This window comes from Natrix helvetica (assembly GCF_964273705.1).
Source record: "Natrix helvetica genome assembly, chromosome: 2".
Lineage (NCBI taxonomy): Eukaryota > Metazoa > Chordata > Lepidosauria > Squamata > Natricidae > Natrix > Natrix helvetica.
Window position 1 is genome coordinate 208,387,550 of NC_138552.1, and position 72,089 is coordinate 208,459,638.

A 72,089-nucleotide genomic window follows, 5' to 3' on the forward strand; every position below is an offset into this window, starting at 1 on the left:
TATTTTTTCCAGAATCTTTCCTGGTATTGAGGTTAGGCTGATAGGTCTGTAGTTTCCTGGATCTAATTTTTTCCCTTTTTTGAAGATGGGAACCACATCAGCTCTTTTCCAGTCCTCTGGTAGTTCCCCGGTGTTCCAGGATCTCTGAAAGATATAATTCAGTGGTTCTGAGATCTCGTCTGCTAGTTCCTTCAGAACTCTGGGGTGTAATCCATCCGGTCCTGGTGATTTGAACTCATCTAGGGTAGACAGGTGCTCACTTACCATTTTCTTCCCTATTTCAATTTGTGTTCCTAATTTTGTGGTGCTGCTTTTGATAGGTTGGACTATTTTATCCCTTTGTGTAAAGACAGATGCAAAACATGAGTTAAATAGTTCTGCTTTCTCCCTGTTGCTTGTCACCTTCTTGCCACTTTCTCCTAGCAATGGACCAATTGTTTCCTTAACTTTTTTCTTGTTTTTAACATGTTGGAAGAAGCTTTTTTTGTTAATTTTTACTTTTGTGGCAAGCCTTTCTTCATTGTGAGCCTTAGCTTTCCTCACTTCATCTTTAACATCTTGTTTTTTTTTTTTTGCTTCTGCGCATGCGTTATTATTTTTAACTTTTATTATTTTTAATTTCTAACTTTTTAAAGTTGAATTCTGGCCATTCCCCATAATAAAGGGTGGACTGAGCAATTGATTGACTACTAAAAGCAATTACTCAGAGAGGTCGTGAGTTCTCTATTTAAAGTTGATGAAGAGCTATCTGTCAAGTAGGTTTTAATTTGAATTTCCGCAGTAGACAAGAGTTGGATTCATTGGCTTAGGTGATGTTTTCTACCTATTGAATTCTCTGCAGTATCGGAACATTCAGAAATGGTACTGAGTTGGTTCTAGGATTGCTGTGGGATAATGACTGCTAAGAGTTCATATGGGAGAAAATGCCATGAATATATGCCTGCTCTTTCCCACTATTCTCTACTTTTGTTGTTTTGGGAAAGTATACAGTAGAAAGCCTTGTATGTATGCTGATGCAAACCAGAGTATGATCATGGGCATTTTAAACTTGTTTATTGGGGTTTTTCTTTGTTAAAAAACACCTTTGTCTTCTTCCTAAAAAAATATTTTCTTCTATAATCCTTAGCCAGCTTTCGTTAATACTTTGGGAACTGCTGTTCAAAACATCAGATTTTGAAGACATTTGTCTTTTCTATCCCTGGTGTATTTATTGCACTTAATATGCTCAAACTTTACAATTATTACCACCTGGCAGATGCTTTAAAAATCAAGTTGATTATGTGTACAATAATAATGACTTGAAGGTATTAACTCACCTGGGAATAAGTAGCTTTTGCTGATCATTTATATAGCATATGAAAGCCTTCCAATCATTCAGAATATTTTATCAAAAAAAAATCACCTTTTATTGTCTAGTGAAAAGGAAGCAACAAACTGGTAAGATGTTGTTGTTTTTTTCCTCTAAAGAAATAGTGGCCATGTTTAAAAAAGAAGAAAGCCTTATGTGGAATTTTATTCTCAGCAATAAAGTAAGTGACTCTTATGTCCTCCAAAGAAAAGAATTCTGATACATTGTCAGTTGAAGGAGTTTTTGTAATGCAATTTTTGATTTAATGTCTCCTCCTGATCAACATTTTTTGCACAAGAATCATCAGAGTTGTAGAGGACAAGTGAAAAGAAGATACTTTTGAGTAAAATGCAATATGTCATTCTAAGAAAATCATCTATTCTAGCACTGTGTGTTCTCTAAAGTAAAACTTATCTGATACAAAAAAAAAACGAAGGGGAAGGAGATATTGTACTCAATTTGCTATCTTGAAGTGCAGACCATAGAAATAAAATTTACTGCTGTCTTGAATAGTGGTGTGTGTTTGTGTGTGTGTGTGTGTGTGTGTGTGTGTGTGTGTGTGTGTGTGTACGCCTGGTGCTATTTCATTCCAACATCAGTATTTTGGCTACTTGGGGTACTGTGGGATAAATTGTAATGATTTGATGGAAATATGATAATCATTGTAAGTTAAAATTACTCTCCTCTCTCCCTTATTTTGTGGCATTGCCATCATGAACTGCTACTTTCTAACTTTTGAATTGAACAACACTGCCATCCCAGAGGGAGCTAAAAATATGCTATTGTTCATTTGTTAACAATTATATTCAAAATTTTCTGATCCCCTGAGATGTTTCTACATTTTGGAGAACATTTGTTGTTAAAACAACCAAACCCCAAACCCAAACAAAGCAATATTAGTTTTTTCATTGAATACTTCGTTGCTAGCGAAAATCCTGTCTTCCCTGTTTCTTGAGTTATAGATGTTGGATATGTGTGTGAGGAAGAATGGTTGTGAGAAGGAACAGGTAGTCCTGGACTTATGACCAAAATTTTGTTGCTAAGTGAATTGGTTGTTAAGTAAGTTTTGCCCCAGTTTGTGACTTTCTTTGCCACAGAAGTTAAATGAATCACTGCAGTTAAATTAGTAACACAGTTGTTAAAGAAATCTGACTTCCCCATTAACATTCCTCGTCAGAAGGTCGAAAAAGATAATCACGTGATTCTGAGACACCGTAACTGTCATAAATATGAACTAGCTGCCAAACATCTGAATTTTTATCAGTTGATTATGGAGATGTTGCAATGGTCATAAGTGTGAAAAACTTTTTTAGCATTGTTGTAATTTAATTGGTTACTAAAGAAACTGTTGTAACTGTTATGAGCCATGGTGTAGTGGTTAGAATGCAGTATTGCAGACTAGCTCACTGTTCATTGCCAGAAATTCAATTCTGACTGGCTCAAGGTTGACTCAGCCTTCTATCCTTCCGAGGTGGATAAAATGAGGACCCAGATTGTTGGGGGCAATATGCTGACTCTGTAAACTGCTTAGAGAGGGCTGTAAAAGCACTGTGAAGCGGTATACAAATCTAAGTGCTATTGCTATTGCTTAGGATTATCTGTATGAGGCAATTCACCTGGAGCATCTCAGAATCTGATTTTGCCACAATAACTATGTATATGGGAGAACAGAACAGAATTCTTTATTGGACACACAAGGAATTTGACTTTGGTGCATATGCTCTTGGTGTACATAAAGAAAAATAAAATAGAATGCATTCATCAAGAATCATAAGATACAACACTTAGTGATAGTCAAGGGTTACGCAAATGTATGTGAACACAGCTTTGTATGTGGACAGTGAAATATGTATGGTGAGAAACCATACATATTGTGGATTGAGAGATGGTATGATTAATAAACTTCTGCAGGAATCAGCTTCTAGCTAAACTAAATTAATCATAGAAGCTAAGCAGTGATGGCTCTCACTTGGATTAGGAACCAACTGAAAATTCTAGGATTATTAATTAGGTTGAAAAGTCAAACAAATATCCCAGAAGAAGGCTTTTGTTGTCATTGCCCAAAAACTGTATGGATAGAATAATTATGAGTTAAGCTTAGCTTCAGGATATCTTTATCCTTTTATTATTATTTAAGATATGTTAGTGGGTACCATGAAACAGATGTTTATAACTTTAAAAAATTATTGAGGTTTTGGTAAAGAGGTAGTTGGGGGTCAGGTTTTCCCACCCAGTGAAACTTCACTTGTTTGATGAGAATGTGACTCAGTGAGAATTCCTTGTGAATTTATTTGAAGTTTTCTGTGATTAAGAGAAACTGTTGACAGCTTATGTTACTGCAAAGCATAATTTTACTGAAATGCATGATAGATTGTGAGGTTTCTGTAATTGTCTAACATAATTATCGAGACAGAATCTTCAGTCTGATAGAGAGCCTTTTGGGAAGCATATTAATATACATAGTGGGGGAGTCCAGTTTTCACCACAACACAACCATGCAAGGGAAATATCCTTGGTGAACTAATGGAACTCGTCTTTTCGATGACAGGTTTAAGCAAGCTTGTATCCTCATCCCATTATTATTCAACTTTTATGTTAATATGGTTAAGATACCAGTAGGCAAGATTTTTAACCTCCTTCTCTTGCCCACTGTTTGATTTCTACTTATTTTCCTTTATGTTGGTAATGCAACCATAACCAAAATAAACCTCCAAACTCCCTCTCTCTCTCTCTCTCTCTCTCTCTCTCTCTCTCTCTCTCTCTCTCTCTCTCTCTCTCTCTCTCTCCCTCCCTCCCTCTCTCTCTCTCTCTCTCTCTCTCGAGAGAGAGAGAGAGAGAGAGAGAGAGAGCTTATTGAAGTAAATTCAGGGGTGGGCTTCAAAACTGCAGCAACGGGTTCGCTGCAGCATTGCTGAGTGGGTGTGACCATTGTGGGCCTGGCCTATCTGGCCTCCTGAACCATGGCAGGGGGGCATTTTTCCCAGGCTCCGGAGGCTTTCCTTGAGCCTCCGGGAAGATGAAAACTGCTTCCCCAGGGCTCCGGAGACCGTCCGGAAGCTGGAAACAGGTCCATTTCCAGACTTCTGGAACTTCCACTAGGCCATTTTCTGCCCTCCCTGAACCTCCTTGCACTTACCTGTCATGATGAATAGGCCATGTCGAGACTCCTGGGAGGAGTGGGTGGGGAGGGGTGATCATGGCCAGCCAGGGGTGACAGTTAGGAGTTCGCTGAACTGGGCAGAATCCTAGCTAGAGGATTGCCCGAACCTGTGCAAACCTCCAGCAGCCCACCCCTGAGTAAATTACTCTAAGACAAAATTATTTGTATGTTTTAGGAAATACAGACCTATCAGTCAATGATTAACAGTACGGTCATCAAGCAGGTGAGAGCCAGTTTGACCTTAATAGTTAAGGTATCAGGTTAGAAACCTGGAGACTATGAGTTCCAATCCTGCCTTTGGTATGAAAGCTGCTTAAATAACTTTGGGTCAGTCACTCTTTCTCAACCCATGACATCAGGTTCAAGTGACAAGCTAATTAGTCCATTCATGCTGCATTTGGATCAATACTTTATTGGATGATCCCAAAAACCTGACTCAGTTGGTCTGAAAAAAGCAGAAAGTGCACTTATAGGAAACTTGTAGGAAGGAACATTCCCCAAACAAGTAAAAAACCTTAAAATATCTAGGTGTTTCAATATTCTTTATGTATATCTATTCAAACAAAATGAAAAATACGATATTTTATGTTTCTGGGAAACAAAGAAAAAGAGGAAGCATCTAGTAAATCTGATCTGGTTGAATAGAGCTGAATGTAAGCAAAAAAGTAAAGTTGTAGATTTAATTCTGAATGAAAGGACTAAAATATGTCAGAAGTGTGAATTGATGTCATCTAGGCTACTGTTGGTTTGCATGAAATTAGAAATGTACAGGCTGGTGATAGTTGCATGTTAACACTTTTGTGAATGGTGCTAATGAAAGAACCAAGGGTGATTTGGAGAAAATGTATGAAGGTGGATGAAGATAACACAAGTGGATGGTGGGAGCAAAATAGGAAAAGTATGTCTATTTACATACACAGCAAAAGAATGACTCTTAATGTCAAATCATTAAAGATACATTAAGCTACATTTATTTAAATAGTGTATATTATAATGTAAAATTATAATCACTGGAGAAGAGCCTAATGCTGGAAAGATTGAGGGCAAAAGAAGAAGGGGACGACAGACAATGAGGTCACTGGACAGAGTCACTGAAGCAGTAGGCGTGAGCTTAAATGGACTCCAGAGGAGGGGAGAGGACAGGAAGTCCTGGAGGAATGGTGTCCATGGGGTTGCGATGGGTCGGAAACAACTTCACAACTAACAACAATTATTATAATGTAAATTGAGACCCTTTCTCTAACCACATGAGTACAAAACGCTCTCTACATGGGGCTGCCCTTGAAGAGCACCCGGAGGCTTCAGCTGGTCCAGAATGCAGCCGTGTGGGTTATCATGGGGGTACCTAGGTACTCCCATGTTACACCCCTTTTAGGCAGCCTGCACTGGTTGCCGGTTGTTTTCCGTGTGCGATTCAAAGTATTAATTATGACCTTTAAAGCGTTCCATGGCTTAGGCTCAGGGTACCTGCGAGACCACCTACTGCCACCAGTAGCCTCCCACCGTCCAGTACGATCCCACAGAGTTGGCTTCCTCAGGGTGCCCTCGGCCAGACAGTGTCGGCTGGTGACCCCCCAGGGGGAGAGCCTTCTCTGTGGGAGCGCCTTCCCTCTGGAATGAGCTGCCCCTGGAGCTTCGCATAATCCCTGACCTCCGGTCCTTCTGACATGCCCTAAAAAGTTGGCTCTTCCAGCAAGCCGGCCTGGCCTGTTAATTTTATCTAATTTTTTAAATGTTACTGTCATATTAATTGGATTTGGTTTTGTTTTTTTTGGATATTTATCTAATTTCCTTTTAACTTTTGTGATATGTGTTTTTTAATGTTGTACGCCGCCCTGAGTCCTTTGGGAGAAGGGCGGCATATAAATCCAATAAAACAAACAAACAAACAAACAAAAGATCTGACAGGTTGTTTATACCTGAAAAAACCAGGAAGTGAAATTTCATTATAGCCTGCCACATTTGCTTCCAAGAGAAGTTCATTTGAGAAGGAGAAGTGTTGAAACCTCACCCTTACACAGAAAATCTGAAATGAAATTAGTCAATTAAACTTCTGGGTTATTATACTGTGAAATAGATAGTTTGATTCACCGGCAGCATATTGTTGGTCTGTGGTGTTGTCATTTTGTATGTTAGTTGGTCAAGATAAGTATTTTTAAATCATATTTATATTGTATTTTTAAAGTTTTGTTACCCACCTACAGTTGAATTAATGAGATGGGTGTCATATAATTTATAAATATAAATAAACTGCATGATCCATGTGTTGCTTCTTCAGTCACTTGGCAGGAATCAACTCTTCATCAGCATGAACTTCTATCATAATTTGGTATTACTTACAAATCGGCTGTCTCCTTGCTCATCCTTGACTTCAAATCACTTGTGAAAGTTAATATATTTAATGCTAATAACAGGCTATAAAATATAATCAGTCATTTCTCATCTTCAGACTCTTAGGTACATGACCTTATAGAGATATAAAAACTATGGCTTTGAAATGCCAATATTCAGAAATGTCAATCTGTAGAACTTCAGAAAGATACGAACCCACAACCTTACCTTCATTAAGAGGATGTGCAGAAACATGTGGAGGCTCTCAACACAACCTTCGATTATCAACAGCTGTCACTCATTGTTCAAGGTTTGCAGATTGCTTAGCACATTCAATTCCTGCCAAGGACAATCTGGTCCACATTTGCTTCTCTATCCAAGCAATTGGCCATTTTCCTGCTAGTTGTCCATATCCTAAAGATGGATGACATACAAAAATCCTAGCTAGTGAGAACAACATCTGATTTTCATGCAAACAGGTTGGAGATCAAAATCTCATCTAGATTCCGAATGCTAAGCCTGATGCAATACAATACAATACAAAAAAATACAATACAATAGCAGAGTTGGAAGGGACCTTGGAGGTCTTCTAGTCCAACCTCCTGCATAGGCAGGAAACCCTATACCGTTTCAGACAAATGGCTATCCAACATCTTCTTAAAGACTTCCAGTTTTGGGGCATTTACAACTTCTGGAGGCAAGCTGTTCCACTGATTGATTGATTGATTGTTCTGTCAGGAAATTTCTCCTCAGTTCTAAGTTGCTTCTCTCCTTGATTAGTTTCCACCCATTGCTTCTTGTTCTACCCTCAGGTGCCTTGGAGAATAGTTTGATTCCCTCTTCTTTGTGGCAACCCCTGAGATATTGGAACACTGCTATCATGTCTCCCCTAATCCTTCTTTCTATTAAACTAGACATACCCAGTTCCTGCAATCATTCTTCATATGTTTTACCCTCCAGTCCCCTAATCATATTTGTTGCTCTTCTCTGCACTCTTTCTAGAGTCTCCAAATCTTTTCTAAATCGTGGTGACCAAAACTGAATGCAGTATTCCAAGTGTGGCCTTACCAAGGCATTATAAAGTGGTATTAACACTTCACGTGATCTTGATTCTATCCCTCTGTTGATGCAGCCTAGAACTGTGTTGGCTTTTTTGACAGCTGTTCATTAACTATTTGTTTGTCTTTTGTGGAACATAGCATTGGCAAAGGGAAAGGGAAAGATCTTTTAGCATCCTAAAAGCATTTTTGGTGCTGGTTGGTGAAGGCTGGTCACTGATTGGTTCTTTGTGTCTGATCCTGAAGTTCAACACTTCCTAAAAGATACTGGCCATGTAAGCCTACAACAGGACATTGTTTATGTCAGAAGGTATTAGTATTAGTAATACTTGGAGCCTCCTTAAAAATATAGAATTTAGAGGCCATGGGTCACCCCATACCAAGATCGTTCCAAGTTTTTATAAAATGCTACACTCCTATAATTTACATCTTCTTTTAATTCTTATGTATCATTTCAGAGGGTATATAACTTGTATGGTCATTGAGGCTCCTCTGCAATTTTTGGACCATGATGACAATAATGGTGATCACTGCAGTAGCGCATGCCAATAAAATATAGTTTGTTGCATGTACCTCCTATCTATCTAATTAGGTTTGATTCCTAACTAAAGTGCACTTTTGCCCCATAACAGCCAGGCAGCAAAATATATTTCCATTATCATTGAATGACTACAAGTATTATATAGCATAGCTGAAATTAAGCACCTTCAATAGAAGTGTGAGATATAGCAGCTCTGAAGTCTGGATTTGTCACGGTTCCCTATATAAGTTAAACAAAATAAGCATTGGTGATGAGATACTCTGGCACCTGTGGGGAGATATAATGGAATTTGCAATGACAGATGTGTTACTCAATCAAATTGAGAACCATCTGCCAACAGGTACATAGCAATAACAAACTCAAGGAAGGCAATTAAGTGTATAGCTTCATATAAATTGCTTATGGCTTAGATCCAACAGGTATTTCTGCTTATTTGTGGCCAAGTAATTCCTTCCTCCCTGAATGATCCAGAAAATGGATGTCAAGAGTCTTTGGGAAATGTTTCTGAAACATCATGTTTACAGAAGACTGAAAAGGAGACTATCATTCTTCCATAGCTGACTCATCCAAATACTAACTAGTTCTGAGGAAGTAATATTCTTTGATATAACATGCACCTAATTTTTAATAAAAACATATTTGTACACTATTCAATCAATCATAAATTTAAAAGAATTATATAAGAATTATAAAATGATCTCATACTATAATCTGTCAAATGCTGAATAGCATTAGTATACATCTGACATAAACATTGAAATGGGCAAAATGAGTCCAAAGCCAATGCTATGTTTTATCTCCCCATACCAGGAGCCTTGGTGGCGCAGTGGTTAGAGTGCAATACTGCAAGCTACTTCTGCTGACTGCCGGCTGCCTGCAATTTGGCATTTCAAAGATCACCAGGCTCAAGGTTGACTCTGGCTTTCATCCTTCTTCCAAGGTGGGTGAAATGAGGACCCAGATTGTTGGGGGCAATATGCTGACTCTGTAAACTGCTTAGAGAGGGCTGTAAAGCACTGTACTATGATGTATCATTAAAATATGAGGAGAGGTACTGAGCTTGAGAAAGAGATGAACTTAAGGAAGAGATAAAAATTTACACATAAAGACTTCCACATGAAGAACTTTATTATTTTTTAACAAAACCAGCATATATATATATATATATATATATATATATATATATATATATATATATATATATATATATATACACAAAACAGACACAACACAAAGAATCATCCTTCTTTACATACTGTAGAAAGTGTATCAGTTGGTTACAAAAGACTTTCGTCCATCTCTTCCACAGTCATCAACCATAATTCATATTAACTCAAGTATCTTAACTCACATATATTTATACATATTACCAGCATCATACCTCCATTTTCATTTGACTATAATTGTTTAAATGTCCTTCACCATAAAATATATCAAGATTTAAAACATAACCACATAGTGGCATTTCATTTGCTATTTCTAATATCCTCCAATAACACTGAATCCTTATGGCCTTTTCTGGCTAAACATCCATAATATTTAGTAACAAAAATTTCTAATCCTCCTTTCCAAATCACTGTTTACAATTTACATCTACTTTCCATATGTCGTACCCATGCATATATATACATTGTTATCATTATCCCTCCTTTATTTAACTGTCCTTTATCATAACATTTTCCCCCTAATAAACAACACTTAACTACATTTCACTTAGTTCTTTTTTATTAACCTTTATATATAACCAAAAAAAATTCTAATCTTCCTTTCATAGGTACCATTCATATTCATATCCAATTATTACTTATCATAGCAATACACAAATATACATTATTATCATTATCAATTATTTATTTAACTATATCTATTATCACTAAATTTCACTAAGTTTAACTAGCTTTAGATTATACCCTTTCATCTATCAACCTGTATCTTTCCAGTAGCAAAACAATCTCATGTCTTCTGCCATTTGTGGTATCAGTCCTCTTATGATCTCCTTAATCAAATTTGTATGGACTCCTCTTTGCAACTCATTGCTTATTAAGTCTCTCATGTAATTTCGATGCCCTTCTTCTGTTTCCTTAATCAGCTTATCTTTAATTGTCAGTGGTGTTTTCAACGATGTTGCTAACAAAATTTCTCTCTTTAAATCCATATTTTTTTTAATTTCTTCTTCTTCTGTATCTTGCCATCTGGGGTAGAGTTCCCCTCCATTTAATTCCTCTTTCCGTATTCCACTCTTTCCATTTCCAGACACAAACCAATCACCATAGATATCAGCGGATTTAATTTCTTTATAGTCATTTTTCTCTTCGGTTTTTAGAACTCTAACCTCCACTTTTTCCACTTGATAAACATCTCTCAACTTCTTCATCATATTTTACTGTTAGATGCTCTAGATTTTCCAACTTCTTCTCCGTCCTCTCAAATGTGTTTGATAATTTCTGAATTACTAACAATATCTTTTGCAAACTTAACGTTTCTTTCTGCTGTTGAGATTGTGCCATTATCTCAAGCTGACAAACACTGCTCCTCTGGCTTGGAAGATTTTTACAAGATTAAGCATAAATTCACAATAAGATCTTATTTTCACTTTTCTCTGGCTAAAGATATACTTCAAAAGAACATTTGTATGCTTTTCTTCTTATCACTCTCTATAGACAAAACAGTGAGACCTTGAAGTGCCAAACCAGAATAATCAGTGAGGAAAGTAAAAGTGTTTTGTTTCCAATACACAAACCTCCAAGTAGCAGTGTCGCCTTTCGCTCTTTTATTACAATTTTCTTTGTTGCCTTTTGTATCTTTTTTATTCCAAGTTTTTAAAAAAGTCAAATTCTTGAATGAAATAGAGAAGAAAAAGGGAAAAACACACACAGTAATGAAGAAGGTGAATTTTAGTCCATAGGTTGCAAAAAATAATAATGAAAAAAGAAGAAAACTTAATCCCTTCGGTTTAAAAGCCTTGCATAAATTCCATCCATGAAAATAACATTTAAAAAATAAGATAACCCACTGTCCAAAACCATTCAAAGCTTAATTCCACTGCTTATTTCTTCTGTTCTCAAATTTAAATTAACTTTAAGTTTTTTATAGGCAGTCTCTTTTAAAATGGTAAAAATTCATCACCAGCTGGAAACACTTTCTCTTTCCGTATCCTTCTGTTTTGGAGCCACCCCGACTTCATCAGCCTGATGGCTGGACTTTTGGTTGCCAGCTTGAAGAACTTCTCTTGGATTGATCAGGGACTTTACAATGTCTCTGAGATCAGCAAGACATATTCTTCCTGTTCACCGTCTCTTAGGTCCGATCAGACTACCCAGCAGCAAAAGTATTGGCTGCGGTCTCGGAGCACGTCCGTATCATCACGACATTGGCTCCCCCAGTACGAGAATGAGTCTTTCCAAGTGCCCCCCCCCCTTAAACATAAAATAGAATGAAGTAATGTCATTTTCTGAACTGTATATCTTTTACGGGTTTATAATTCCGTTATGTCTATCTTGATTTCTCATAGTCCACTTGTCAAAACATTTTGTTTCCATATTCTTTTTCTGTCCTCGATCTGTTGAGATAGTGAGTCATGTTTCTTATAACACCTGCTTTGGTACAACAGGGTTCCTGTTATTGCAAAACTTTATGTGATAATATTTATATTTTGTTTTACATAAAAAGCATTGAATTACATATCATCCATTCACCCATCCATCCATCCATCCATCCATCCATCTCTCTATCTATCCATCCATCCATCCATCCAGAGGTGGGTTCCTACCGGTTCCGTCCAGTTCAGCCGAATAGGTAGTAACTCGGCTGGACACGTGCCGAACCGGTTCTATCGGCAGCATCTATGGCACCACCATCTTGTTTTTTGCTTCTGCACATGTGCAGAAGCATTTTTTTACTTTTGCACATCTGCGCATAATGTGCATCATCCAAAGTACTTCTCTGAGCAAACCAGCAGTAAAAGAAGCTGGAACCAATCCCTGTATCTATCTATATCTGCCTGCCTGCCTGCCTCTCTCTCTCTCTCTTTCTCCATCTCTCTATCTCTCTATTTATCATCTATGCCTGCCTGCCTGCCTGCCTGCCTGCCTGCCTGCCTGCCTATCTATCTATCTTTCTATCTTTCTATCTTTCTATCTTTCTATCTTTCTATCTTTCTATCTTTCTATCTTTCTATCTTTCTATCTTTCTATCTTTCTATCTTTCTATCTTTCTATCTTTCTATCTTTCTATCTTTCTATCTTTCTATCTTTCTATCTTTCTATCTTTCTATCTTTCTATCTTTCTATCTTTCTATCTTTCTATCTTTCTATCTTTCTATCTTTCTATCTTTCTATCTATCATCTATCTATCTATCTAATCTACTCTTATTCCTTATTAAACAGCAAGGAAAACACATTAAGGAGAAGGTGCATGAGAAGGTGCATGTACTATCAGTCCCTTAATAGTAAGTTACTTTTTGAGTTATATGACCAGGAAGTAGGAGGGTTTATAATAGAGCCGTGATGGCAAATCTATGGCATGCATGCCAGAAGTGGCATGCAGAGCCTTTTCTGTGGGAATGTGCGCCATCGCCAGCTGCTCTTCCAGGTTCCATCACGCACATGCATGTCAGACAGCTGGTCTCACGCATATGCGTGTTGGCCAGCTGCTATCTTATGGGTTCTGGTGTGTGCATGCATGTGACAGAAGCCAGAAGTGTAGCTGGCCGCCATGTGGATATTCAATGGCCAGCTGCTCTCCTCCGGGTTCTGGTGCTCCGTCGCATACATGCGTGCACACTCCAGTTTCGACACTTGGTGCCGAAAAGGTTAACCATCACTGTAATAGAGCATTCATAGCAATTCATTTTGAATTTGTTTTCTATGCAAACCCCATCCTTATCAAGTCATTTTCAAACTTAATCTTTCATTTGCAGCTTTCTCACGCTCCACCATTGTGTTCAGTTTTCAGTTTAAAGAATTTTAATTCCCTTTATATAATTTCTTTCCAAATTTTCAATAAGTTGTAAATAATACAAATAAGTAGGATTGAAAAATAGGAAGGGAAGGAGAAAATGGAAGAAGGAGAAAAGGCCAGAAGCTCCAGGCTATCCCAAGAAAGAGACAGGGTTTTCAACATTCAGAATTAATTTCATATAAAAAGTAATTTTCTGGCAAGCCAATTAAAGATGTGCTAATTCAGTTATGCTTGAATCATACTATTTTTATCTCTATAGCATCTTTCTTGTTATTAGTACAATGGGACTCTTTCTTTTGTACACTCAGTATTTTTTTTCAGGAAGCTATTTCATGTTCTAATTAGGGATGCAATCAAAATGCCTGAAGACCATTTATTAAATTAATTTCTCCATTATTTATGGTGTAGGTAGTAGCCTCTTCAATCATTTTAGATGACTATGTTTCAATATAATCTAGCATTTTAGAAACAACACTTAAAATCTATGGAGGCAGATGTCAAGTGGAGTCCTTGGTGCTCCCTGAACTTTATTGTTCACTTGCAGATGTTGCATTATCTAATTAGATAATATTGTCAGTGGTAATGAGTGTGGAGTTTTCCCTCCATTTATATACAGTAGCTTGCCCTGCCAGTGTTGGTGGAGTGCAATTTTCTCCTTGGTAATTCTTTGATTAGGATGTTGTTTTCTGCTTGATTATTTGTCTGAGGTTAATCCCTGCTTATCTGGGTGTAAACTACTGGACAGGATATATCTTCTCTTTTGGGTTCCTTCTTAGCTTTTTTATTGTTTCTTTTGAATGGTGTGTAAATTTGATTTATCTCTATGTATCTATTGTCTAGTTTATGTCTATTGATGGCTGATTTGTCTGAATTTCAGCATTTTGTTTTAGTAAAAAGTGAGATTTATACAATCTGAAGAGAAACCAGAGTACATAATTTCAGCATTTTTGTGTCATTCCTCTTTAGCTGACACTATGCTTTTAAAAATAAATTATGAATTTGTCCACCAGATTTTTTTTAATCCAAAATATTGACATAAATGATCAGTAATTTAATTAGTTTCAAATTGCGATTTTAATATTTTTCTTGTGCTATAAATCCTTCCAAATCATAATACCTGACTTTATTTAACTTAGTAGCCACAAGCAAACTGATTGTCTTGGATCATTAATTTACACATCCCAGAGCAATATTAATCCGATATTCTGCTCTGCTAAATTCAATATTACATCAAATTGCATATAGCCACAGAACAACCAGATATGAATTACTCATTAGGTATATTCAAATGTTACAATTTATCAGAAAAAGAAAGGGAATTTAAGAAAGGCATATACTGTTCCTTGATTCTTCCATACTGCCTTGAATTTGCTGAAGATATCCATATTTATCCACAAGATAAGCCAGAAAGGAAAAAACAACAACACATTTGGTGAACAGGAAGGGAGGAAGGGAGGATGGTGGATGGCGATGAGGTCATAGCAAGCATCTAGATGGTGGCAATGCATGTAAGAGAGAGGTTTTCAATCATTAAGTCACAATCAACATCTTCATTTTGTAGACACTCTGCTGATACCTCTGTTGACACGCATTATGCTTAGTTATAAATCTGTTTATTTACATTTAGCTTGACACAAGTAATGATAGTGCCATTATACCTCCCGTATCCATTCCAGATTTCTATCTAGAAACTGGTAACTCAGTCCTGGAAAAGTAGAAGGTGTGAGAAAGAAGCTCAGATTAATCTCATCTTGATTTGGTTTGATATAAAATAGGGCAGCAAGAAAAAGGCATTCATTTTTCTGTAATTCTACTTACCACACAGCAAGAAAATAGCCTCTTTAATCAGTGGTAAGATTCAAATAATTTAACAACTGGTTCTCTGCCCTAATAACCAGCTGGGTAGGCAGGGCTTGGTGGTCATGTGACTGTGTGGGCGTGGCCAACTCAACATCACTCACGTCGATGGGCGTTAACTGTTAGCTGTTACAATGTAATAAGGATTAACTGGAGAGGCAGTTTCTGTAAGCAGGGGAATAAAGATTAGGCTAGAAACAACATCAAAATGTTTCCTTCCTGCCTTCCTTATAGGATTAGCCCTTTAAAGTGGAAAAAACCCGAATGAGATTTCCAACAACCGGTTCTCCAAACTGCTTAGAAAGGTAACAACCGGTTCTCCTGAACAGGTGCAAACTGGCTGAATCCTACCACTGTCTTTAACTGGTGGCAAATGGTAAAACCTCGGGGTCATTAGATAAAGGCAAAGTGGAGTTCAGACAGGGATTACATCTGCTAATTTGATTGCAACAAGCAATAGTTACATATATTTCCTGTTATAATGATTCTTGTCTGCCAAAAACCAAATACAATAGCCAAGTAAATATATAAAACATCACACTGTTGCAATCTGGATTCACTTAGAGGATTCGTGCGAAGTTACAAATTAGGTTCTGAAGTCCACTAAGGCAGCCTTAATTTTATCTCAAAGGGACAGAGATGAGAATTCCCCATTTATCTTACTCATAAAATATCAGGCATGCAGAATATTAACGTATTTTAATACAGATAAATTGTAAGCAATATCTTTCCTAATCCATTTAAAGCAGCATTGGCTGTATCATTCCCCCAGGTTGTCTTCCTTATAATTTTGATTATGATTAACATTGTTCACTAGTTTTGACTGCATATTTACCATAGTATAAACACAATGTGTAATTCGATATTGAAGTTAGCTAAACGAATAAGGCTCCTGGCTAAAAATGCATTGTGGGGTGTTTTTTTTTTTTTGTGTGTGTGTGTATAGCTTAGATTTTGCTCTGAAAATTCACATGATTGTTCATTTATGACATTGTAAGATTGGTAATTGAACCTCATAATGAATTTGAGCTTCTGAATGTGTGGGGAGAGGTTTTTTTTTATCAGAGCTATTTGAAGCTGAGATGATTTGAAGGTGAGGTGATTAAATACTTTACATCAGGCTCTCATGAGTCATTTCGGAGCAGTATAGCTGTTAAGATAGTTGACTACGTATGGCTGGACTCAGCTCCAAGTTCTCCTCAGCTATGGAAGCTCATTGTGTATAAGCAGCAAAATAGCCACAATAACAATTTAATATAAATTTATATTAATTTAACAAACAGAAAGATGAAATCAAATGCTTTTTCAAAGCTGTGTTGAGTGTACATGCTATGTCTTCTTCTCTTTTTCCATTTTTGAGCTGTACCTTATATTTTATAGAATCGTAACAGAAACAGACAGGTAGCGTTAACGGGCATTGCGGTACATAAAAAGCGTCTTGATTCAAAATTACTCACCCATCTCCATTTTGAATGCTTCAATCCTGGTTTCTCCATGAAATTAACTGTGTTTACTAGTTTGCTTGGCATATCAAATGGGAATCTATCTGAAAAGATACTATATACTCTATATAAAACTTACGCTTTTTAACATTAATTCATGATTTGTGGAGAATATATTGCTTTTCTATCAAAAGGGGAGGGACTTGTTTTTCTTTTATTTAAAAGATGATATAGAATACACAAATCCAAATGTACTGATTCTTAGAAAACATAATGGTGTTGTGTTTAAAATGGAACTAGTTCTCTAGAAGAATGGGTTTTCTATTGCTGAATATGTGTGAGAAAAGGCTAGGCCTTTCTGCTGGAGTCTGATCAGGGGTGGGTTCCTGCCAGTTCTAACCTCTTCTATAGAAGAGGTTCCAGAAATCTACAGTGCCGTTTAGAACCGGTTCCAGCTCCTTCCCCCTGTCCATCCGCATATCATCAAGATGAAGAGCGAGAGGAGGAATTCTGGGAGTTGAAGTCCACAAGTCTTAAAGCTGTTAAGTTTGAACACCCCTGGGGTTTTTTTCTAAAGGGTTAGGGGTGCAAGGGTCTTGTAACTTGACAGCTTTAAGACTTGCATACTTCAATGCTAGAGTTCCTGAGGCAACATGACTGGAGGAAGAATTCTGGGAGTTGAAGTCCACAAGTCTTAAAGCTGTCAGGTTTGAACACCCCTGGGGGTTTTTTTTCTAAAGGGTTAGGGGTGCAAGGGTCTTGTAACTTGACAGCTTTAGGACTTGCATGCTTCAAATGCCAGAGTTTCTGAGCCAACATTTTGGTTGCTAAGCAAGAGTGTTGTTAAGTGAGTTTCACCACATTTTACAAGTTGGCCATGCCCACCCAGTCACATGTCTGGCAAGCCACTCCTACCCAGTCACATGGCCAGCAAGCCACTCCCACCTGGTCACATGGCCAACAAGCAACTCCCACAAAGCAGGCCACACCTACAGGAGATGTTCTAAAAAATGTTGAAACCCACCATTGAGTCTGATGTATCCTAAATTTGACTTTCTGTGTTGAGTAGACAGTGAGATTAGACAGTCTACTTGATTTCTCCACATGTCTTAGTAAATGATTCTGAAAAATACCCTGGAGCACAAAAAAAAGAGCCTTAGAACTGTGGCGGTGAACCTATGGCACATGTGCCACAGGTGGCACACGGGACCATTTCAGTGGGCACGCAAGCTCAGCTCCAGCATACATGCATGTACCAGCCAGCTGATTTTCAGGCCACCAGAAGTGAGGAAACAGGCTGTTTTCAACCTCCGGTGGGCCTCCAAGAGGATGGGGAAGGTCTTTTTCGCCCTCCCCAGGCTCCTAGAAAGGGTCTGGAGCCTGGGGAGGGTGAAAAACAGGTCCACCGTGCCATCACGTGCCAAAAGTGGGAGGAGTGTTGGGGGTCACATGCGCATGAGTGGGGGTCCCATGTGCATGTGTGTGGGTCACATGCGCAGGGGCGGGTGCATAGAATTATGGGTGTAGGCATGCACATGCATGACCCCCCCCTGCACTTCCCCCGCTTTTGGCACGCGATGGCAAAAAGGTTAGCCATCACTGACTTAGAAGATGGTGAGGCATCTGTTTTAGTATCAACGTTCTCCTTGGCACTATTTTTGTAATCTTTTTTGTGCCAGGCAAATAGATTATTCTTCAGGCCACTTAAATAACGCGTTAGCATTGCTTTGATACAATAATACAATAATACAACATTTCCTCCTGGTTTTACTCTGTTGCTGTTTTAATGCTTGCTTCATGTTGGCTATTTTATACAGGCAGCCCTTGATGTAGAATAGAATAAATAGAACACCAATAGCCATTGGTTTGTTTTCAGCAGGCCAAAGTCCAACAAAATTCTCCTTTGGGACTTCAGGCATCTTAGAGCACAGCCTGTCCAGCAGAAGTGCAGAAGAGATTTGTTGAGTGACTATTTATTTATTTTATTTATTTAATTAGATTTCTAGACCGCCCCCTCTCCCCGAAGGAGTGACATTATGTGACATTATAGTATGGCTTACGACCATTTTTCACACTATTGCAGAATCCCCATAGTCACATAATCAAAATCCAGATGCTTAGCAACTGGACTGCAGATAGTTGCAGTATCCTCAGGTAATGTGATCACCTTTTGCAACCTTCTAAGGAGCAAAATCAGTGGAAGAGCCCAGTTCACTTAACCACCATGTTGCTAACAACAGCTGCAATGATTCACTTAACAAGTGTGGCAAAAAAGGTTGTAAAATGGGGCAAAGCTCATTTAATAACTGTCTTACTTAGCAACAGAAATGTTGGGCTCAGTTGCAGTTGTAAGTCAAGGGCTACCTGATAAGGTTTTAATGGCTGATCTTTCTAAATTCTTTTAACTGGGAATGTTGTTGCAAATCATTTCAAGTTGTTGTTTATTTTTAATAGAAAACAACCTACAAATGTGTTTAGTCAGTCACCCAGTCATTCAACTATATTCTGGACTAGCTCAGGTGCTTTGAACCTGAGCCCAAATTTGGTCTAGGTTTTAACTCTTTCTGAAAAGGGCGGGGGAGGGGTTCCCTGTGTATTTCCACAGTAAAGTGACAGACGTCCCCCAATAATACAATAAACTTTAATGGAATTCCGAAACTATCTGACACTCTGCTTGCCTTTCTTGGGCTGTTTCTTTGAGCAAACTGTGCTGCTTTTCGCGTGATGAGACATTTCCCAATTTTGTTGAGATTGTTTCATAAATGTTTCATAGCTGGGTAGAAAGAACCTCATTTCAGTCCTGAGGGAAATTTTTGTGTCTGTGTAGAGCCAGACCTTGTGGTTCTCTCCATCTGAATAAGTAGAGACAAATACTCCATTTGCTTCATATTACAGGCCCTTAAATGCCATTCCAGCTATTTCTTTCGTGTTTGTGTTCATGTTTTCCAACAGCAACTTCAAGTCCTATGACTCAGCTGCAGTGTAGATTGACGCAGGCATTTCAGAAAAGCTGCCAGCTTCATCCCCAAAATATAATATCTGGAAGCCGTGACTGTATGGCTCTTCATTGCTATTTTTTCACCCTCACTGAAAGCAAGTTTACCAGTGGCTATGAAATGAAATTGATATTCCCTATGTCTATAATTTACCAACTTTGCCAATTATTCAGAAATGTGGGGAGGGGATTCTAGTTTCAATATTTTTTTTCAGATGATTGTACCAAGCTAAATATTCTGCTATGAATTGCTGTGTGTGTGTGTGTGTGTGTGTGTGTGTGTGTGTGTGTGTGAAGAAACATAGACATACAGACATTGTTGCGACTATTGTTGGAGATACAGCTTTGGGAACTTTATTCACAATATGTCCGTGTACTTCAGAGCTGTAGCTATACTGATGATAATTTCCATTTAATTTCTACCCCTGTCAATCACTAAGAATTCTTTATTTTGTTTTTATGTGCCATAGGCTCCTAGTGTGGTGTTCAATGTTTGCTAAAAGTGAAATAAGGTGATGGCATGCTCTCTTGCAGTTAAGAAAGTGACTGAGGCTGAAAAATGAAGTATATATAGAGAGAGGTTAAAACATTTAGCTTGATGAAATTGGTCAAGCCTAGGTCTCTGTGCTGGTATATAAGAAAAACCTAAGTCAGACAGGCCATAAATATCCTTCTTCTTTCAAAGCACTTTCCAACAAGCAAAATGCTTCCAACAGACGTGCATGTACAAAATATCGTGCATCCATTTCCCTCCAAATATGTCTGTTGGAAGCACTTTGCAAATCCTTATTTGGGGAAAAGGATGAATCTACCACTGTGATGGTGAACCTATGGCACATGTGCCAGAGGTGGAACACAGAGTCCTCTCTGCTGCAGTGGTGGGTTACCACCGGTACACCCTAGTACGGGCATACCGGTGCCTTCCGGGAGCACCAGGTACCGTTCTAGTACGGTGCTCCAGAGGGCCCACCCACCCGCCCATGCTCCTTACCAATAGTTGAGGTTTTGGGGACTTCCGCACACACACACGGAGCGTATGGTGCCTTTGCGATGCTCCGCTGAGCAGCAGGAGCATCACAGGCAGTAAGTATGCATGCATGCGCTGTGCATGTTCATGTGGTGGACGCCCTGCCCCATGGCACTGTACCAGCTGCAACAGGATCCGGAACCCACCACTGCTGTCCTGGCACTTGTGCCTTCGCCCCAGGTCAGATCTCCATGGTGTTTCTTTCGTGAACTTCTGTTTCCCTGCAAACGACAAAACAGAAGGTCATGAAAGAAAAAAGATATTATTTCTTGCCACACTGCCAATGTTGGGATGCCTCTCCTCCCACTAACCAGCTGGAGTTTGGGTCTCGGCTGCGCATGTGTACATGCACACATTTGCACATGCATGCACATCTTTCAGTTTAGGCTTGCACATGCACACAGTTTAGGCACTCAGTGTCTAAAAGGTTTGCCATCACTGATCTACCACCATCTCCCTTTAGATGGGGAAAAAGTTTGTGATTTACTTTGCTTTAAAACAAGAAAAGAAGGCAAAGGAATCAAATAATTCATGGGCTCCCAGGGAATATCTTACCTTGCTTGGAAAGAACTGAGACCTGTTATTCCAGATATAGAGGTAGTTTTTGTTTAGCAACCACAACTGGGAATGGCAGCTTGGTTCTTAAGTGAAGAGGTTCCTTTGCAGACCTGAAATAGGGTTTTACATTTCACCAACGTGATGATTGGTTGCAAAGTTACCTTTCCATCACTATTGTAACTGTCAATGGTTGCTTAATGAGACAATCCCTGGTTGTGAAATTCATTGTATGCGTTTGATGTTCTTCTCTAGGTATCTTCTTCCCTATCACAGTGATGTGGCAAGTAAAAGAGCAGTGCCCAGGGAAAAAAATTCTCATAAGCCACTTTCTCCAAGAAAGTAGTTTCCACCACTTAGAACTGGAAGATATTTTGCAAGATGAATTAATAAAGGCAATGCTGTAATGCAGCAATAGAAACCATTTCGGGGCATGAGTTATGCTGAAGGCCATATGGCACATCCTGAGATTTATAATAGGAATAGGGCAGAATTTCAAATAAGTCGCTAACTTTGCATTTTCAGAATCCATATGCTATAATCTGACCAGAACATGTTTTTATGAATTTAATTATCTTTTCGGCCATAACCTTAAACAAATTTCCACTGCAATTTTCAACTAAATGGTTATATACAAAGATATGAAGATTAAGGAAATGGCATACAAATGGCTGGTTTGTAAGTGGGCTACCCGAGCGGCGAGCTTGCTTGTGTGCTCAGCTCAACTTGCACAAGCAGTGGGCACGTGATGTACTGGCATGTGCCTGCCCACCTTGCTGGGTCACCAAGCCATAAAGGTTGGGGACTGCTGTATTAGAAGGGTGTAATTTTTTTATGCTTTTCTCTTGTTTCTAACATTCAGGGAAATATGGAAATTGAAAGAGACTTCTCCACCGTCTCCAATTTGACTCAGATCTCTCCAGAAGGGTTAATTCCCATTGGAAATTCTAGAATCTGGATTTTACATATCTGGGCAATTCTAGATTGGGGGAGCTGGGTTATATGCAAAAGTAATACTGACAAACTGAATAAACACTGCATTCTAATTTACAGAAGAAAGAATGAAGGAAAATATTATACAACACTCCTGACAAAATTCCTGTATATGATTGAATACTATTTCTTACCAATAGAAAATTTATTTCTTTCCCTTTCTCTTTCCACTTTCCTATTGACGATTATCCTCAGGTTTGTGGAATTCAAGTCTGAATATTTAGCTGGCTGAACAATTCTGGGTGTTTGTTCACACATTTAGAAACCTCACAGATAAGTGAATGAGCCATAGAATCTGGAACTGGGAACATTTTCAATTACTTGCCTGCAATGTTGTTGAACTCAGGAAGAAGTGATCATTTCTGTCCACACTTAATTAGCGTGGCTAATCATTATTGTTTGTGAAGTAATGAAGCACACAAAAGCTGTAAATGCCACTGCTTTATTAGCACCTCTTCATACTTTACATTTATAATTGCAACCTGATCCTTGTGCTGTAAGGTTACTGTTTGTTTGGGTGTTTCAGTAGATTCTAGATGAATTCATATAAAGTTGAGTATTGCTAATTCAAATGGGTATGTAAATTCCCCAGCTTAGTTCTTTTGTTCATATACACAGTAAGAACTCTTGAGATGGTCATTTCTCCTGCAGAATCTCTTAAGATACTGAAATAGAATAAGAGGTGAGTTTCATGTTTCACAAACCCAGAGTCATCAATTTCACAAATTAAACATTCATCTTGACAAGAGGTTTGCAAAATGCATCCAACAGCACTGTCCCTCTGCACTTATTGCTTCCCTGAACATCCATTTTCAAGTCCAATGAAGGACATCTATAATATATATTACAACCGTTTCAGAACTAACCTAAAATTAATTGCTCTGTGTGAACATAAAGTAGGTTCTGGAATATAGCAAATAGATTTCTGGTGTTAAATTAGATCAGAGCTGAGCAAAGAGATAGTGTGAAGTAAGGTATTAAAGCTCTTCTGGTCTTTATTTTTATTATTACATTTCTTAAACAACACTGTATTGTAAGTTCTCCTATCAGAATTGGGAAATTGATATTTTTTAAACTTGTACTTTTACTTGTACTACCACACACAAGTGTGTGTGTGTGTATGCGTGTGCATCAGTGGTGGGTTTCAAACTTTTTTAGAACCTATTCTGTAGGTGTGGCCTGTTTTGTGAGAGTAGCGTGGCAGTCATGTGACTGAGTGGGAGTGGCTTGGCAGTTATGTGACCGGGTGGGAGTAGCTTGGCAGTCATGTGACTGGGTGGGAGTGGCCAAGTCGATGTCACTGAATTCTTTGCCCAAAGAATGACCTACAAAAAGAAGATATAAAAAAGGAAATTTATTATTTTGTGCACTTACTACTTAAATAAGAATAAAATAAGTACACAAAAACAATAAAACACCTACTGACAGAGGAAATATGCCGGTCTTCAACATTACTGACCACCTTACCCACAGTACCTTCCAGTATGCCTCTTCCCTCTTCCTGTATTCACTCAAAGTTTTAAAAACTCACAGCCTGTGCACACGCACACACCCTTCTAGCAGCCCTTCTGCCTCTTCCCTCTTCCCCAACATCCTCCCCCCCCCCACCCCAGCCACTCACCAGTTCTTTCTTCTTCTGGTTCTTCTTCTGAGAACTTTTCGGCAGCATGGTGCGGATGGGTGGGGTGTGTGGAAGAGCAAATGAGGGGAGGGAGCTTTCCGGTGTGGGGCCTTCTGACCAACGGGTACAGGAAGGCATGCTGAATTTCACCATCCGGTACAGCCGTACCAGTCCGTACCAGTTGAAACCCACTCCTGGTGTGCATGCACAAACACACAGAGGAATCCTTTAGGTTCAAAATTCCTCATATATATTCAATTTCTCAATAAGAGCCTATTTCATAAAGCCTATTTAGCAATAGCAGCCTATTTCATATTTTGGGATACAATTCTCATCATCTATTACTTTTAAGCATGTTTCTTAGAGAGTTATCCAAAATTCTTAGATTCTTTTAGATGTTTTCTCATAACTAATTAGATACTGAATGTTGCATCTTAAAGATAATAATCTTTCTTAAAATTAGTCCTTTAATATAACTATAACCAACCCCCCCCCACCTAGAATATCTACATCCAATAATTAAAAGGCTTATTTTTGTATCAGTCTTCTAAAAATTCCACATCTTAATAACTCATCTATTCAAAAGAAAAAGCACATCCAAATATTCTGGTTTGACTTATTATATTGCTATCTTATCATGCTATGTTGTAAAGAACATTCTTCGAAAACCACATTTGAGCCGTTTGTGAATATTTTAATTTTTTGTAGCCCATTCTTTGTTCTCCTTCCTACTGATAGTACAAATGACTCACATGGTCTAATGTTGGTTTTTCTTATTTTATGTTAATTTTCTCTTTTTACTATAGTCTTTCATCTCAAATCAACATTTCTTGTGTTCCAGTCTGGGTTTCTAAACTTGTTCTTTTTTTCTTCTATCTTCTGCCAATAAAGTTGATGAATTTCATGCTAATTTACCATATGAATTAGACTCCATACCGATTTATCCATTCCTGTATTCATTTCTCTGGGAGTACGTTCCACAGTACATGGGTTAGATAATGTATGAGATCGCAGTTACTATTTATTATTGGAACAAATCTTTTTGTAGTTGAAGCCTGATTAGGGAGGGCAAGAAAATACAAGTAAAGAATGTAAAGAATGCCAGCTACAGACTAAAATGCATCTATGCCAAAGCATAAAGAAACATGAAAGATCAGGAAATCCTAGCATAGCAACAGCAATAGCAGACTTATATACTGCTTCATAGTGCTTTACAGCCCTCCCTAAGTAGTTTACAGAGTTGGCATATTGCCTCCAGCACTCTGGGTCCTCATTTTACCAACTCGAAAGGATAAAAGGCTGAGGCAACCTCAGCTCACTGAGAATTGAACTCCTGGCAGTTAGCAGAATTAGCCTGCAATACTGCATTCTAACCACTGCACCACTTTGCTGAGTCATAAGTGTCATAGGTATTACTTAAACATAATGGGGTTATACATACAGGCGGAACACACTGCTGGAAGACTATAATTCACACAAATGAACTAGGCTCAACATAAAGAAAGGGGTATTGGCTTGTATATAAGGAAAATGTAAATCTACAGACATTCAGGTTTGGGAGCATGCAAGTTCTGTTAAAACTGTAACTGTTAAAAAGAGAATTAAAATGGATGCAGTTGTGAGGATTTATTATAGACCTCCAAGATAAGCTGAAGAGGAAGATGAAATTCTTCTGTACCAGATGACCTCCACCAATGGTTTGCAATTTTTTTTACTACCGGTTTGGACGCGGTCCTGTGCGTGCATGATGCTTCTGTGCATGCATCCTGCCACCGCTGCTACCAGTTCGCCCTATCCAGGCTGAAGTGGGAGCAACCCACCTCTGACCCCCACCTTCAAGGAAGCATGTGGTAGTGAGCATGGAGGATTTTAATTATGCAGGCATTTGTTGGAAATCTTATGTTGTTGAGAGTTACAAATTCAATAATTTCTTGTCCTCTCTTACAGACAATTTCAGTTGTCAAAAGGTAGAAGAAGAAACAGTGAATCTGCTACTCTGCATCTAAATCTCATCAGCAGGACAGAAATGGATGAGGACCTAAGGGTTGAGGAAGTAAGGACAACCATGAAGGCAGTGATCATGCTATCCTGAAATTTCAGATAGTCCAAGATGAAGAAATTGCACAGGGAACAGACTTTGATGGACTAAGAAGAACAGTATAAAGGATCCAATGGCTTGATACCCCTAAGGAGAAAAAATGCTAAGTAGCCTGAGAGCTTCTGCAAAAGAAGATACTGTAGGAACCATACCCAAACAATTCCTACAAGGAAAAATGGAAAATATCAAAAGACACAAAATGGATCCACCCAGAACTTTATCAATTGCTTAAGAGGAAAAAGGAAATGTACAAGAGGGGAATATATCCAAAGAAAAATATGAAGCCCTCTATAAAAACAATAGCTCTAGCATGAGAAAAGCTAAAGTCTTGTACAAGATTAGGCAATCAATGGATGCCAAAAACAACAACAAAAACTTTTTTTTGGGGGGGGGGATTGTTAGAACCAAAAGGAAAGTCAAGGATACAATAAGTCTTCTCCAGACAGAGAATGATGAAATGATTAAGCTGGAGTATGAGAGGACAGAGAGATGTGGTGGCTCAGTGGCTAAGATGCTGAGTTTGTTGATCAGAAAGGTCAGCGGTTCGAATCCCTAGTGCCACATAATGGAGTGAGCTTCTGATAGTTGTCCCAGCTTCTGCCAACCTAGCAGTTCAAAAGCACGTAAAAATGCATGTAAAAATAGGGACCACTTTGGTGGGAAGGTAACAGCGTTCCGTGCACCTTTGGCATTTAGCCATGCCGGACATATGACCATGGAGATGTTTTCGGACAGCGCTGGCTCTTCAGCTTTGAAGCGGAGATGAGCACCACCCCCTAGAATCAGTAACAACTAGCACATATGAGTGTGGGGACCCTTTACCTTTTTATGAGAGGACATAATTTGTCAACTCCTACTTTACATCCCTTTTCTTGTGGAAGGTGAATAAACCCTTGGTTGTCTCCCGCTGTGTCACTAGGGAAGTAAAGCTCAAGATAAGCAAAGAGAAAATGAGGGAATTCTTCTCTAATCTAAATGAATTAAAGCCTCCAGGTGCAAATAGGTTTTACCCCAAGATATTGAAGGAACTAGCAGAGATAATTGCAAAACCTCTCTATGTAATGTTTGAGAATCTTTGAGTACAAGCAAAATCCCAGAAGACTACAGGAGGGCTAATGTTTTAAAAAAAATTTTCCAAAAAAGATTATCAAGCAGCATGTCTGTGGGCCCTTAAATAGGAATCCATTAATGAGGAGCCAACATAGATGTATGCAAAACAAGTTATGCCAAACTAACTTCAGCTCTTCTTCTGAAACAGTGTGATGGAATGTAGAGAGGAGGTGGGTCCCCCAAGTGGTGGTAGGGTGCATTCCAGGAGAGTAAGAAGCAACTCAGTCCAGAGTGAGAAAAGAGGATGAAGACCGCTCCTCCATAATAGTTTGCAGAGTATATAGTAGATAAAGATAGTAGAGTGCTCAATCTGTCAAGATCTTGGTTTATAGGTATGAGCCAATAAAAAAAACTCAGCTTGGAAGAATTGCCACATGTCATTGTTTTGGTTTGGGGGCCTGACAAATACTACTGAAATGGTTGATCAGGGAAAGGCCATGAATGGAGTATATTTCGACTTAAGCCAGGCTTTTGACAGGATCTCATAGCATCCTTACTAACAAAATGATATAATGGGGTTTGACAATTCAGTGTTTAGGTGGATCCACAAGTAGCTCCAGGGTCATAGTCAAAGAGTAATTATAAATAGTGTCAAATCCACCTGAAGAGACATCTTGAATTGCATGCCAGAGGCTGTTCCTGGAGAGGGAAAACTTTTTAAAAAGAGGCTTGGACAGTGGACAGAAACAAATAAAAATGTAACACAAATATAAAGTAATGTATCTAAATAAGAAAACAAAAGAAACATGTACAGGGTGGGAAAAATCTGGCACAAGAGCAATACAGGTAAGAATAACTTTGGGCTACTACGGCATCACAAGGTGAATATGTGTCAGCAATGTAACAGAACTGCAAAGAAGGGCAATGACATCTTGAAGAGCATCAAGTGGAGCAAAATCCATGAAGTAATTAGCACTTCGAGTATTGTATTCAATTCCATGCACCTCGGGTTAAAAAGAACATTGATAAAATGGAGCTTGTTCAGAAAAGGGCTACCAAGAAAGATTGGAAATCCTACGAGGAATGGTTAAAAGACCAAAGTATGTTCAACTTGCAGAAGAGAAGGTTGAGAGGGGATATGATAGCTATCTTCAAAAATACAAAAGTATAGAAGGCTTAGACTTATTCTCACTTGCTCCAGAGGGTTAGACTAGAAGTATTGAGAAGAAACTTCAAAGATGTAGATACAGGTTAGAAATTAGGAATAATGTTTTGACAGTAACAACTGTCTAACAGTTAAATAAGTTACTGCATGGTTTCTTCCCCTTCACTGGAGGTTTTCCAACCGAAGATGGTTAGTCATCTATTAGGGATATGCATAATGTGCAGAGGATTGGACTTGATGATGACCCTTAGAGCCCTTTCCAATATGGTTCTATGATACCATGATAAGGAGTGCAATGAATCCATTGTTGAGCATTCTCCTGGGGAAAGTGACAATCACTAGCTAAGAGATTGAACTCTAAAGCATAAAGTGCTGTTATGAGGTAAAAATACTATTGGTCAAACTATCCAGAAAGGGAGGGAACATGAGGGAACCCCCCAATTCTCTTTAACTACATCCACACTACCACCCAAAACTGTCATCTATGCACATACAAAGGGACTCCATTGGCACCGCTACCTTCTGAATACCATCCTATGGCTTCCTGCTTCCCTGGCCTGGTGTTTATTTTGGACTGTTAACCTATTGGGCCAAGGTTGTCTGGAACCTGTTCTCACATGGATTGTCACCCCTATGTATTAATTTGAGAATTGAAAGGGGGAATTCTAGATTTAACCATTTAGAAATTATCCTAGTTCAAATTATAAGAAATGTTCTAAGATGTTTTAACAGAAAGTGTCAAAGTAGGTATTTTAAGAGGAAATAATGATAATTTCTCTTAAATTCCTCCTATAATTCCCAAGACCGTTACACGGTGTATAAAATAAAAAGACTATGAAGAATAATTTTATGCCTGAAGTAATTTAAACAATTTTCTTAATGATGAGGGAAAGCTTTTTAGGTATACCTTAGTTGATATTTAGGGAACTTTGAATTTCTTTCCTAGTATTGCACAGTAAGTTAAGGTAAGAGTAAGTTGCTATTGCAATTTTCAGCTAAAAGACTATTTTAGCCATTGTCCATAATCTGAAGTTGATACTTGACCCAGAATGCATAATGGCTCTAATGTGGAAGCCTACTAAAGAAAACCACTTGTTACACTTTTTTTCTTTAAATCTAAAAGCACAAAACTGCATTTCAGAACAAAAAAAATAATTCATTTTAAGAAACAACACTGGAAAGAGTGTAAAAGAATTGGATACTGTCTGGAAGAGCTATCTTAATTTGCAAACTTTTAAAAAAGAAGTGACTATACATTTTTAATAACATCTCTGGAGTACAGTTATTCTAAGATGAAACTGGCATTAAACTAAATTAAAGAATTTGGATATTATTCTACTAAAAAGGTAAAATCAATCATGCATCTTAACTGCATTTTGCTGACTGTTGGGTTTGCAAATGTAATCTTTATTGTTGCTGATCACTGTCCTATTTTTGCTAGGAAACGTAATACAGAGAGATGGGGTGGGAATGAAACAAATAATGTTTCTATCTCAGAGGTGGGTTCTTACCGGTTTGGACCGGTTCGGATGAGTAGGTAGTAACTTGGCCAGCCATTCCCCCCTCCTCTCTGAACCGGTTCTATCGGTGGCGCCATAAACATTGCCATATTGTTTTTTGCTTCTGCGCATGCACAGAAGCATTTTAACCTACTGTAGCGTGCATCAAGCATGTGTGTGCCCAAAGCACATCCCTGAGTGAACCAGCATAGAAGAAACTGGAAACCACTCCTGATCTACCTACATCAGGGGTGTCCAAAGTTGGCAACTTTAAGACTTGTGGACTTCAACTCCCAACTTTGGACACCCCTGACCTACATAATGTTGACTTAAATAGGTACATTTTAATGAATGAAATAGTAAAAAAAATCCTGAAATGACCTTTTTTTGTTATCTGCATTTACCTCTCTGCATAATCTTCACCATTTGCTATACAAACGTCTTAAAGTCACCACAAAACAACTCCACACTTTGTCTCTTGCACCAGGAAGAGTCCTTTCTACCACTTCATGTAAGTTAAGCAGATGCCCTTGAAGTTATTCTTTCCATTTTGGAAAAAAAAGAAAAGTAGAAGTCATGTGGTACCAGTCTACATTGTATGTGATAAAGGCATCTTATATAAACCTTCCAATACTGAAGAACATCAGTTATAATATCCACTTATTTCTGATCAGCAAAATCCACTCTTTTTGGTTCACCAGTTTAACATTTTGTTTGGACCCAGTGTTGTATAGTACTCCTGTCAACACATGACTGTCAACACACAATGTCTTTACCATAATCAGCCTGTATTTGCTGATGCAGATGCCCTTTAGCGTTCAAAAATGTGATGATGGAATATTGCCTAAAATGCACTGACACACATACACATAATCATGATATACATGAATATAACATGTACAATTAATCAGTGGAACAGCTTGCCTCCAGAAGTTGTGAATGCCCCAACACTGGAAGTCTTTAAGAAGATGTTGGATAGCCATTTGTCTGAAACGGTATAGGGTTTCCTGCCTAGGCAGGGGGTTGGACTAGAAGACCTCCAAGGTCCCTTCCAACTCTGCTATTTTATTGTATTGTATTGTATATATAAAAATAAACTTGATTCTTATTCTCACTTGAATGATACATGTATCTATCAACATCACAATTATTCACTTTGCCCCAAAGTAAGTGAATCCATGAATCTGTTCTTTCCCTTTTAATGTCATTACTAGTTAAAAATATTGTTCGGAACACTTCTCCCTCAAATATATTTCTCAGTAAGAGAAATATATTTACAGTTTTAGTAAAAAGCTCATGAAGATTATGATCCATGAAGCACACATTAAAGCGTGATCATTTGTCAAATGATTTCACAATTTTTCTTATCTATTTTAGGCTTCCTTACATCACAATCACTTGATGAGCTATTTAACATGCTCCTGGGGTCTGTCATTTATTTGAAAATTCTTAAACCCCCAGTCCAATTTAAATCCCTTCCTAGTTCTGAATTTTGTGTGAAATTGTGTATGGACTATGCATGAGTGATGCTGTTGGCAAACAGAAGTTAAATAAATTATTACATCTAAATATGGAGAGAGAGAGAGAGAGAGAGAGAGAGAGAGAGAGAGAGAGAGAGGGAGAGAGAGAGAGAAGTGTGTATGTGGAAAAATGAATGGTTGTAAACTTGTGTGCTTCTCTAACTAATTATAATATTTATGATGCAGACAGCTGGCCTTTATATTGTAAAATGGTTTTCACTTTTCTTCAGATAGCAAGTTTACAGCTTGACATAACGCTGTCATTTAAAGCCCGTGAGATTCATTCATCGACAATGACAGCTACATCAGGAATTCTGTATAGCAAGAAACTGGTTACATTAATCCTGTAATCTCCTGATTTTGTAATGACATGGGAATGTGGTACACATTGGCTACAGCAGTGTCAGCATGGGGGTGGGGAATCAAAACAGGCAAATTATGATTGCAAGCATTGTTGAAGTCCTGCCTCTTTATACATGTGAGCATTTGTACATTCAATAACCACCATCTTGCCTATTTCTTCCCCCAATTGACACCAGTGATTGAGTGTAAGGACTCAATCTACTGTATCTAGTGTGTCAAATATTTTATTTTGCAAGTAGAATGCCTCAGATGCCTAGGCTTTAGTTCTTATTTATTTAATATGTTTTAGGAATTATACCTTTGGTGTTCAGAAAGTTCCTCAAGACCTGGTTATGCCACCAATCCTAGGGACTGTTTAGGTGGCTCTATTATTGAGATGGATGGGTTTTTTTCTTTCTCTCTCTCTCTTTCCCCCCTTCACTTCCCCCCTCTATCCTAGTGTGTGTGTGTGGGGGGGGATGCAGTGGCTTAGTAGCTAAGATGCTGAGCTTGTCAATCAGAAAGGTTGGCGGTTTGGTGGTTCAAATCCCTAGCGCCGCGTAAAGGAGTGAGCTCCCATTGCTTGTCCCAGCAGCCTAGCAGTTCAAAAGCATGTACAAATGCAAGTAGAAAAAATAGGAACCACCCTTTGTGGGAATGTAACAGTGGTCTGTAAGCCTTCGATGTTTAGTCATGCCAGCCACATGACCACAGAGATGTCTTCGGATAGCGCTGGCTCTTCAGCTTTGAAACAGAGATGAGCACTGCCCACTAGAGTCAGGAACAAGTAGCACATACATGCGAGGGAAACCTTTACCTATATGATAGATAGATGATAGATAGATAGATAGATAGATAGATAGATAGATAGATAGATAGATAGATAGATAGATGATAGATAGTAGATAGATAGATGATAGATAGATAGATAGATAGATAGATAGATAGATAGATAGATAGATAGATAGATAGATAGATCTATATGTGTGTGTGTGTATAGTTTTAATTATCTCCTCTTCAAATGCTAATTGATCTATTTTAAATATCTTTTTATATGAGTGTTGTTGTTTTAATTGACTCATGTATGCTGCCCAGAGTCACTTCTCATGAGATGGATAGCTACCGTATATAAATTTGATGAATAAATAAACTAAAACCCACACTTTACTTAAAAATTGCAGGGGCATCTTCACACATAAAGTAAGAGTAGTATAAACAAAAAATGAAAGAGAATAAGACATAGCAACTTCTAATCAGAAATGAAAAAATAGCATCGCTAATCAGGAGCATGTTATTGAAGACTAAGATGGGGTACTGAGATGGCCAAGGAGAACCAGTTGGAGTCTTACAAAATTGAGAATGTTTGAAAATATCTCCCTCTTTCTTTCTTTTTTTTTTTTTGCTACTTTCTGACTGCTTCTTTTCTAAACTTGCTTTAGCAGTAGACTTGTACAGAAAGGACCTTTTGAAAGTGGTAGCAAAGATAATAAAGGAGAATATTGACTAAAGCAGTTACATTTCATGGTTTGGACTAATGGACAAAATAGCTGATAATTTTGGAATGACAACATTTGAGAGCAATGAGACAATTTGTCTAATCAAAGTCCTCCTCAACATGAAGGCTGTGTTCACACAAAATATTTGACATGGTTACCAAATTAACACAGCTTCTGGGTTTGTGCAATACTATAAACCAATCAAACTGGCTGCATTCAAACATACCACGCACTCACACACTCAATACTAGCCAGCCACAGAATCTTAAATGAATGAAGCCAGTGTGTTAACTGACCTGATGTAAACTCAAATGGGTTGTGTAAACACAGCTGCTTTGTAGCAGTAGGAACAAACAGGACAGGAAGGGAAGTCTGCAGTGCCTGTGTTCATACAAGAGAAAAAGAGAAAATAGTTATTGTGTGTGAATGAATAGTACTGTAAATAGAAAATGGACAAATGTGGTTTTACACTTTCAGTTCAATGCTAACTCATTCTTGAAGATTGATGTTCGAAATCAGTAATGATCTCAGCCTCTGCAATTTGGTGAGAATTTAAATAAATGAGTAATGTAAGAGCTGACTGGGAATGCTTGATAATACTGTAAATTATATCCTCACAGTAAAAGCTTCTACATATATAAACATGACAATGAAAATTGAACGTTCTTATTTGTTGTTTTGGAAAAATCAGTAGGTCCTATTATATCCAGGCTGGAGAACTATGGATCTGAAGATGGGGCCTAAGAAGTATTGATTATGGAGTGAGATGGAAGAATGAAGATGTTTCTGTCATCATTGCTAGTGGAATTAGGGAGTTCCAGAGCTGAGCACTGGGTTGGTAGCCATCCAATGCCATCCTTATCCTAGTGAAAAAGTCAGAGTGATTTGTGGTTGTTTTTAATAATTTCATTGATTTAATTTTTAGAAAGGCAATGCAATCTAAACTCAGAGAAAGAGACAGAGAAGAGATGCAAGAGAAGAAAAAAAATGGAACGAATACAGAAATATATTTGTAGATATAGAGATGCAATGTGTATAATTCGACAACTTTTCCACCCCTAGGTCATTTTTAATTGTCAATTTTAGTTTTTAAACTATTAATGTTATTGGGGTTTTAACCTTTTTCAGTATTGTAATTATTTATTTATTTTTTACCTCCTCTGTATGACACTGTGCTGACTGTTGCTTGTGTACGTCGCCCCGAGTCCCTGTGGGGAGAGGGGGCGACTAATAAGTTTAAATAAATAAATAAATAAAATAAATACAAACCGTGTGCTATTAAGAAACCTCTCAATTCATTACTAGTGTTCCATCATAAATATTAAACATTATGAAAAATCAGCTGAACTAATATCAGATGTCTGACTGCCATTAATACAGGTAGATCTGATTAAAATTCAGACACCTGGCAACTGACTCATATTTATGACGGTTGCAGTGTCCCAGGTTCATGTGATCACCTTGTGAACTTCTGACAAGCAAAGTCAATGGGGAAGCCAGATTCATTTAACTACTATTGTTACTAGCTTAACAATTGCAACAATCCACTTAACAATTGTTGCAAGAAAGGGGGCAAAATTTACTTAGCAAATGTCCCACTTAGCAACCATAACTTTGTGCTCAATTGCAGTCATAAACCAAGGACTAAATGCATTTCTACTGTATGGAGGGGTATCAGTTGAATATGCTGGTTGGTGGGCCTTTGTAATTCCTTTTCTGCTTTCCAGACATATTATACCATATTAAAAGGTATTACCAGACTGTTTAGGATATGTGCCTTTCAGTCAGCATTGATTCCTGATGAAAAATCCAAACACCTTCTTCCAAGCTGAGACAAATGGAGCAAGCTATAATAAATAAAATGTCAACTATAATCTTATCCATGCATTGAACCAAGATCTACCAAAAGAGTAGCTGGACTATGGTCCAAAGATTTTGGGTATTTATTACCTAAGGTCCATTGCCTCCCAACGGGGAGGCAAATGGACTTTCCCTGCATGATGATAAAAAAGCAATTATGCTAAACCGACAAAATATATAGTAGAAGAATCTACGGCTTCTAATGTTTTCATGTTTCAGTAATTCACTAACACAGTACACAATATCTGAACAAAATTTTCTATTCTCTGATGCTTTTTCACTCACTTTAAATGGTAGTGCTGGCTAGGTAGACATACCAAGTAATAGGCTAGTTCAGGAGACTAGGGTAATTATGTTCAACCTTGGCATCATTTTATGTTGGGGAATTTTTTTTTATAATTACACTCACTAACAGCCTGCTGGTAGGATCCCATTTCACCAGCACTAATTATATTAATAGTTCAATTTTGTTGTCAATCAAGCCCTCCTTTCTTAGCTACCTCTCTCTCACCTCCCCCCACTTTAATCTTTATTAGTAGGACATGAATAATTTTCCAGCATGGAGCATTCTCACCAGTCCTGAATACTCTGTGGGTACAAACAATAAAGTAAGCAAATGAGAAGGATTGACTCAGGTCAGATCACATAGTGATTTTCAAGGCATGATTTATAGGATAATAAAGTTGTCTTCAAGCAATGTAATGTTCCCTTTGACTTGCTTCTGTTCAGGGAAAATGCAAGTAATCCTACCGGAAAAGAAAGACATCCATTGACAAAGGTACAGTACGTTTGGAAAGCAGGGTGTACAATTCTGCTCTAAATCTTGGGACTTCAAGTCATTGTCCATCTACTTGTGAATACATAATTGAAAAAGAATGTTGTTTATTGGTTTATTGGGAAAATTTCTTGCCTTATAATGGACATACAGGGGGAGGGGGGATATTAAACCATTAACATACAAAAGCCCATCATCCACAGTATGGCTACGCTCATGATCTATCCCAGAGCATGGAGCAAAAAAAAGCCTTAGCATGCCTTAGGTGTGTAGTTTCCAAGAGTTGCCCTAATTAATTTACGAGCCCCGAGACAAGGTTCAAAAAAAACCCCATTCATTTATTAGGACTAACATCTTGGCACGGGCTTCTGTGTAGCTGAAACTAAATCCCACTTAATGGCGTCTGAACTTTACCCCTGTGCCCCCTCCCCTCTGGCTGAGGTCATCAATCACATTCTCCAACAGGACGTTATGGCAGGGTTCTGGACATGCGCATTCACATCCTAGTACAGCAATATGAGACTTTTACTCTGGCCAAATGTATGTATGGCATCCCCCCACCCCACCCTTCTCAAGTTGATAGTAGTCATGGAAACGCTTTAGGCGTTGACATCAGGTTTTCAGGGTGTTGTGGTTTGTTTCTTTTCTACAGCTATAGTGTTTACACATATGGAGTTCAATCGTTCCATCTAGACTGATAAGATAGTTGGGAAGACTGGCATAGTTACCACTTGCCTAATAAGCAACCATAGGCATCCAAGTGGTTGAGATGCTCTCAGCTGGACGAGAATTTGTAAATTATTTATTTATTTATATTTATATGACCATTTGCATTCAGTAATGCAACTCCAGATGCCTAACGGAAATTAAAATTAAATTTTAAATGTCAATTAACTCAATTAAAAATGAAAAGTGTCTTACTTATTAAGATGAATTCTTATATGCAATTGGTTAAAACCAGTCTTTGCACTTAAAATCCCTGCTTCTGTCCAGTGCTCATACCAGCTTCATTCAAATTATGACTTAAGAAAATCCAGTCTAGGTTGAGATACTTTGTCTAGAGCTTGTAAAACAGTCAGTCAGAATAGAGGTTACATGTTCCTGTCCTGGACAATTCTCCTTCTATAATATCTTCCCAGGAAAGGCAAGTTTCCTTAAACATTTGCTGTATTTATTTATTTTCAACTTAGACGTTGCCTGACTATTAATTGATTCAGAGTCCTCTAATAGCACAGTGGCTATAACTCTTGTCTTCTAGGCAGAAAAGTGTTGGTTTGAAACCAAGAAAAAATATTTCTAATTACTTTTTTATTATTTTATCTGGATTCCTTATTTTCCCCTCTGCTCCCCTCCTCATTCTCTTCCTTCTTTTTTTTTAAAAAAAACCTACACTATTCCCTTATTACTGTTTTTCCACTCACCTGAACAGAAGGATAAAAGGCAGCTTTGAAAGATATTAGACACCGACTCAGCTGAATGAGCATTCCTTTCCTGCAAAGTAATCAATGAACTTCGGGATTTTCTCTCAAGAACTCTTGGTGTGCTCTACCAAATAGACAGGAATACTCAAGACTGTATAACATTTGAAATTGTATTTTGGAAATAGAGCAGCATCCCGAGGACACCTTGGCAGAGAGTGGTGAATTAATAGTGGGAAACCTTGTTCTTCGCTGCTTCCCAGAATTAAGTTGCCTGCCTGTGAGGCAAAAAAACAATAACATTCAGACAGTGCAGACAAGTCCTAAGATTGGCTCAAATCTATGACCTCTTGTGGATCTAAAGTTTTACTAAAACAAAAAAGAAAGTAAGATGATAACACTAAAATATAATATCAGGATGGCTCCCAACGAAATAAACACAGCATCATAGAAAGATTGTCAAAAAGGCATTAAGAATTTGTTAATCTAATCTTGTGAAGCTTCTTCTCCGGAAATATTGTACTGCAAACTAGAGCATACAAAACCTTTGCTAGACCAATTATTGAATACATCTCATCTGTCTGGAATCCACATTGTATATCGGACATTAACACAATTGGGTGAGTCCATAGATATTTCACGAGAAGAGGACTCTACTCCTGTGCTCGCAAAAGAATACATTATGCCACCAGGCTTGAAATTTTGGGCTTTGACAACCTAGAACTACACTGCCTATGGTCTGACCTAAGCGTAGTACGCAAAATTATCTGCTACAATGTCCTACCTGTCAATGACTACTTCAGCTTCAACCGTGATAATACACGAGCATACAATAAATACAAACTCAAGGTCAACCACTCCAAACTCGATTGCAGAAAATACGACTTCAGCAACAGAGTGGTCAATGCCTGGAATGCACTGCCTGACTCTGTTGTTACATCCTCAAACTCTCATAACTGTAACCTTAAACTGTCTAATGTTGACCTCACCCCATTCCTAAGAAGTCAGTAGGGGTGTGCATTAGTGACGTGCAGTCAGGTGAGGCAAGTGAGGCACAGCCTAACCTCTCATCATCAGGGCAGCGAGTCATTCGATGGGAAACTTGCCTTTTAGGAGGAATGACCCAGCTTGGCTCCTGCTTTCGATCTGCCGCCCAACGACCGAACGGAGAAGCGAAGAGGCAGGAGAGACAAAGCAGGAGCCAAGCCGAGTCATTCCTTCCAAGAGGAAAGTTTCCTATCGAATGACTCGCTGCCCTAGACTCGAGGGGGGGGATGCTTCCTCCGCTCCGTCCGCTCCCCATCTGCACTGCCCTCACCCAACAAGCATGCCCCGGATTCCGCGCAGCTCTGGCAGGCGGTGCCGTGGCCAAATCCCAGGGCAGAGGGCGGCAGGTCGCAACTGAGCATGCCTGACTGTGGAATTCTGGGAGTTGAAGTCCACAAGTCTAAAAAAATTGCTGCCTCACTAGCTATAAACCTCACCACACGTCACTGGTGTGCATAAGCACACCAGTGTGCCTAACGTCCCTGTCTTACTGTCCCCGTGTATTTTTACCCATTTCTTGTGTTCTTATTCATGTTTATTCTTATACATGTTATCTTATACATGAGTGACAAACTAAATAAATAAATAAATAAAATAGATAAGTATGGATGCAATAACAGATACAGGTACAAATTGGTAGTGGTATAATGCTACATTTTTTTCATTTCATTTAGTTGGGAGAAATACAGTGGTGTTTTTAATTCAAGGTAACTTACAAATTCATTTGGATTGAATGCAGTCATGTTTTATCCATTTGTCCTGAGCTTCTTACTGAATGGAGGAAAATCATTTGCAATTATAAATTAGTGGGATGGGGATCTTATTTTTTTACTTCTAAGAAACATAGCATTTTTTCTAAACGCCATGTGTTTTAGAAGTTCTGATGGTTTCTTTTGCCATAACGTTGTTGTGTTAGGAATGTTAACTTGCTATGTGAAGGATGCTAACTTTCTTGCTGCACAAAAAGAAATGTTAGAATTCTAGCACTCTCAACTTTATTTTTTTTTTAAAATAAGTCTTCAACTAGTGATTTTACATTGCTCTTTCACCTTAGCCATGGCACATATACATTGATTGAATAAATTTTATTGATTTAATTATAAGTTCAAATTAAATGTGTTTAGGATTACAGTTATAAACTAATACTCATGTTCCCTATTGATTAAACATGAATTTTGTCTTGACATCCTCATTTGTGGTTATTAAATCTCCAAGCCTGTCTTTCTACATCTATGTAACATTTGAAACAGGCAAAAGAGTTGTTATGAAATAAGCGGCAGAGGGGAATAGGAGAAGAACCCAATTCATGTTGGCGGTGCCATTCTGGAAAATTTAGTTCACCAATATCAATGCTTATCTGTCTCCTTTTCCACCAATTCTTTCTGATGCACAAAAGAAACGTATAGGATTGGATAGGAAGGCATTGCAGGCTTTTCCCCTCACATATCTTTAGTTGGGATACACAAACTGACTGTAAAAATCCTATATACTTCACTGTCCATATTATCAGATGGGTTGAGCCTTCCCTTCCCTGCTCCAGTCAAGCATTTTAACCATTCAAACATGTAGTCTCTCCTCTTATGTTGTGTTGAGTTGAATTGTGCAAGTTGAGGAACACTTCACCTTGACTAAAGTTTGAGCAGAACAGGCCTTCTAATCTGCTTTGTGAGGTGATACAGCTCCCTTGCTTTTAAGAGCAAACTGAAGTGGCCACATTACTTCCAGTATATCACATGTACCTATAAATCTTTTTTTGGTTTGCAAGAAGCACTCAAGAAAAACAAAGTGATAAAAAAATGTACGAAGCTCTTCCTAAAGGTCAATCCAAACTGTCCTGACACAGATCTATTAATGCCTCCCATGATCTTTTTAGCCCAGAATTAATTATATCAAAACAAGACAGAAGGGAGATTTTTCTCCTAAAAGGGCCAGAGATCTATGAGACAAGCCAATCAGGGGTACTGCTAAAGCAGGCAAATAGCTAGGTGGGTGATGCTAAAGAGACAAAAAATAGCATGTTGAATAGATTCTCATCTTTTTTCCATCTACCCACATATAGGTAGACAAGAGTGATTCCTAATAGTTTTGCAGAATCGAGAGGATTCTATGCGACATTAAAATGTTGGATGCAATCTTTAAACTGCCGTTTCCCCATTGGTGTGATATTAGTATCTGAAAGGCAGAATAGGCACAGAGTTGAAAATCAACATGATTCCCCAAATGGATATGAATGGATATGGTTTGGTGTTTCTTGAACTGGTTAAACTTAATATATGTAACAGGAAAGCTAAGAAAAGTACTTGCCAGCAGGGTCATGATATTTTCTACCAATTTATGCATGCAAGCAACAAATTATCAGGAGCTAACAAATATAACTAGGAGCCAGATATTGTTGCCAAGGCAACGATATCAAGATAGTATCTGTTAAGTACAGGTAGTCCTCGACTTACAACAGTTCATTTAGTGATTGTTCAAAGTTACAACAGTACTGAAAAAAGTGCCTAATGACAGTTTTTCGCACTTATGACCTTTGCAGTGTCCTCAAGGTCATGTGATCAAAATTAAGACATTTCACAATTGACTCATACTTATGACAGTTGCAATATCCCGGGGTCATGTGATCAACTTTTATGACCTTCTAACAAACAAAGTCGACAAGGAAGCCAGATTCACTTAACAATCGTATTAGTAACTTAACAAGTGATTAAGTGTTTCACTTAACAAGTGTGGCAAGAAAGGTTGTAAAATGGGGCAACGTCACTTAACAACTGTCTCATTTAGCAACATCAATTTTGAGCTCACGTTGTGGCCATCAGTCAAGGACCACCTGCATCTGTTTGAGGAAACAAACAAGCAAGAGAGAGGTATTTTAAAAAGAAGTTTCAGAAATTGGCACAGTTTCTGATTTGGCCATTTAGAAAATTGTATTTCATAGTTATTGGAGGTCACTTGACTTGACTCAGGGCAAATCTGAAGTGAGATTTGAAAGTCAGAATTTTATATCTCCCTGTTGACTATTACAGGAACCATTATAACTGTTCTTATTATCCAACAGGATGGGATAATATTTGCAGGCACTAAAAACCGTGGAAACTGCTTATCAAGTGAAAAGTTTCAGATGGAATTAGATATAAAATGTCATGCAAGACAAGTCTCTACACATTTTAAGCAATAAAAACAGTTCTGTGGTTTGCCCTTGTGGTTGATGAGTAATTTCCTTGAACTCAGTGTCACCTCTTGATAAGAATCATATAATATAAAAGAAAGATACTTGAACAAACTTCTAAATTAAGTGCCTCTAATGAATTAGGAATGCAATGGCTATAGGGATGCAGTGGTTCAGTGCCTAAGATGCTGAGCTTGTCAATCAGAAAGGTCAGCAGTTCGGCGGTTCAAATCCCTAGCACTGCGCAATGGAGTGAGTTACTTGTCCCTGCTTCTGCCAAACGAGCAGTTGGAAAGCATATAAAAATGCAAATAGAAAAAGAGGGACCACCTTTGGTGGAAAGGCAACAGCATTCTGTGCACCTTCAGCATTTAATCATGCCGGCCACATGACCATGGAGACTTCTTCGGACAGCGCTGGCTCTTCGGCTTTGAAACAGAGATGAGCACCGCCTCCTAGAGTCAGGAACGACTAGCACATATGTGCAACAGGAACATTTACCTTTAATGAATTAGGGATGGAAAGATGCTTCCAATAACCTGATGGGCAATAAATGGAATGGAATGGAATATAAAAGTTGTTTCATACTCTTTGTCTTGCAAAAGAGTCAAGTAAGGCTTAGGAATTTAGTTATGATCCTAAGATACTGCTGTGCCTTTATATCCTTCAAAGAAAATACAAGGTTTATAATTGCAGATGAATGGGTATCTAACCATATGAGCTCATAAATGTTCCAGTTCAAGCTTCAAGTTATTTCTCTTTTTATTTTTAATCTTATTTTTATATGATGCATAAGTAATAATTCTACCTCCTACCTTGGATATGTGATTTATATGCTTTCCATTCAAAAAATTGGGCACTTGATGTTTCTGAAGTCAAATAAAAATATCCTAAAGTCTCTGCCTGCATTTGTTGTGCAAATTCTTTTATCATTCAACAGGGAAACATTGAAATACAATGTCTTGATACGTTAAGTGGTTTTTGAAATACACATTTCAAGGTAATTGCACTATGTTCAGATATTTAACAAATGCCAATATTCTTAAATCTGATGATAGAAAGTTAATATTAAAAAATACTCAAGTCTAAAACAATTCTGATGCACACTTGAATAAAATGTATTCTTTCTTTTAATTGGATACATCAAACACCAAGGTGTCTATTAAATTCAATTCATCCATATAAGTCTTAATTGTTTCCTTCACTACTGATAATGAGGGAGTGGGGTTTTTTGTGCCAGTGTATTTCTATCAAGCTCAGGATACAATATTTTAATGCAAATGTTAAATTAATGCATAGTTTTATATTTATGCCTCAATTCTGAGCATGGGGGAAAAGTGCAAAAGTCTTTCTCCAGTGCTGGTCAATTGAAGATTATTATCTTCAATTATTGTCAAACATTTCCATAGTTTTAAAGATACTCCCCGCCCCCCAGCCCAAATTGATAGCAGAATAATCTCATTTAATTCAAAAGCATATTCTTTCTAGTAGAAGGCTTGAGAAACAGTTCCAATTTAAATTATTAAATGGTATTAATGGATATATTAATGAACAGGACTTGACTAAATGTATCAATAATCTTGTCAGCTTCATCCATTCCTGTGTAACATAGTCTAATAGTAAACCAGTATGGCTGTAGATCCTCATTCAAAATGCAACAACTGTTTTCCTGGTGTTTCATAACAATCTGACGATTTCCAGTTTAGATGTAAATTTGTACTCATCTAGAAATCTGATAGATGATTTAGCAATTCAATTTACCAATACTGGAATAATGATATACTGTTTGTCAAACTATCTAAAGGGCTGCACTGATTTTCTTGATAGACAAAGCCTTTTCAAGGACAAACCTTTCCAAAGCAGATGGAAACCACATTCATAAATCCAACATACTTAAGTCATCCTTTTGAGCCACAATTAAGAAACAGATTATGAGCAAAGAGTTACTGACATCATGTGTTTTTGGTTTTAGTAATAGGCTGTCAAATGCAAATTCAATTCTTATATAGTCTGACTTAAAAATAAGACTGAAAAACAAGAGGTTGTTCCACTGTCCTTTAAAATTCTTTACAGTTGAAGAGGTATGGTTTAATACTTACTCAGAAATAAGTTTAGTTGTATTGATTTGTATACATTCAGTCCATAGTATTATATTAACTTGTGTATTTGAACTTTCGAGTCCCTTCAGTTTTCTTGGTGAACTTTCTTCAGAAGTGGATTGCCATTGCTGATTTCCTAGGGCTAAGAAAGAGTGACTGGCCCAAAGTCACCCAGTTGGCTTTGTGTCTAGAACTCACCATCTTCCAATTTCTAGCCTGGTCAACTACACTGAACTTGGTCTCAATCACCAAATTACTTGTTACTTATTTTTTGGTTGGGTGCCCCCTGCCCACTGCTAATATATGTACACACATAATCTCCCTAAATTTATTTACTAAATGCAATTTATGCAGTCTCCATTCAGAGCAGAATCCTGAGCAGTTTATGTTCATAAATATACAAAAATTAAGATAATAATATGTCCAGCAGAAAGCCAAATTACTCTAACAGGTTAATTTCCACAAATTGAACTAAATATCCCCCACTGTTTGTAAAAACCCTTCCTATGAACAAAATACAAATGCTAGAAAAAATAAATTCAAGACTGTATAAATGTTACTGCAGCTCATGTTGAAATAATCCTTTGTCTTAGGGTGACTATTAGTTATATTAATCTCCCATGCAAATAGAAGCTGGACAGATTGTTCCTCTTTCACATGAATCATATTATTCTTCTACAAAGCCAATTGCTTCTCATCTATCTAAGTACAGAAAAAAGCCATCTTGAAATATTCACTATTCATTGAAAAGGAGTAAGAAAGACATGCATATAAGCTTCTTATATATTCTGTTGAACACTGGTATTGAAAAACAATCAAATTATTCACTTCTTTCTCGTTTGAATTTTTTCCTACTCAATCCTTACTGATTCAGCTCACATTAAGTGGTATGTTATCAATAGACAACTCAGATTGGAAGATTTTGGCAATGCTGAAGTGGGACTGTGAAATTATATGACTGGTAAGTTTGTACTAAGGTCAGAGTTATCTATAATAATTAAGAGTTATTATTAGACAACATGCAGTGCATAAATAATTACAGTGAATAAATAAACATTAATCAGGTCCTTTTTCTCCCTCTTTTGGTGCAAAATTTAAATTAGAAAGGAGTTGGGAATGAAAATATAACTAAATTATCTTTCATTATCTTTTCCAATACTGTTGTGTAATTCTGTTAACTAGAAATGCTAGAAGATAAATTCAAGTCCCAAATCCCAATATTGTGATGCTGCATTTTTCTTATCATTCATGATTTTTATCACATTGTACATTTTCTTATCTCCCACTATATAGATGGATGCTTGGAATTCTTATATATTATGCATTAAAAAAGTAATTATTCTATCTATCAACTCTCTGGCAGAAGTATAACTAATCTAGAAATGTACACGTTGACGGGAAGGTATGTGGACACAGCCAAGCATATCTTTATATACATCTCTTGCTTGTAATGAATTTGAAAATATGTCACTCTGTTACCCACTGTTGGCTTCTAGCAAAATTGTGGTTCAAAAAGATGTCAATGATCCCACATTGGCACTTGGTACCCGTGGTGAAATGCTACTGGTTCAGACCCATTCGTCCCAACTGGTAGTAAAAAAAGCTACTGGTTCACATGAACTAGTAATAAAAAAATGCTACTGGTTCGGACAAACCATTATTTCTGACAATCAGCTATGATGTGTGATTTATATTAGCTAGAAAGCTTTCTTGCTTTCTAGCTAATCTAAATTGCGTGGCACATCAAATTCCGCCCCCCCCCCCGCTGTTCTATTTACTTTGCAGGTGCACTCGGTAATAGGTTCTGCCCACCCACCCGGATGTCATCACATCCATTTTTGATGCTCTGCGCATGCGCGAAAGGTTCTGTGCAAGCACTGAACACGCACAAGTGCTCACATTTGCAAACCAGTAGCGAAGGTAAGTAGATTTCACCCCTGCTTGGTACCTCACTCTTACAACTTTCATCGGACATACTGGCCAAAATTAGGAGAGATGAATCCAGCATCTGTAGAGATTATGAGATGTCTGTGCCACTGAATAGTTTGCCAATTTCATAAAGGATTAAAAAAAATCAAGTGGGGAAAATATGTGCAAAATACACCAATAATTAAATTTGTTTGAATAATTTTTTTTTCGCTGATTTCATGCATTTTAACTGCAGAGACTGAGAAAAATTTCAGATTGCACCACTGTTTATCTGGAAGACAAATCCCACTAAAATTAACCAGGATTATTTTTGAGTAAACATGATTAGGGCTGCAAGATTGTTGAACATGTTTAATTCATCCAGGGCAAATTCTTAACCATTATATTCTCATTGAGTGTAGCTCATTAAACTAAAACAGCACAACCAATCAGACTTTTCATTGCATCATTCAAAAAAGTATATATTTCACAAATATCCATGAAGCCCTTATTACTGACTGATGACAAATCTTGCCATCTTTCATTTTATTGGGTGGATGTATATTAGCAAAAAGATCTTGATAAGCAGAAACTAGGAGTTCCTCTCCTACATTAGCCTAAAACACCAGTCTGATGCTACTGAGGATATGATATATTACATGTCTGACATCTTGGGTTTTTAAAGTAATTTTTATTTTAAAGTATATATCACAAAGATTTAAGATTATGCCTGTAATACATTTGATCTGAAACTTGATTTTGACAAAGATTTTAGAAAGTACAGGAATACAGAAGAGAGAATAGAAAAAAAGTACAAAATAGTAAAAGAAAAAGTGAAGAATAACAAACAAGCAAATAAAAACACTAAAGAAGTAATTTTTCATCTTCTTTGCAGGAGTTACAAATATAGTAATTACCACCTCCACCCTCCCATGCTGCATATCACAGTTTCCTTCTTCCCATAAGCCAATATTTTAAATCAGTAAATCCTCAACACAGCAGTTCATTTTTATCCATTTTCAGCAAAAAGTCTATAAAGAGCTTTCAGGTTTTTTTTAAATAAAAGTAATTGTAGTTCCCTTCTTCATCAAACAAGTCAATTTAAATCCAGACAACTTCATAATCCATGCATTCATTATTGGTGTTTCTATAGTCTTCCATACATCGTGACATTGTCTATATACATTCATTGTACCACAGGTACAATCTAAATCTTTTTTTCCCCAGAAGAAAATAAATTGTGATCAATCCAACTGTAGAAGTCTGGACCGACTGAAGAGACGACAGACTGCTGAGGTGAATTAAACAGCTTTTATTTCCACAGAACAATGCTCCAAGAATAACTATGCAATATATGTAATACTATGCAATAGCTACAATTCATCATCCTGCTCTGCTTGACAGCTATTTATATGGGAGCTGTCAAGCAGAGCAGCCAATGATAACAGTGTAAAAAGCCCGCCTCCAGCCCAGCACGTCTTAGCCAATAGGCACGAGCCTTTGGTTGCTTCGCTGTCAGTTGTATGTCGAGGACTTGCAGCTGGTCGTAAGTTGAGGACTAAAGACCAGTCACAAGTCAAGGACATTACACCAACCATTGGCCTGAGACCTTTAATCACATTATATACATACACAGCAGTGTTTACTTGGTTTTTAAAATGCTGTTCTTTTTTGGCTGTGAATTATTGTGTTGAACTGGTTTCAAAAAATCAATAGGCTTCTGTTTTCTTTGAGATTAAATTGGAGAATAATTTAAAACAATAAAGAAATGCTTTCTCCTTTGCTATTAAGATACTTCACAGCACTTTGAATAATTGTGCTCTTATTAAAAAGAAAAAAAGAAAAGAAAAGCTGAGCCCTTAAGGTTGTATATGGAATAAGATTAGTTTTTCTGCTTCCTCTCAGCAGGCAACTAAACCTATTACAAACTCAAACAAGAGAAAATAAAAATGCCATCTTTTAAGATAGCTTCACAACTCTCATTTTGCTTCCTTCAGAGTCACAGTCTATGTTACTATATATTCTATTAAATCAATCTGTTAATCATCATGGTCCAACATCTTTATAAAGGAATATTAGGGATGCTTAAGTATTTGAAACAGGTTATAGCTTTCTCATCTGCTTGGATTGCAATCTCATGTAAAAAGTATCGAGGAGGGTTCAATCAATATGGATGACTAATTCTTTCTTCTACGATATGATTTTAAAAATGCAGACTTGGTTGCATTATTAATTACCTAAATTATTACCTGAATTAACAACATATGCCATTGGCAAAGTCATTGCACAAATATGTAAATCATTTGGCCAAAGACCAAGGGACATTATGGTTAGTATTGTCTACTTATCCAACTAATATCACAGTTTTAAACAGGGTATTTCCAAAGGTTCAGGACCTAACCAAGGTTAGGAATCATGGTATTATTACCCCCAAAGAGCCTTGAATTCTCCGCCACCTCCTCAAAGTTTTACAGTGACATTCCTTGATCCTGATCTTACCTAGATCTGAATGCTGTGGTTTTCCTACCTTGTCTATAGTTATTTGTATTAATGCTGTAGTTGTTGCAGGGACATGGAAGTTGTTAATTTGATATGAGTGTTGTTTGGCTGGTTTTCCTTGAAGACCAGGGCTGTTTGATGCTTTTGCTTTGATTCTAAAAAGTTGCTTTAGAGGATTCAGGTATGTTAATGGAGCATCTAAGCCACTCTGGTTTAGTGATTAAGATACCAGGCCAGAAACTGGGAAGTTGTAAATTCTACTCCCACTTTAGGCATGAAATCCAGCTGAGTGACTTTGGGCCAGTCACTCTCTCTTAGCCTAACCCACCACAGAAACTGAGTGGGGCAAATAGGAGGAGGAAGGAGTATTAGGCATGTTTGCTGTCTTGATTTATTTATACAGAGAGAGTCCATTGGATTGAGATAGGCAGCTGTAGAAATCGGATAAATAAATAATAAAAATAATACAAACAGGATATAAATAACTAAATATGACTATAACTTCCTAAAGCACCCTCACTTTGAGGGGGGAAATCAGACGGCAGCTTTGAAACCTTGAGAAAAGATTTCAAGATTGAAGACATACCTTTTTGCTTGCAATTTGAGGCACTTTTTCTGAATTATTTCTGAAGCACTGAACAGGTCAAGGAAAAAAAAACCTATCCCTTTAAACTTAATAGAGTAATGGGCCTTTAAAATGATGAATGAATTTGTATGACCCATGATATCCCCCCTTCCAAAGTCAGAAGGAAAGAGCCAACAGAAGACATGGAAGGGAGATTGCAAGCATCTTTTGTGTAGAGGCCCTTTGGGTTGTGAGTGTCTGGGAACTGTCAAATGAGCTAGGATTGGCTGAACAATGAATCCCCAGACATTAATCAAGATCTTCAAAAATTTTTAATATCTAGGACATTTTGTTTTAAATGATGGAATAACAATTGGAGTGGAACAATTGATGTATAATAATGCTATATATACCAACCCAATACCTAGAATATTTTGTGTAAAATGAAGCATAACAATCATAGTGGAACAATGATAATAATGTATTTATGCTTATTCAATGGATAATTTGTGATTTGATACACAATTGTAAGTGGTGAGAAGGGAGATGCACAAAAACCTGTAACCAAACGACATGCTATATGAAACAGTTGAAGGTTGTATGTTTTATATGTTTTGTTTGTCTTTGTCTTTTATAAAAAATATTTAAATTTTTTTTTTTGCTAATTTTGGAAATTATTAGTGTTCTGGAGGTATATACTTTGTATTATAAAAGGGGACTCAAGTGAAGATTTCAGGCCTAAAATGAAAGAAATACGGCCATCTATACTAGAACTTTATTACAAGAGCAGTGACTGGGCTAGTATTTATGGGATCAGAGGGATGGATGAAGAGAAAGGGCTTACCAAAAAGTCCTAAAATCTTTATAGGTGATCCTCAGGTTACAATGGCAATGGGGACTGGGATTGCTGTTGCTAAGCAATACGGATCATAATTACTCAAGCAACAGGTTAATAAGCAAGAAGAGGCAGGAATCTCAGGACCCTCTATTTCAGTGCTTCTCAATGTTGGTCACCTGAAGATGAGTGGACTCCAACTTCCAGGATCCCCCAGCCAGAGCTGGCTGGGGGATTCTGGGAGTTGAAGTCCACACATCTTCAGGTGACCAAGGTTGAGAAGCACTGCTCTATTTGATTCAGTGAATGATATTTGATGGACACGATACATTTTATGGCTTCTACTGAAACTGATGGTATTATAATAATGATGGTAAAATACTAGTGATCATCTTTAGAATGCAATGTTTTTTACCTGTTTTACGGACTGTTTCTTTTTTGGCTGCATTACCACACTAATGGTGTGTTCTCTGCATAAATAAATTAAGAGGTCAAACAAACTTACAATAGTTGTTCATGTTAATCTATGATGCTCTACTAAATGAAAGCTTTGTGCCTTTATCTTTCTGGAGCTTTGAGATTTCTATAAACAAAACAATCCAAAAACCTCATTAATGTGAAATCCAATACAGGGTCACCTGACTAATCAGTACAATTATCCCTAAAACAAAGAGATAGAGAGAAAATCACATTCACAGTTAGCACCAAGAAAGATGCCAGTGGAAATTTTGATTTTCATATTTAATGTTGATTTTATTTTTATGATTATTGTTAGATACAGTATATGTGCTAATTTTATTTGGTTATCATACACCACCCAGAGTCACTTCCTGTGAGATGGGGGGAGCTATATAAATTTGATTTATAAATAATAAATAAATAAATACAACTAGTTATCGTAATGGGGTTAGGACTGGTGCAAAAAATAAATCTAGCCATTCCTATTCATAGTTGCATTGTTGTAGTAGCTTTTGATACCATGGACCATGATATCCATTCTGAAACAACTGTGTGGGCGAGGAGTGGGATGCACTGTTTATTTCCTTTCTTCTAAGCATTAATGGGAGGGGAGAGATCATGCCCACAGACCTTCTCTTGTGGTTTTGATGCTGCCTTCCCTCTTGTTTAATATTTTATTTAATTATCTCTTCAACTTGTATGCAGCCTGACTCTCAATGACTTTGGGCGACTCACAAGCCAAGAAGTGACAATAAAGCCAATTAAAAAGGAGGTAAAACGATAAATGATGGCAAGAAAAGCAGACCAGATAGAATGAAATAAGGCAGTGGTTCTCAACCTTCCCAATGCCACGACCCTTTAATACGCTTCCACATGTTGTGGTGACCCCCAACCATAAAATTGGTGTCTCAGTTCCTAAGACCATTGAAAATATGTGTTTGCCGCTGGTCTTAGGTGACCCCTGTGAAAGGGTCATTCAACCCCCAAAGGGGTCCCGACCCACAGGTTGAGAACCACTGAAATAAGGGGTCTCACTCTCCCTCATCAAAGGCCTGGGTGAACAATAGCAATAGCACTTAGACTTACTGTATATGCTGCCTCACAGTTATTTACAGCCCTCTCTAAGCAGTTAACAAAGGCAGCATATTGCCCCCAACAATTTGACCGACCTTGGAAGGATGGAAGACTGAGTCAAACTTGAGCCTGGTGCGATTTGATCTGCTTGCAGCAGGCAGTCAGCAGAAGTAGCCTGCTGTACTGCATTCCAACCACTGCACCACCACGGCACAACGAGCTCTCCGTGGCTCTTCTAAATAAGATCTCAAGGGGAACCTCATTACAGAGGATAGAAGTTGCTGCAGAAATGCGTTCATCTGGAGTCCTTTACTTTTACTTTACTTTTATTTAGATTTTTATACCGCCCCCTCTCCCCAAAGGGACTCGGGGTGGTGTACAGTCAAATAAAAACACATCAATAAATAGAAAATACAAACACAAAAGAGGAGGCAATAAGAAACTGTACATATCTGAAGCAAAGTAGTTAAAAGCAAATTTAAATAACCCTAAAAATACCCAATTAAAATATCTGCCAGGAGGTAGAATAAAACTATAAATGGGCCAGGCCGGCTAAACGGAACAGGTGAGTCTTCAGTTTTTGTCAAAAGGAGCGGAAGTCAGTGGTGGTTCTGATATCGGGGGGGGAGGTCACTCCAGAGGGTTGGGCCCATCACAGAGAAGGCTCTACTCCTAGGCGCCGCCCGTTGGCATTGCTTAGTGGACGGCACCCGGAGGAGTCCTTCCCTGTGAGAGCAAATCGGTCGCAAGGAAGTGTGTGGTAGGATGCGATCCCGCAAGTACCTAGGTCCTGAGCCATGGAGCGCTTTAAAGATAGTAATTAACACTTTGAAACGCACCCGAAAGACCACAGGCAGCCAGTGCAGCTCGCGCAGGAGTGGTGTTACGTGGGAGTACCTAGTACTCCCCATAACAGCCCGCGCAGCTGCGTTCTGGACTAGCTGCAGTCTTCGAGCTTCAAGGGAAGCCCCATGTAGAGGGCATTGCAGTAGTCCAGCCGAGACGTCACCAGCGCATGAGTGACCGTGCGTAGGGCATCCCGGTCCAGTAGGGGGCGCAATTGGCGCACCAGGCGAACCTGGTGGAACGCCCCCCTTGCCACGGCTGCCACATGGTCATCCATTGACAGCTGGGCATCTAGGAAGACGCCCAAATTGCACGCCCGTTCCACAGGGGGCAATTGCTCGCCCCCTATGGTCAGTGATGGAATCAACTGACTGAACTGGGGTGCCGGTAGCCACAGCCACTCAGTCTTGGAGGGGTTGAGCTTGAGTCTGTTGTCCCCCATCCAGACCCCGACGGCTTCCAAACACCGGGTCATCACCTCGACAGCCTCGTTGGGGTGGTCTGGGGTGGAAATGTACAGCTGCGTATCATCAGCGTACCGATGATACTCCACCCCAAAACCACGGATGATCTCCCCCAGCGGCTTCACATATGCATTGAACAGAAGGGGTGAGAGGACCGACCCCAGAGGCACCCCACAAGTGAGTGACCTCAGGGTCGACCTCTGCCCCCCTGCCAACACACATTGCGTCCGGTCAGAGAGGTAGGAGCCGAACCACTGCAGAACGGTGCCTCCAACTCCCATCCCCCCCAGCCGGCGCAATAGGATACCATGGTCGATGGTATCAAAAGCCGCCGAGAGATCTAATAGGACCAGGATAGAGGAACAACCCCTATCTCTGGCCCTCCAGAGATCATCGACCAACGCGACCAAGGCCGTCTCCGTGCTGTGTCCGGGCCGGAAGCCGGACTGGCGTGGGTCTAGATATTCGGATTCCTCAAGGTGTCGTGGAAACTGCTGTGCCACCACATTCTCTACAACCTTCGCCAAAAAGGGAAGGTTGGAGACTGGTCGATAATTAGCTAGCTCCATCGGGTCAAGGGAAGGCCTCTTGAGTAAGGGCCTCACCACCGCCTCTTTCAAGGCGGCAGGTAAGGACCCCTCGCTCAAAGAGGCGTTCCCCAAGCCCAGTAGCCAGCCTCGTGTCACTTCCCAGGATGCCAGTACCAACCAGGAGGGACACGGGTCCATTAAACATGTGGTCGGTCGCAGCCGTCCACGCAACCTATCCAAATCCTCGGGGGCAACAGAATCAAACTCCTCCCAGAATGGTCTCACAAGACTCACTGTTGGCGGCTCATCTGGTCCACTGAAGGGGGCCCATCCGCTCCGGATCTGAGCGATTTTGTCCTGCAGATATTCCCCAAACTCCTCTGCTCTGCCCTGTAAAGGGGCTTCCCGCATCCTCTGTGATAAGAGAGAGCGGGTCACCCGAAACAGGGCAGCAGGGCGGTTATCGGCGGACGCAATAAGAGTGGCGCAATGTCTGCGTTTGGCCACTCTTAATGCCACAAGGTAAGTCCGTGAATAGGCTCTTACCTGTGTTCGGTCAGATTCGGAGCGTGAGGACCTCCATCTGCCCTCTAGGCGTCTCCTATGGCGCTTCATCACCCTCAGGTCCTTGGTAAACCAAGGAGCCCGGGTGGGTCATCGCCGCAGGAGAGGCCGCAAAGGCGCAACTCGGTCCAGGGCCCCAGCGGCCGCCCTATTCCAGGGCTACAGGGAATGGCCCAAGCTCCGTCTGGAACCTATCCGGTTCCATCAGGCGCCTGGGGCGGTACCAACTTGGACAGTTTGGTTCCGCCTCCTCGCGGTGGGGGGTAGCGCCAGGGAAGTCCAGCCGGAGACATGAGTGATCTGACCATGACAGGGGGGTAATGGTTACATCCCCTCTTCCCAGATCACTCGTCCACTGTTCAGATACGAAAACAAGGTCCAGAATGTGGCCACCTTCGTGTGTTGGGTCCTGAATTAATTGGGTCAGGTCCATGGCTGTCATGGAAGCCATGAACTCCCGAGCTACCTCGAATGCTTCCCCCGTCGACGGCAAGTTGAAATCCCCCATAACCACAAGCTTGGGGGTCTCAACTGCCGTCTCTGAGATCAGCTAGAGGAGCTCGGGCAGGGCTGCTGACGCATAGCGAGGAGCCAAGTATACAATCAGCAAGCCCCACTGCCTCCCTGGGCCCCATTTCACACCAAGGGACTCACAGTCCTGATAGATGACATTGTTTAATCAAAGGAATATGGAGTGTGCCAATCCTGCAAGATTGAATTAGCCAGGAAGATATTACAATCATTCCTTTAGCAACTGCTCAAAGTTACAATACTGAAAAAAAATGAATTATTATCAGTTCCTCCACTTATAACCATCATAGCATACTGTGAGAAGTTTTACATCCAAATATGTTTTATTCTTTATGCTGTTTCCATCTTCCTTTAAAATATTAACAAAAGCTACAATGGTGTGAGAATCAGTGTTCTCCAGATTAATCAAATCAGCAAACAGTTGATTAAGTTAGATCTCCCAGCGGAACTGCATGTTCACAAGATTACACATGCCCAAAAGCCCCTCAAGTGCCACCCTAGAATCAGCACATAGACAGTTTCCACACCACGGACAAGCCCCCATTATTAAAAAAATCTGCTGCTGTACCCCATTTCTCTGCAGCCCACCCTTAAAAGCAAACTGTTTTGCTTTTCGGAATAAATATTTCTTCTTTCCTCACAGATCTCATTTTTATTTATTCTTGTGCAACCCCGGCTCGAGTTGGAGCCCCAAATTATTCTTCTGACAATATCCATGATCACAGGATCAAAATGTGGGCATTTGGCAACTGCCATGTATTTACGATGGTTGTAGCATCCTGGAGTCATGTGATCCCCATCTGCAACCTTCTCAGCCGGCTTCCTACAAGCAAAGTCAATGGGAGAAATTGGATTCTCTAAATAACCATGTGATGCACTTAAAACTGCAGTGATTCATTTAACAAATGAATGGCAAAAGGAAATCATAACATCAGGTGCAATTCATTTAGCTGCCTTACCTAGCTAAAAAAATTCTGGACCCGATTATGCTTGTAAGTCACGAACCACTTATATTTGTGAGACAGGTCCTCAAGTAAGTGGGCTATTGTTGGCTGAGAGTCAGAAACTGCTGGGAAAGATCATATGTCCATTTGGGCTTCTGTACAATCAATACATTGAGGATATCCAGCTTTATATTTGTATGCTGAGTTGCACAAATGAAGCTGTCATGGTATTGAGCCAGTGTCTAGAGACTGTTTGGGCCTGGATGAGGAGAAACAGATTTCAGCTCAGTCCTGATAAGACTAAGTGGCTGTGGCTGTTTGGCTACAGTGGTTGCACTTTCCCATTCAAGACTGGTGTGCAATTTAGGGGTCCTTCTGTATTGACAAAATAACATAATACAGAATACATAGAATAACAGTGTTCCGTGCACCTTCAGCTTTTAATCATGCCAGCCACATGACCCTGGAGACGTCTTCGGACAGCGTTCGCTCTTCAGCTTTGAAACAGAGATGAGCACCGCCCCCTAGAGTTGGGAATGACTAGCACATGTGTGCAAGGGAATCTTTACCTTTACCTATATTCACAGCTACTGCTCTAAGAGCAGATGGCAGTTGCGGTCAGGAGAGGTTTTGCACAGGGCATCCTGCTCCTCAAACAGGAGGCCCTGCAGATTGTCACCAACATCCTGGTGGCCTCATGATTGGAGCATCGCAGTGTGCAATCTGGACCATTGAACCATCTGGAGGCTTCCACGGTATGAGCAGTAATAGGCACTTCTCATTCAGTGGTGGTTGCAGGGGGTATTCCCCAGTACGGGCGTACCAGTGCCTGCCCAGAGCATGGGGTACTGTTCCAGTATGGTGCTCCAGAGGGCCCGCCCACCCGCTTGAGCTGCTTACTTGTATTTGAGCTCTTTGGCGTTTCCGCGCACATGCACAGAGCGCATGGCACCTGTGTGATGCTCTGCCAAGCAGCTGGAGGGTCGCAGAGGCTCACAGAGGCATCACAAGAGGTAAGGACACATGCGTTCACTGCATGCATTCATGTGGTGGATGCAGGGCCCCGTTGCAACCGGTACGGAATCCACCACTGTTCTCATGTGTGAGCACTGTTTATGCAAGTTAGACCAGCTGCTAGTTGGCTTCCAGGTGTTAATTCAGGTAGCTGGTTGCTACTTTTAAAGTCCCTCATGCATAGAAACTGGTTAGCACCTGTCTCAAATTATTTCTCCCAGCCTGGTACATTCCAACAGAGAGGGAAAACTTCAGTTTTCTTCTATTAAATGTTATCATTTTATGGGATTAAGGAAGTGTGCCTTCTCTGTTGCGGTCTCCACCTTTGGAACAGTTTCCCACTCAAATATGGATGGTGCCTGACTCCTGGGGATCCAAAAAGCAAGATATGGCTTTGTTCTCCCACCTCGGCTGTTTGGGTTGTGTGTATATTTTGATGGTAATTATTAAAAAGCTTTGTTTTAATAGTTGCTTTTAATCTGAGCCGTTTTATTTATGTTTTTAACTGTTTTGATTTAGTATTGTATTTTGTAAGCTGCCGAGAGTCCATTAGAGTGGTCAGCTATGTTTTAAATCCAAATAACAATGACAACAGTCATCTGAAACAATAAAACTTTGCAACCTTGTAAAATAAAACACTTTCATTGGATAATAACAAAAAATCAGTTAATTAATGAAGATGAGAACAGGTGGTCAAAGGAATGTAGACTTTCCTACACAGATCATGCGAGTAGGCTAATTTAAACAGTAAATCAAATCTATGATGGAAGCTGTATGGAATGAGGTTGTAAAGATCTCAAGAAATGCTAGTTCACGCTAATTTAATGCTGAGAGCTGAAAAGCCATTTGGAAGCACGGGAGAGGAAAAGCAAGAGGCATAAAGCTGCTTTGCTGCTGTGCTTTTTTTACCAGGATCCTTTTAAAATGCCTTAGACGAGAGACAGGAACGCCAAGTTGTTCTAGTGGACATGAAAAACAAGCGGATGGATGAGTACATTTACAGGAGGAAAAGAAAGTCAGGTAAAGTTAGATAAGATGGATCCTCTGACGGGAGATGACCCAGTTCTTTATTACAGCAACTATACGGCAATGGACTTGTCTGCTGCAAAGCTTTGCTTGCACAACCTGGCAGCCTCCTTGCTCCAATTCCAGGAGAGCCCATTGACCATTTCCAGAGGTCATGACCTCACAGATCATTCTTCACGAGTGCACGAGCGGAATTCTGTCCCCAATAGAGCCACGATAGTGCAGTGGTTAGAGTGCAGTACTGCAGGCTTCTTCTACTGACCGCTGGCTGCCTGCAATTTGGCAGTTCAAATCTCGTCAGGCTCAGGATTGAATCAGTCTTCCATCCTTTCAAGGTGGGTAAAATGAGGACCCACATTGTTGGGGGCAATATGCTCTGTAAACCGCTTAGAGAGGGCTGTAAAGCACTGTAAAGTGGTATATATGTTTAAATGTTATTGCTATTGGTATTCCCATGACCTTATAGTCAATTCTTAATCTCAGTCACTACCCACCATTGAAGCAGGCTGAGGCTAGATCCAGCAAGAAAGAAGCCTTTTCCATTGAAAAAATGAAGCAAGACCTACCTCCATGCTTAATGGGAGCATCACAACTGCCTCATCACTCCCAAAGCAGCTCTAGTCAATCGCCACTCTTGTGTGAGGCCACCAGCTCGCTGTGGTCATTCCTGACTCATGGTAAGAGAAATGCCAGGGCAGGGGGGGGGGGGATAGTGTCTCAAAGTTTTCAAACTGATTGACTTTCCGGCTATCTTAATTGTGAAATGCACGATCCCTGCATGTGTCAAGAATAGATGGAAGACTGCTTGATGTGAAGAATTTGACCAAGAAGAGCTGTATTGTGCATTTCTGCATGGCCAAAGATCCATCCTCAAGTTATTGCAGAAGACAACCTGTCCACACTCTTCAGAAGCAAAGAAGCAGAATGACAGTCTACCCATTGAGCAGAAAGGTACCTCATGTTGTACAGATGACTAGGCACAGTAATTCTGAAGCTGGATAAAAAGTGAGCATGTCCCCTATGGTGCCATGAAGGCATGTACAGGCTGTAGTGTGTGCTGCTGTGAAGCAAAGACAAGTTGTAATCTGAACCATAACCAAGCAAGTCATCCTCAGGAATTAATATATAAAAAGAACATATTTTTCATCAGCTTTATCAATAGCTTCTCCCGATATGCTAGGATATAACTCAAGAAGTATAAAAACAAAACTCTGGAAAAACTCAAAGGGTAAATGGCAGCAAGGAACAACAAATTCCAATACAGAAAATCATGTGAACTGAGAAATGCATACTTGGAACAACAGGGCTGTCGAGGAATATAATTTAAACCCTTTGTAATTAATGATGATGGATCGTGGCTTTTCCTGGCAGTATACTTCTGAATAAGCAAAAATAAACCCGACGCATGATCTAATAAAAAAATTTAATATAAAAGAAAGTAAAAATACAAACTTGCTACCTGAATTAATTACATCTTGGCAGAGCTATGTGCCTGCCTCTCTTGGCAAGCGAACAGAAGAACAGAAGTGAAAGTTAAGAAGGAATGTGAAAGTGCATGCACAGTAAATCATTTGCAGATAAGAACTGTGACCTGCGCAATAAATCTTCAGCACAGCTAGCAAACCAATTAACGCAGTGACAAGGGCATTGAGTACCATAACAAAACAGAGAGAAACACAACAACGGTTGTGAGAAGATGCTGATATATGCTACCCTACCCAAAAAATTCTGGACAGAAGCAGCAATGACAATTAACTACCTATAGAACCATCTTCTGAATGTTACAAAAAAAAAGATATTGCATCTCAAGAGATTGCACAAAGTCAAGAATTGGTCACCTATAAGAATAATTAGCTGCTAAATCTACATTTACATCTCCAGTGACACATGCTCAAAGCTGAGTAACAAAGCCACTGAAAGCACCATGGCGGGATACACTAACAGTTCTTTAACCCTAGGATATACAAAGTGGCCATGTGCAGCAATGCATCCTTCAATGAGACCCTGCAACTGGGAATCATGGATTAAATGAACTGTGAAGTAGGAAGTGTACTTCATCGTAGAACAATCAGTCAACAGAAAGGCTTGGGTTATGTCAACCAAACAGGCATTGTGGAAGCAGGAGACATGCCCAAAAACATCAGATCAAATGGCAACCAAGTAGCATATTCAGCCAACAGTTGGATATACTGTAAAATCTAATCAAATCAGACAATGAAGGTTATACCATCTAGAAAACTCCAATGTATGGTGACAACCTGCAAAGTATGTGAATTTAATGCTTGGCCAGAGGCTGAACAACTACCTATAAATAAAGCCATCAGAAGGGGGAAAGCTGGGCAAGATGTCATGGAATTGGTTCAGGGAAATCAAAACTGACATTTATCTGACTGCCACAAGACTGAAAGGCAATTGGATATAAATGGATATAAATTTAAAGTTAAGTACAATTAATAAATGGGAAAGTTGAATACTATAAAGCCAGAGCAGTTGCCAATGGATATTCACAGAAATCCTGCTCGGAAAGCATTATGAAAATATATTCAACCCAGCATTTAAGTAGGACACACAAAAAGGATCCTGCTTATGCAAGTAAAAAAAATGTAGGGGAAGCACTTAGGTGTGAAAACAGGTCTTGCTATATCAAGATAATAGTGAGCAATATATGGAACAAACTCCAAAATCAATAGTTCTAAATTGGGTAGATTTAATCTGCAAATTGCAAAACACCATTTATGGACTAAAACAGGTCAGCACATCCTGGGATGAAACAGTTAACAAAGTTTTGATAGAAATGTTTTTTTTTTTAAGATCTAAGGCTTACTATGTTTGCACATTAGACAAAGAGACAGAAGCTTTATTTTGGTCATTGACCAATAAACCTATGCTTGCATATCAAGATGATAGACAGGACAATCTGTACTTTGATATTCATGAATGATTCACTATAAACAGAAGGATGATAGAAAAAATATCACCCAGCATTTTAGTGAAAGCTTTGAGATAAAGGTAGGATAAATTACATACCAGCTCAGAATCCAAACACAGAGAAGAAGACATTCTTATTCACCCAAAGGAGCATGATTATACTGAGTCACTTCAAAAGGAAAGAAACCAAGGAAGCAAAGATCCTGATGGCAATGAACTTCTAGAAAAGAAGAAAACACAGAAGCTCAAATACACTGGCAAACTAATAATCAATACTGAAAGGCCCGTGCATTTTGTGTCAATAGTATATGAAGCTGAAATTATCATCAAATTTAAAGCTGACAAAGTTCGTAAGCAGAGGGCCCACAACAAGAAAGATTGTAAGCCTACAATAAGACACCTTTCCTAATTTTAGAAGACACTGTTAGTTTGGCTAACCAATAGGGCCTGCTGTAACTCAGTCTTCCACAAAAGCTGAGTATACAATTGGCTCAACCAATTGTTGTATCACTTTGAGTTGAATCCTTGAGTAGAGAAAATTATATTAGAAGAGGTTGGAAGGGGTCATGCCATCATGTCAACCTTCTGCTTGATACAGATATCCAAATTAAAGCATCCCAGGCGAATAGGGTGCTCTAATTTTGAATCCTGCAAATGTCTGATACAGATAAACCTTTGTCCATGTGTATTCATGAGAAGGGACAAAGAAGAAGGGACTGTATGCTAGTTTCCCCAGAATATTATGGCAGGACTTATCTTTTAGCTGCCTCTCATAAAGAGAGACTGTCTTGCTCCATCAAGAATATAAATTGAAACAATCTGTCAAACATCAGTTCTCTCTTTTTTTTTTTGCTTTGAATTCTGAATTGTTTATGAATGCAGCCATTTGTTATTGATTAGCACTAGATATGTCTGCTAGCCAGTCTAAGTGCTTGCTTTTCTCCTGACACCATTCTATGCCAGGCAAGGACAAACAGCTAACAACCATAACCCTTCCTTGATTGCTATAGCAATCACCATCATGGGAACAAATTAGCACTTCAGTTATCTGGGACCTGCACTCAGTTAGAGTCTTCTTTGAAAATGGCAAATTTTGAGGCTGTATGTTCCCAAATAGCTGGTTCAATTAAAATCAGCACTGCCAGATCTGGACTACAAAGTAAAGTAAAGACTATATAGCAAACCTATGGCACACATGCCACAGGCGGTATGCAGAGCCATCTCTGCAGGTATCCAAGCTGTTATCCCAACTCAGCTCCACCGCATATGCGCACCCACCTCCTGCCAGCCAGCTGGTTTTTGGGTCTCTGCTGCCCATGCGAGGGTGTGTGTGTGTGTGTATATGGGAAATGTGCACACATGCACGGGGGTGGGGTGCACACAGGGGTGGCACATGCACAGGGGGTGGGGCATGCAAGGGGGAGTTGCATGCACATTGCATGATGGATCCATGCACGAGATTTTGGCACTCTTTGTTGAAAAGATTAGCCATCACTGCTATATAGTAACAAAAAAGGGTCAGTAAATCTCTTTCTTTGGTATCATCTAGTGCAGGGATATTAAACTCACAACCCACGGACCAGATGCATCATGTACTGGCCCCATCCCTGCCCAGTTTAGTGAAAGGGGGTAAGTCCTGATACGTCACGTGACAACGCCATGACAACACGAATTTGACACCCCTAATATACTGCTATTATCCAGATTTTTACAGCTCAGATCTGGTAGTTTTACTTAGAATATTTTTGATGACTGATTGTGAGCTGGATGTCAGGGGAGATATATGGAGTGGGGGTTGAGAAGGTAGCATTCTTATTTCTGATGCAGGAGGTAAACTCAACAGGTTTTCCCTAAGCATAAACAATGGTACATTATTTATATCCGTCCCTTCTCCATGGCATTGCTTTGCAACCACTTCATTTGGGGTTCTATGGCTCATTCCATACAAGGATACATGGGACAAGGGAGCAGGAATCACCATTCCAAAGGCTTTTGAAGTGAGACTTAAAGGATGCAGTTCAGAAAAATAGGAATGATTATAAGCATAGGCTTATTCTTTTCCTCAAATGGTAGATGTTTGATATCCCCGAAAACTAAGCTTTCAGGGGATACCTGAAACAGGGCACTATTTTAGAATCCCAGCCAATAAAATCAAGCAGGGTGAGAAGTAAATTATATGTCTTTGGATCAATATTATACCTGGCTCTCCTTTCTGCTTGGACAGCCTCCTTTGGCTCTGCTGTCAAGATAATTTGCTGATGCCAGTTCTTTTCTTTACAGTCTCCACACAACTATCCCCTTCTGGTAAATATAACCAGATAAGTATGACCTTGTGACTTTGTGCCTTCCTGTTCACAGACTAGCATTTAGTAGAGCAGTCATAAAGGCCTTGGAAAAGATGTGCTGTTATGTGCCTACACCTCCAATACAAAAACCAGAATTCTGAACAGGACGGTATTCTCTGTATCCCTATAGAAGTAAAAGTTGGACTTTGAAGAAACAGAATAGGAGGAGTATTGATGCTTGTTAAGTAATTAAGCTCCCTGTTGGGAGAGCGAGTATGCAGAGAAGCGTAATGAGAGTGATATGGAATAACACGCACAAACCAGCATACAGAGACACTGAATATTATAAAAATATAGTAGTTTACTATGTAGAAATCTGTTAAGCATTTAAAGTAACAGTAAAGTAATCATAGCTTATACACATTGCCAAGCCAAGCCTAGGGTTACATCCCTAAGAATGCTTTTTAATGATTCCTCTAAATACTATGGATAGCCAATAACAGCAATAGCAATAGCACTTAGATTTATAATAATTAATAGAACTCTTTATTGGCCAAGTGTGATTGCACACACAAGGAATTTGTCTCTGGAGCATGTGCTCACAGTGTACATATAAAGAGCAAGCAATAGATCATAAATCATAAATTATAGTTACTATCATTAATCATGTTACAAACAACAATTGATAAATCACAAGAAACCAATAGAAGGAAAGATGAGAAGATGAGAAAAAATGAGAAATGAGACTGCTGTGGGAATTAAATATTTAGCAGAATGATGGCACACTTCATAGTGTTTTGCAGCCCTCTATTAGCAATTTCCCTAGTCAGCATACGGCCTCCAACAATCTGGGTCCTCATTTTACTGACCTTGGAAGGATGGAAGACTGAGTCAACCGTGAGCCAGTCAGGATCGAACTGCTGGCAGTGGGCAGAGTTTTCCTACTATACTGCATTCTAACCACTGTGCCACCATGGCTGTATTGTATCAAATGGATCATTGAACAAATCAGTCCAGAGTATTCACTCAAGGCACAAATGATCAGGCACAAATTATCCTACTTTAGACACAATATCAAAAGTTCTAACCTTGTGGAAAACAATATGAAATGACAGAAGGAAAGAGAAGAAGTGGATGGCCAGTTGCAAGTTGGATGGACTCAACTACAGTGGTAGTGAGAGCATCATTAAAAAACCTGAAAGAGCAAGTTAGAGACAGATTGTTATGGAGAAAATTTATGTGGCTGCCAAGAATTGACATTGACTTGATGGCACATAATCAATTAATCAACGTAGCCCCAGCTACAGGGCCTTTACCATGACATTAAAGAAAGAGACCATGACAGTCCTTTTTGAACATAAACCTGGAGTCCTTTTGGATCACATCTTGCTCTATAATGTGATTAGACAAGCTTGTTGCAAGTTCATAGAAACCCTGTTCGGATTTGTTTGCAATATTACAGGGAATTTTGATCCACAATGTGAGAACCCCTGATTTAAGGGGAAGACTATATGCTGGTTGGGGAGGGGAGGAGGAGAAAATGTTTATGGCACTATGTGAGGCACATTGAAATGGTGTATATTCCTGTATTTGAGTTTACAATGTTGATAAGTTATGAATGGTCCTTTATTTTTTTAAAGCAATGATTATAGTCCATTTAAGTTCTCGGTCACATCCTTCTATTTCATATGTTCAATGTACAAGATTGCATCATGCATCTGGAATGCCTCTAAATATTATGTGGTATTTTTTTCTTAGTGAATTGCACATTGCGTGTAATATAAAGGGGAAATTTATTTTTAATGAAGAAAATTCCTGACCTGATTGTCTGCCAACTTTTCATGTTAACCCTTTTTGGAGCAGTTTTTTTGTACAAAACACTGCAAGAAACTCCCAAAAAAACTGAATCAATAAGACAAAATATAATTAAAGACAATTAACTGTTCCTTTTCTACTCATGAATGCAATTTGTTTTGCAAGCAAAATTTATTATGAAATAATTCAAATATAAACATTTGAAATCCAAATGAGAGAAAACTATTAGCCAGATCTTTGAGGAAAAAAAATAGAGGGCAAATTTAACTAAAAGCAAAAATAATCTCCCAAATAGCACTGGACATTGTTAAGTTCTTCACCATTACATTTTAGAAACTTTTTAATGCCCAGTTTTTATAGCTCTGCTTTAAATGATTTTAGAAAGAGCCATTATTTTCTTGGTCAAATTGAACACAGTGCTAGCTGTCTTTGACCAATCTAATAGCCAAATGAGCAAATGCTATAATTAAAAACCCTAGAGGTTTTTAATTACAAATAATGACAAATAGTTGTAATATTGACTCCTATAAATACTTAAAGATGTACAGTAGTTACACCTCATTTAAAACTGTTATTTTACAATCGTCTAGTAAGTTGAGGTTGAGGAACTTGATAAGCTTTAAGATTTGTTGGCATTCCTAAGATTAGGAATGATGTAGAGTTCTTGGATTGGAGGAAGCGCAGACTCAGGGGTTTTTTAACAAAATGTTTTTTATCCGTTTTAGGGGGCTCCAGGGTGGGTGGGAGGGTTAATCAGGCCAGGAGGGGGACCAGTGCCAGGCGAACAGGTGAGGTCAGGAGGGGAGTGAGTGGAGTGGGGGGGGAGGGACAATGATATTCCAATAGAGGGTTGTTTTATTTCAACGGTCGTGGGGAGGGGTGGGTGCGAGGATGGAAGAAAATCTCGTAGTCGGTTGGGAGACCGTGGCTGTTGGACACGCCCGGTCGCTTGTACCAACCCCTGCAGTCTAGGTGGCCAGGACCTACAGAGCCAGGGCCTGAGGCTGATGCTTTGCAATGCAAGGTCTGTTGTTAACAAGGCCCCCCTCATTAATGAGTTGATCTCGGAGGGGGAGCTGGACCTTGCAGGGATAATGGAGACCTGGTTGGGCCACGAGGGTGGTTTACCCCTCGTGGAAATGTGCCCACCGGGCTACCGTGCATTCCATCAGCCGCGGGCCCTGGGTAAGGGTGGTGGGGTGGCGGTAATTATACGGGAGAGTCTGGAACCGAGGGAGTTCACTGTGCCACAGATATCTGGGTGTGAGTCCCTTGGCGTGAAATGGGGCCCAGGGAGGCAGTTGGGCTTGCTGATTGTATACTTGGCTCCTCGCTATGCATCAGCGGCCCTGCCTGAGCTCCTCGAGCTGATCGCAGAGATGGCGGTTGAGACCCCCAAACTTCTGGTTATGGGGGATTTCAACCTGCCGTCCACGGGTGAAGCTTCCGAGGTGGCTCGGGAGTTCATGGCTTCCATGACAGCCATGGACCTGACCCAACTTATTCAGGGCCTCACACACGAAGGTGGCCACACGCTGGACCTTGTTTTTGTCTCTGGACAGTGGACGAGTGATCTGGGAATAGGGGATTTGGTTATTACACCCCTGTCATGGTCAGATCACTCATCTCTCCGGCTCGACTTCCCTGGCGCTACCCCCCGCCGCGGGGAGGCGGAACCAGATTGTCCCAGATGGTTCCGCCCCAGGCGCCTGATGGAACCTGATAGGTTCCAGACGGAGCTTGGGCCACTTCCTGTAGCCCTGACCCGCTCCCGGATGGAGGACCTAGTGGCCGCATGGAATAGTGCGGCTGCCGGGGCCTTGGACCGGGTTGCACCTTTGCGGCCTCTCCTGCGGCAACGAACCACCCTGGCTCCTTGGTTTACCGAGGAGCTAAGGGTGATGAAACGCCACAATAGACGCCTAGAGAGCAGGTGGAGGTCCTCACGCTCCGAATCTGACCGAACACAGGTGAGAGCCTATTTACGGACCTACCTTGTGGCACTAAGAGCGGCCAAACGTAGACATTGTGCCACTCTTATTGCGTCCGCAGATAACCGCCCTGCCACCCTGTTTCGGGTGACCCGCTCCCTCCTATCGCAGAGGCCGTGGGAAGCCCCTTTGCAGGGTAGAGCAGAGGAGTTTGGGGAATATCTGTAGGACAAAATCGCTCAGATCCGGAGTGGATGGGCCCCCTTCAGTGGACCAGGGGAGACGTCAGAAGCGAATCTTGAGGGACCACGCTGGGAGGAGTTTGACTCTGTTGCCCCCGAGGATTTAGAGAGGTTATGTGGGCGGCTGCGAGCCACTACATGTTTATTGGACCCGTGTCCCTCATGGCTTGTACTGGCATCCTGGGAGGTTACACGAGGCTGGCTCCTGGGTCTAGTGAACGCTTCGTTGGGCAAGGGGTCCTTACCGGCCGCCTTGAAAGAGGCGGTGGTGAGGCCCTTACTCAAGAAGCCTTCCCTGTACCCGGTGGAGCTAGCTAATTATCGTCCCGTCTCCAACCTTCCCTTCTTAGCGAAGGTTGTAGAGAGTGTGGTGGCACAACAGTTCCTACGTCACCTGGAGGAAACCGATTATCTAGACCCGCGCCAGTCCGGTTTCCGGCCCGGTCACAGCATGGAGACGGCCTTGGTCGCGTTGGTAGATGATCTCTGGTGGGCCAGAGATAGGGGTTGTTCCTCTATCCTGGTCCTATTAGACCTATCAGCGGCTTTTGATACCATTGACCATGGTATCCTATTGCGCCGGCTGGAGGGGAAGGGAGTAGGGGGCACCGTTTTATGGTGGTTCTGCTCCTACCTCTCCGACCGGACGCAATGTGTGTTGGCAGGGGAGCAGAGGTCGACCCTGAGGTTGCTCACTTGTGGAGTACCGCATGGGTCGGTCCTCTCGCCCCTCCTGTTCAACACATATGTGAAGCCGCTAGGTAAGATCATCCATGGTTTTGGGGTCGGGTACCATCTGTAGGCTGATGATACACAGCTTTACGTCTCCACCCCAAACCACCCCAACGAGGCCATCGAAATGATGTCCCAGTGCTTGGAAGCCGTTCGGGTCTGGATGGGGGACAAAAGACTCAAACTCAACCCCACCAAGACGGAGTGGCTGTGGCTACTGGCGCCCCGGTTCAACCAGTGGATTCCATCGCTGGCCATAGGGGGCGAGCAACTGCCCCCCGTGGAGCAGGCGCACAATCTGGGCATCCTCCTAGATGCCCGGCTGTCGATGGATGACCATGTGGCAGCCGTGGCGAGGGGACGTTCCACCAGGTTCGCCTGGTGCGCCAATTGCGCCCCCTATTGGACCAGGACGCCCTACGCACAGTCACTCATGCGCTGGTGACGTCCCGTCTGGACTACTGCAACGCTCTCTACATGGGGCTCCCCTTGAGATGCACCCAAAGACTACAGCTAGTTGAGAATGCGGCCGCGTGGGCTATCATGGGGAGTACCAGGTACTCCCACATAACAACTCTCCTGCGCGAGCTGCACTGGCTGCCTGTGGTTTTTCGGGTGCGTTTCAAGGTGTTGATTACCATCTTTAAAGCGCTCCATGGCACAGGACCTAGTTACCTGCGGGATCGCATCTTACCTCATACATCCCTACGACCAATTCGCTCCCACAGGGAGGGGCTCCTCCGGGTGCCGTCCACTAAGCAATGCCAACGGGCGGCGCCCAGGAGTAGAGCCTTCTCTGTGATGGGCCCAACCCTCTGGAATGACCTCCCCCCCGATATTAGAACCACTACCGACCTCCGCTCCTTCCGACAGAAACTCAAGACCCACCTGTTCCAATTAGCTGGCCTGGCCCATTTATAGTTCCATTTTTAACCTCCTGGCAAACATTTTATTCTGGGGTAGCTTTTTTAGGGGTTGTTTTTAATGTATCTCCAATTTTTAATTTTAACTATTATTGTACAGTTTATATGTTACCTCCTCCATCTATATTTATTTATATTTATGTATTTATATTGTGTTTTAATATGACTGTACACCACCCCGAGTCCCTTCTGGGAGAGGGCGCGGTTTATAAATTAAATAAAAGTTAAAGTTAAAGTTAAAAGTTGGATTCTTGCAGATATTATTAAGACTTAATCTTGATATGTTTACATCAATTCCTGCATGGAGAATCAATTCTTTTATTTCTAATTACATTGTACCAACAAATGAGTTTTCCTGCTGAATCAGCAGATGGTAGATTCACAAGCATTCAATTGAGCATTCAATGATACTCATTATGCCAACACACTAAGATTCCCTGCAGTTTTTCTCTCTTAGAAGTATAGTGGGATGACATTAACTTTTAAAATTACTTTGAATTTATTTCAGCCTTATACATTCCTACAAAAGTTCACCAACACTACTGAGAATGAACATTCAGAGTTTCAAATTATTGTGTTGAGAAGAATCATGAGGCCTGGATGTTCTCTTTATCATCTCCTCTCTACAGCTGCCAGTGAATCACTACCAAAGATAATCTGAAGTCGAACTGCATGATAAGGCAATAACACTTGCAACATTTGCACTGAATATAAGATTGATCCCTTTATGAATGGCATTCTGATTTTTATTCCTAACTCAGGAAAAGCAATTTTTCTTTCTTTCTAGCAATAGCACTTAGACTGATATACCACTTCAAAGTGTTTTACAACCCTCTCTCAATGGTTTACAGAGTCAGCATATTGGCTCCAACAATCTGGGTCCTCATTTTACTGATCTCAGAAGGATGGAAGGCTGAGTCAACTTTGAGTTGGTCAGGATTGAACTCCTGGCAGTCAGTAGAATTAGCCTGCAATACTGCATTCTAACCACTGCACCACCATGGCAAAGTAGCATGTTTGATCATAAATAAGCAACCAATTGTGCCTTTTCCACCTCTCAGTTTCTGTATAATTGTTTTATTTTAAAAAATTGGGAAAAAGAAAGATTAAAAACTCACAGAAATTAATACAGAATAAAAATAAGAGAGAGAAAAATGAAAGACAAAACCAAAAGTGCAGGGGAAAAAAAAGAAAATATAAAAAATAGTTTCTGGTTTTCTTACAGCAGTCATAAGAACAAGTATAAATTTACTTCTTATACTGTGATTGTAGCATAACTCTCTTCTGTTTTATAATATTTTTTTCGAAGAAAAACCATAAATCATAAGGTTTTTTTTCCTGTTTCACACAAAAAGTCTGTAAATAGTTTCCATTCAGCAATAAACATAGATAATGTATTTTCCCAAATTAAAAATAATCAATTTGGCCATCTCTTTAAATTCTATCATTTTTATCATTCATTCCTCCACTGAGAGTTGCATTGAATCTTTTGAATTATATATGCATATAATAATCTTACTGCAGTTATGTGTAAAAGTGAAAGTTCCAAAACTATATTCCAAAAGTTTGTCCATTAGCCCCCAAAGAAAAGCTTCTGGCTAGATATACTAATGTATTAGTGTATGTATTTGAATATTTAAATGTCTGGCTTTTTATATGCCTACCAAGCTTAATAAAATGTTCCTTCTTATTCTTCATATTTCCAACATAGATCTGAATTACTTTTATTCATGCTAGACAATTTCCCTGGTGACATACACAACAATATACCAATTTCGATCCTTTACTCTGCTGAATGCCTAATTCTCACAGTGCTGACTAAATCTAGTTATATTTACCCACATAGTATGGATGTAGTATTATTATTTATCCTTCTTATTATCTTCTTTACTTCTTCCTCCTCCTCTTCTTCCTCTTCTTCTTCTTCTTCTTCTTCTTCTTCTTCTTCTTCTTCTTCTTCTTCTTCTTCTTCTTCTTCTTCTTCTTCTTCTTCTTCTTCTTCTTCTTCTTCTTCTTCTTCCTTTAAGTCAAGTTTTGGATTCCTGGTGATTGCCTGGACAAGTCCCTAGAGAAATCCCTGAAGTTGTTTTGACCAGGTTTTTCAGAAGTGGCCTGCTTCCTAGGACTGAGAGAGAATGACTTGCCTGAGGTCACACAGCTGGTTTTGTGTCTTAAGCTTGATTTAGACTTATCTACAACTGCACACAATGTCAATTCATACCTACTGTATGCTGTGAAGGAGTTGATGAGTAAGCATAGGTTGCAAATGGTTGCAGAATGGACACACTTCTCAAATCTCAACTATGTGTTCTGCAGAGATTAGTTTCTTGCACAATGATTGGTTGATCTGAATATGTTTTCTGTGCTTTGTTGTTAGAGCACCCCCTAGCCAGAACATTAACATTCATAGAAGTATAAATGCAAAAGCTATGCAGCCATCTCTGAACAATAGATGCATATGCTTCCTGACATGTGGTGATGCAGAAGTCTAACTCAGGTTTAAGGCAGGACTGGAATTCACAGTCTCTTTGTTTCTAGCCTGGTGCTTTAATCACTACACCAAAATGGCACTCAAATGTATGTTACATCAATCCCATTCTCTGTATCTTTCTATCACTTTTATCTTTGCAAACCAACTTTGATTCCACCACATTCATATACTAGTCATACATTGTATTTTGTTCTGAAGCTTTCAGGAAGGCAATTCAATTTTTTCTGTCAAATATATTGGGATACTAGTAGGAAAATTGCTTGGAAGACTGAGTGCTGACAAATGATTATCCACTTATGAAAGAGGTAAAATTAGTATTAGGCAAATGGATAATATTAAATATAGTACTCTTGGATATATTATCATAATTTAAAATGCCAATCATTTACCACTCTTCCTACTTCAGCCTATACTCATTAGCCCTCCACATTATGGATTTAAATCTTGACAATCTCTTATAGAAACATTTATTAAACAAAACAAATGTTCTAGATTGCTATAATAGTTAACTGTAGAAAGTCTAAGGAAACTCAGCAGAAGTTTGGGAAATAGCAATCTAGAACATTTGTCTCCATCTACTAGTATGTCATATATGCAATATAGCACATATATCATAATTGGGTTGAAATTGCCTTCCATCAAAATAGATGTTCATTTATAGGTAGTCCTCAATATACAACCACAATTTAAAGTGGTTGTTCCATCACAAGTTGGTGCAATTGTAAAGCAGGTTGTCATGTGACCAGACTCAAGTTTTATGACCATTTTTGTACTGCAGTTGTTAAGTGAATCACATGGTTGTTAAGTGAATCCAGCTTCTCCAATTGACTTTGCTGGTCAATTGCAAGGTGATGCTGAACATCACAAATCGCAATCACATGACTGTGAAATGGTGCAACTGACATAAATTTGAGCTGTTTGCCAAGTGCCTGAATTGTGGCAAGTCATAAATCACTTTTTCCAAGACTGTCATAACTTTGGTCATTAAATGATAAGGTGAGGTATATTTATACTATTGTTGTACCAAATTTCCCATTTCCAGGCCATACTTAACGTTAGCATTAGCAATAGCAATAGCATTTAAACTTATATACTGCTTCATAGTGCTTTATAGCCCTCTCTAAACAGGATTACAGAGTCAGCATATTGCCCCCAACAATCTGGGTCTTCATTTTATCAACCTTGAAAGAATGGAAGGTTGAGTCACCTTGAGCCGGTGACAATCGAACTGTTGGCAGTCGGCAGAATTAGCCTGCAATACTGCATTCTAACCACTGCTCTACCACAGTTATGTTGCAAGATCCCAAAATATATTTAGTACACTTTCAAGGTTATTATCTTAAGAATTTAATTTCAGAAAGTTATTAATGGTTTATGGATTCTCATCTTAATCTAGATTAAAATTTATTAACTCCAAAATTGAAGGATGTCTTCTCAGTTTGTGTGTGTGTGTGTTCATATTAGTGTTGACTCCTCAGTAACTACGTGTTTCTGTAGTTTCTTGGCAAGATTTCAGAAATTGTTTGCTATTATCTCCTTTCTGGGGACGAGAGAGAGGGATTGGTCCAAGGCCACTCAAAGGTTTGTGCCTAAGGCAGGATTATAATTTAATTTAATATTTATTTTACATGAGGAAATAATTTGACCCAATCAGCTTTCTTCTGGAAGACAAACTTCCAAAGCAACATATTTTCAGATTACACTGCCAAGCATCCTTGTTTGTTGTTTATTATTATTCTCCATCTAAGAGAAGAACAGGGCAGAAGAATTCATCCACAAAATTCAGGTAGGCTCCAGCATGCAATGATTCCAAATTTACCTACAGTAATACAGAAGATTGATGATGATGATGATGATGATGATGATGATGATGATGATGATGATGATGATGCGTTTTCTGGTTCTTAATTGACAATTCATAATTGACAATAAATAAATTGAGATTACACTCAAACATGGTCTCTAAGAATCTTTCTGCATAGATTCTATATTACAATATGAAAACATTGAAGAATGATTAAATTGACGATTAATGAAATATTGATGATTTTCTTATCTGAT